Here is a 72089-nt window from a genome sequence, read left to right as displayed (position 1 = left end):
ATATCCATATGAGTGAAAAGGCCCGGGTGATCGGTTTATTTTTCAAACACAGTTCTTATATGAGGCGATCTAAAATCCCCCTATGGAGAGTACAATGCTTATAAAAAAAATACACAAACCATGGGACTGGCGCCCTCTACTGATAGTAGAGGGCAGTGACGTCAGGACTTCGGTGCTCTATAGTCATAGTCTCTTCAATAGTTTTCATTTAGTTTCAGTCACATTTTAGTCACCTGGAATGTTTTAGTGTTAGTCTAGTTTTAGTCGACTAAATATCATAAGATTTTAGTCGACTAAATCTACAGTTGATTTAGTCGACTAAAATGTATTTTGGCGGGCCTTGATGCCGTCGTAATGACTCACAACGTGTCGTGCTATAGTCCCTTCCTAACATTTTAGTCTAGTTTTCATTTGTCAACGAAATTGTCAGTATATTTAGTCTCAGTTTTAGTCATCATAGCTTAGTTTTCATTTAGTTTCCATTTAGTTTTCGTCAGTGAAAAAAGGTAGCCGACGAACATTTTTCGTCTTGGCTTTAGTCGACGAAATCAACACTGCCGACCAGAGCCTTTTGTGGCGTTTCTGGACAACAGTGTATCCCAGGGAGGAAGTGGTCCCCTGTGGGGGTGTGGAACGTGTGTCGAATTTGAAGTCGCTGGGGCAAACGGTCCTCGCGTTACGTGGATTAGAGACGTACACACATGTACACACGTGCACACACACAGTCACGTAATGTACTGTACGTGCACACGTACAGAGACGTGGTGCATTTATAGTAGGATATTGTTACATATACCATATTGAACATCTTATTTATTGAATCCATCCATTTCTCCATAGTGGTGTGTACGGCTCACGTCACACACGCACGCACACACACACACATGGCTCTGAGGCTTGTGGAGGTCCGTGAAGTTGGCACCCCGTGATTTTCCATTTTCCATATCTTCAGTGCTGCATTTGTGCTGAATTGTGCCGTAAATTTCATAATTTGTGCTGGTATCATTTGTGAGATAATTTAAGTTATAGGTCGTGAGCTTTGCAGAGTTTGCACCCCCAATTATTTTGCTTCAAAACGCACCAAAATGGTCTCCTTTTTAGTGCTCCATTTGGTCTAATTTGGCTTGTGGTGGAGTGGGTGGAGGGGGAGGTATAGTGGGCAGAGGGAGGGGGAGGGTGGGTGGGTTGGTGCAAGCTGCTGATTAGTTTTCTGCGGGTGGCGGTGGGGTTGAGACACAAACAGGTGATTTATATATACTCCATCGTACGACAGCTGTTGTGTTGGGTTCTGAAAATATAAGCTGGCCTCTCAGTCTCAACGGAGGTTCCCTAGCCCATTTTGACCTGAGATCAGATTCTAAAAATGTCTTCTATACATCCTGACAGTTTTCTGAAAAAGCTATGTTTCTATGTCAGTCGTTCTTCGATTTTTCAAAAAATAGCAGATCTACAAGCTACGAGCTTGTAGATCTGCTATTTTTCAATAGCTAAAGCATAGCATAATGCTGACACCAAAAGGGGTTCCCGCCCAAAATGTGCTAAACTGACCACGAGTGGTCTGACTACAAGAGAAAGGCCTAAAACAACTATTGCTCTGTTTAAGATGTTATAGGCAGTTTGTCTGTGCGGAGGAGAAGGTGTATATCCTTGACATGCCCATGACATGTCTAACCCTGTTACATTTGTTTCCCTGTAAATTAATATTAATTTGTGGGTTAAATAATTAACATGTGTGTAAAGACATGAGTTCCTTCCCTTGTAGTAGTATACTAGGCTGACTTCCAAGTATGAGAAAACATTCCAAGGCACTCGGCTCCTAAAATCCTTTATTTGAGTCATGGCTTTTAGCTTGGCAACGCGAAAAAAATGACCAACACATTTTTTATTTACCTTTATTTATTATGGGGACGCATTGGACCCTGATGAAGGCTCTTGAGCCTTGTTTGTTTTTTTTTGTTTTTTTTTACTTTGCCAAGTTAAAAGCCATGAATCAAATAAAGGCTTTTAAATACTCAACCTTAGTTGAAATGTTTCTTAAAGGACCACTTCACCACTTTTCAACCTATCTTCATATAATATAGGTCTTCACTAATAATTATGATAAAATGGCACCATTTTTTCCTACTCGGTCTGTGTCTCATAGGAGGGCTGTGGGCAGTTCCGAAACCCGTCCACCAGTGACATAATCAATGGGGAATCCAAGCTAATAGAAACTGCAGGCTTTCTAGTCCTGAAAAGTTGCAATGCGAAAATGGAAGCCATCGTTCTCATGATAATACAAATCTGAACATTTTTGTAAAGAAATATTGTTTAAAAAAAGATCTGCCTAACGATGATGTCACTGGTGGACGGGTTTCTGAATTGCCTCCTATTGCCTCCCTGAATGGAAACAATTGTGCCATTTTATCATGATTATTAGTGAAGACCTATTATATGAAGATAGGTTGAAAAGTGGTGAAGTGGTCCTTTAAGTTCACCTGTTTTCTCATACTTGGATGACAGTGTGCAGGGGAAGGAACTTAAAGGGTTAGTTCAGATTTTTGGACGTAAAGCTGTATAGGAAATACATGCCAATTATGTAGTGGTTTGCAAAGGTATTCATTGATTGCCTGAGTCCTGTGGTGGGAATTCTGGCCTGGTTTTGGTGAATATAAAGTAGTTCTGGTCATTTGTGGGGGTTTGGGCGCCTCGCATTCAAAATAAATTAATCCACAAAACTAGCATCATTTGTATTGTTGACCAATTTCTACCATATAGCGCACATTTCATTCAACTTGGAATCCTCTGTCACGTGGAACTATTTTTTTGTGTCCATTATCACCACGCCGGCTGGTAAACCATAGTTCCATGTATGCGACAGAGAGGTCAATGTTGAACTCAATAGGCGCCATATGGTAGAAATAGATCAACAATACAAATGACGCTAGTTTTGTGGATTCATTTATTTTTGATGCGTGACCGCCAGACCCACACCAACTGACTGGAACTACTTAAAGGAGAATTCCATGCTAGAAGGCTTTCTTACCTTTATTTGTAGTTGTTTAGTTACGTCCCCACCAAAGAGGTCCAGGTGTTATTTTGTGCAAAAGTGCATTATTGGCTATTTCCCCTAATATAAGCCCTCAATGGGGGTTGGGCTTTTGTGCTAATTCGCATTAATTTCCATCAAAATAAGTAGTAAAGTGTGCCGATTGGGATACTATTTACGAAGAGAGGATATATTTTAAGAAAATATTTTTGAGCGATGGAAATAAGCGAATTAGCACAACACCCCAATGCCCCATTCAATTCAATTCAATTCAATTCAATTCAATTCAATTCAATTCAATTCAATTCAATTCAATTCAATTCAATTCATTAGGGGAAATAGCCAATAATGCGCTTTTGCACAAAATAACACCTGGACCTCTTTGGTGGGAACGTAACAACTACAAATAAAGGTAAGAAAGCCTTCTAGTATGAAATTATCCTTTAATATTCACCAAAACCAGAGCAGAACTCCCACCCACCACCACGGGACTCAGGGAATCAATTAATACCTTTGCAACCACCATATTAGTGAGGCAAGTATTTCCTACAGCTTTAAGTCCAAAAATCTGAAGCAATGTCCCTTTAAATGTGTTATACCTACAGTATACTGTTGAACCCTCTCCAATGAGCACCTGTTTTCAGTCAGGCCTAGTTCACACATACACAACAAATGTTCGGTCCGTGTGTGATGCCTGATTGCTTTTTGAGTGCTGCTCCAATTAATTTTCAATGGGAGTCACATGGTTTGACCAAACATTTTTGTTTGATGAGGGGGGAGCATTCAGCAATCAGCGATCAAACACAAATGTTTGATCAAACCATGTGACTCCCATTGGAAAAGCATTGTGGTGCCCCAAAAAAACAAAAAAACGACCAAACATTGCTTGATTGGTGTTTGGTACGTGTGAATGAGGCCTCACGTAGCCATGCAGCGGTTCCTCTTTTCTCTGTTCAACATTACAATATGTGTGTGTAGCGTGTGTGCGTGCGTGCATGCGTGCGTGCGTGTGTTTCTGTTTGTTTGTTTGTTTGTTTTAAACATTGTGTACTTTGTAATCAAGGACATGCATGTGTGGTCACCAGCAGTCACGTCTTGTGTTGCTGTGTGCAAAGTTCAATGGCCCGTTTTGATGATTGTAACAACTCAATGAATCTGTGTGTCCTTCCGTGACCTGTTGTAACCTTTGAGCTGTGATGATGAGTAGCCTACAGAAGATGATACCTTGGCTCTCTGTGATATTATGATCAATGCTGATCACTTTATGATGTTGGTCAGCTCCATTCATTTGGCAAAATGACGCACTATACGCATGCAGCCTGCAGCTCAGGCCTGTGTGTGTATGTGCGTGTGCGTGCGTGTGTGCGTGTGCATGCCCGTGTGCATGTGTGTGTGTGTGCGTGCGTGCGTGTGCTTTGAGCTGCATTTCATATCATGAAAGGTGCTATAGGGCAAGCTACAAATATTGTGTGCTATTAGTGCTATTAATTAATTGACATTATTGTATTAATGCATGTGTTTACACATGCATTAATAAAACTGCAAGTATGAAAAAAATCATTAACATGGTGAAACACATCTTGATGACATCATCAAGATGTGTTTCACCATGTTAATGATTTTTTTCAGACCTCTAGTTCTAGGAAACACAGAATGTGGGGACTTTTTATTATTTCCACACAACAGCTCTAAGGTATATTAATGACATAGTAAAATGTTGAAAATGAGTGTAATGCCCCTTTAAGTGTAAAAAGGTCACGCTCTGACGTTTTTTATTTTTCTGTCTAAAATAATCTGAAGCTATATTATTATTCATGTCATGTTAGAGCAGGTCTGAAATAAATGTCAGAGCTGATATCGACATATAAATATGAAATAAATGCTTAAACATGTCACTATGTCTATTGTTATAACCATTGGGTTAACCAATGCTAACAGCTTCCCTGCTAAAGTATGCAAATTCCGCAAAAATCCGCCTTTTTGTACACAATCGTTTTGGAAGATAATACTAGTCTTTTACTAACTGGCTAACAGAAATAGCAGATAAAGAAGTATTAACACTGATAGTTTGTAAAAAGTGTGTTTATTTTGGGGGAGCACAGATTTGGACTCGCGTAGCGCGCGCGCAAAAATGCGCGTGCATGTGCCTCGTGCACGCGCGTTTTCGCGCATTTTCACACGGAAAAGTGGCTTTTACTTTCCCTCTCCACACGCAAGTTATATGAACAAACTGACAAAATGCATCATAAAAAGGCATAGGCCTATTTAGGCTACACATGACATTGGCAAGGCGCCGATATCAAAACAAAACATATAAATTATAGCCCTATTATACAACAGACGAGCTGACAGCGCAGCGCGCTTGGGCTCGGCGACCCCGGTGTTGTATCGTCATCATTCATCATAGATCCCTCCCCGTCAGAATCTAATATCTAACATTAAATTGCAGCAGCATTCAGCAGTTCAGTTGGCACGGCGGCCATAGTAATTAGTAAATACTATATTATTTCTCACTGCAATAGTGACTATTAGAGAAATAATATAGTTAAATTGTAAATGCTTTACCTTAAACCCCAAATGTGCTCTTGCGCTCCGGGGTGGTTAATTCCCTCATCATGGCATTTACTGTATATCCAACGTGAGTTACGTGTCCAGAATGTCATTATGTATTGTAGGCTATGGACACTGCTGCTTGTGCTGCTGCTGCTGCTGCTGTTGTTGTTTTTATTATTGTCCTTCTCCGACGACAACGGACTCGGTGCTCATGAAGGCCAAGGGTTCATGATGAACTAGACTTGATTTGGGCTTGGACCCACCAAATAAATCACTCATTCTCTTCTGAGCCATGTTGACAACAACAACACACACATTCAGGCTGACCGGAGAAATTCAAATCCGTGCGCCCCGTGCGTAAAGGTAACCGGAAATAGCGTCAGCAGCAGAGCAGTAGCCTCGGAAACCCAGACGTTTTTATTTCCAGGGAGAAAAAGCAGAGCAGAGACGATGATTAAAAAAAAAAAAAACCCAAAAAGTCACACAAATGTAGTTTAAGAATACTATTTATTTTATCCACCAACCAGTCCACTTTTTATTTATATAAATAATAACGTGACATTATATCTTTTTTTAAATGTCCTTTTTTTTGGGTAGGCTACTGCACATTCATGTCATGAATAATAATTTAAGAAATCATAGCAGATTATATGAGTTAAAAAAAAAGGATCTGTAGATGGCCACCAAAAAAAAGAAAAAGCTTATTCTGGTATTTCACACAGGTGTTGCCAAATAACTAATTAACTTGCCAGTCAGACGCGGACATATTTAGGTCATATCAATTTAATCAGCAGAGCAGTGCTGCTTCTCTCTCTGAGTCTGCACACACTGACTGACCAGCTAAAATGTATGCCTACTTTAAAACATAATATGACAAACCTTGGATTAATTCTTCTGAAAACTAGCAGCAAGCACAAAGTAAGTGATTTAATCAGCAGAGCAGTGCTGCTTCTCTCTCTGAGGAGGGAAAGTGGGGTCGCAATGCGACCCCACTTTTTAATGTGGTGTCGCAGCTGCTCCGTTTGCTCCATGGCTCAGGCGCGCCTGATGCCTACATATTTTATCTGAGATTTGGGGACTTTTAATTGAGTCAGCATGAAGACTAAAGCCTTCTGAATACATCTACGCAAGCAGTACACGACCCTCTGAGCTGGCGCAGCTTTTAGCGGAGTTTCCGACCAAACAACGTCACCGTCAAGTTCACGTTCAAGTTCATGAATTCCCACGTAATGTGGGAATCCACGTAAATGCCTGTCCGCTCACGCTCCGCTCACGTAACGTCACTTTATGAGCGTAAACGCCGTTGTGAATGAGGCCCATGGTTTATAGAGTAATGTTTTGCAGAAAACAGGCTTGAAAGGTTAACTTCTGTGGTCTCTAACCTAGCTACATGTTTAAGCACTTATTTAATATTTACATGTCGATTTAAGCTCTGACATTCATTTCAGACATGCTCTAGTATGTGAAGAGTCTGCCTGTGCTAATAACTCATTTTGCATAATAAGCAGTTTTTCTGCTCTCCTGAACAGTTAGTCTTGCCGCCATGACTGTCTAGGTATCAAAAAGAGTCATAAGCTCACTCAGTGAGTATGGATGCCACACACACGTTGCATCCATGACGCGTTGTGAGCTTGTAGGTCTGCTATTATCAGCCTGCGACACCCGTTGAACAACAAAGCATATATTACACTTAAAGGGGAAAACCACCCATTTTCAACATTTTACTATGTCATTAATATACCTTAGAGCTGTTGTGTGGAAATAATAAAAAAGTCCCCCCGATTCTGTGTTTCCTAGAACTGTAAGTATGAAAAAAGTCATTAACATGGTGAAACGCATCTTGATGACATCATCAAGATGTGTTTCACCATGTTAATGATTTTTTTCAGATCTCTAGTTCTAGGAAACACAGAATCGGGGGGACTTTTTATTATTTCCACACAACAGCTCTAAGGTATATTAATGACATAGTAAAATGTTGAAAATGAGTGGAATGCCCCTTTAAGGTATAGTGTATGTGATTTTCTCTGGTTAAAATAAGTGTTAAATAGCTCTATATTCTGATGGTACTCATTGCTACAGAATGGTTATTCACTACCTGGAGCCTCCATGTTGTCTCTCCAGCTGTACCAACTCGCTCATTGCAGTGAATCTATGAAATGGAGTCCTTCTGTGACCCGTTGTACCTCTGAGCTGTGATGAGTAGCCTACAGAAGATGATACAGTTCTCAGTTCAGTTCAGCTTTGTTTTTTGCAAAAGAAACATTGACCAAAAAGGTGTAGGCTGAAGCCTAAGCTTATTGTGCCTACCCTTCCAACATATAAATGGCTTTCATAGGTGAAATAATACAACAAAGCAAACAAAAAAAACACAACAAAAGAAGAAAAAACAAAACAAAGAAAGACAGGACGAAACACTGACATTTTACTATAAGGCATAACGATATAGTCAAATTACGCACAGGTACGCACAGAGGCTGCTGCTTCTTCCTGTTCTGTCGTTACAAGGAGTGAGCGAGAGAGAGAGAGAGAGAGAGAGAGAGAGAGCCCATTTAGGCTATATTAAAGGTCTTTCAAAAATATACGTGATCTCACATAATGTGCGAGTCAGAGCTAACGTTACTCAATGCTTATGTCGTGTAATTTCACACACAACTAACCCTAAACCCATAAAGTGGAGATAAATGAACTCTCTACACTAAAGCAAACTTGTAGTCAAAAACCTTGTCAAAAGCATCGGAAGTAACAGGCAGAGAGAGAGTGAACTGAAAATCCAGGTTGACCATTTATTTCAGACCAAAGACAGAGAGAGAGAGCTTCGCCCCATGGCCAAGCCGGGCCACGGGAGCTCCCAGCAGACTGCCTGACCACCGTGGTAGCCAGCCCAGACTAGTAAATTTTACATTGACAACATGAGAACAAATATACCTTCACAAAACAACAGTTGAATTCTGAAAGGGTGGAGTTAAGATTTACATAGAGCTTGAGGAGAACACATTTGGTGCCTTCAAGGTTTCTTGAGACAAAAGAATGCTAAATGTCTCCAACACCTCACCAAGCCTCAAACAGTTTAGAACAAAGCAAGGTACTCAGGCTGAGTGATTGCTCTGAGTCTAGACCGGCAGTCTCCTCACCAATGATGATCAACCAATGTGTCTACTCTCTCATGATCCATGACATTAGCACAATAACCAAAGTGTAGTCTAATTATTGACAGAATATTGCAGATATGGCATATGGACTATATTTTACGAGACCACAATCATTTGCCGTCTGATTGATATCACAGCAATCAACTAGATTTGAATAACAAAACGTATTGATTGGACAATATTTGTCAGAAAGTGTGAGAGAGAGAAAACATGTGAATGAAATTTCTCCAATGTCTATAATTGCTTGTGTGCGAGAGAGAGAGAGAGAGAGAGAGAGAGAGAGAGAGAGATGCGCTCCAAATTTGGTAAGTCAGCCAGATCGTTCCGCATTGACTGCTTTCATTTCATGTCATGTTAATAGTAGGATGATAAAAATGCCTAATTACTGTGTACCCTATAACTCTCTCGCTCTGACATACCCCTTAAATGATAGTATAGGCTTAGGTTTGTATAGGCAACGCGCATCATGGCCAAGTAGGCCTATAGTGGATTGAAAAATCACACCCGTGTGAACTGAGTGGTGCAACTACACATTTATTGTTATATACTATAGTTGTTATAGTTACTGTACATTAGAACCAGGATCTTTTGCCACTAACATCTGTTGAGGAATAACTATAAAGATTGATTATATAGAGATTGATTCACTCTTTCGTGATATCTGTGATGTCAGTGACGTCACATACTAACCATAGCAACCATGCTCGTTTTTTTTGGTTGCTAACCATAGCAACCATGCTCGTTTTTTTGGTACGAACAAACACGGGTACACGGGTACAAAGCCAGTTGTTGGAGTGGTTTGCACCACTCAAAAATTAGGTAGTAATGCCTTTATCTCAAGTCAATTTTAGCGTCGTATACTTTTATACATTAGCATCTTTCATTCAGATTATGTTCAATAACGTTATGGTAGACTACAGACTACTGTAGGTTACAGCCAGGTTCAACCAAGTTGTGGCTCTAACTGGAGTCGATCCCGTTCTGCCCAGTTCAGACAATGCTCGTGGGTCCCTGTGATTGGCCAAGCGTTGATTTTCTGGCGTCGGGACCTCGACAAATGAGTGATACCGTACAACCAACCAGCTGTTGTTAAACTGAAGCTCATTTAGTTTGTTATGTTTCTCCACAGCTCTCCATGCTACACCATCACATGACACCACAGGTAAGAGTGTTTGTGTGTGTGTGTGTGTGTGTGTGTGTGTGTGTGTGTGTGTGTGTGTGTGTGTGTGTGTGTGTGTGTGTGTGTGTGTGTGTGTGTGTGTGTGTGTGTGTGTGTGTGTGTGTGTGTTTGTGTGTGTGTGTGTGTGTGTGTGTGGTTGGGTGTGGGACTGTGGGTGTGCACATGTGCATGGCTGCGTGTCTGTCTGTCTGTCTGTCTTGCTTTAGGGTTTGTGTATTTCTAAAAGTAGACCAACTCAAGTGTAATGTCTCACTTTATCCAGTGGTGGAGCCCTTCCTCATCTTAGCCAACATAGACAACCTGATGAGGATCAGCTTGAACGGCTCCAGTTCCACAGAGCTCAAACAGGTGAAAACCATTGGACATAATTAACAACACATGTAATCCTATACAATATTCTACACACACTGCTTTTGACATGCTGTAATGTATTCCAGTCTGAGACTAACACAACTGCTGTGGTGTGACAGGACTTGAAGACTGCAGTGGCTCTGGACTATGACTATCAGCAGCAGAAGATCTACTGGATAGAGGAGACCCGCCCCCATCGCAGCATGATCAGTGTCATGAACATCAACGGCAGTGACGTCCAGGTCAGTGTGACAACGACAACTATGAGGATGAATGAAGGATACTTTGTATGTATTGTATTGTTGTATTTATAGTAATCAGTTTAATTATAATAGCCAGTTGGGCAGTAACAAGTTACTTGTTGTATATCACTGTAATATTATTATTTAACCCAGCAATGAGTACTGTAAGGAATTATTTAACCAAAAACATGTAATATGTAAAAAATAGCACATTACATATTACTCAGAGTAAACAGTGTTGTTGGCTGCCTTTTGAAAATATTTAGTTTAAAAGGTCAAGAGAGATTTAACTGCTGTATTTTATCTACTGTACACAATGTGGAATATGCAGCAGAAAAAGATGAAAGACAATTTTTGTTTTATATTATTCAGTTTGACTTAGTTTGATTCAGTTTTAAAGGAGCTGGCTAAACAGATTGTTTTGTTGTACATTTTCTTTGCAGGAGGTCGGGGGTTAATATGTAATATAATATGTAATATATTACTCTTGATTCCAAGTAATACGTAATATAACATTAATGCTTTTTAAAGCAGTAATATGTAATTAGTAATATATATTGGCCAACACTGATAATTGAAAATCTCTAAGCTGTGCGGAACTGAGAACTCAACTGCTACAATTCCAAGTGCTTCTCAGGGTGGGATGTCTCCAGTTCAAATATGATTCATTTTGGGGGTCTCCAGTTCAAATATGATTCATTTTGGGGTTCTCCAGTTCAAATATGATTCATTTTGGGGTTCTCCAGTTCAAATATGATTCATTTTGGGGGTCTCCAGTTCAAATATGATTCATTTTGGGGGTCTCCAGTTCTATGATTCATTTTGGGGGTCTCCAGTTCAAATATGATTCATTTTGGGGGTCTCCATATCAAATATAATTCCAACTGAACAGTTTGAGAACCACTGAGTTAGTGTACACACGCACACACACATGCACGCAAACACGCACACGCAGACACACACACACACACACACACACACACACACACACACACACACACACACACACACACACACACACACACACACACACACACACACACACACACACACACACACGCGCGCACACACACACACATGCACGCAAACACGCACACGCAGACACACACACACACACACACACACACACACACACACACACACACACACACACACACACACACACACACACACACACACACACTAGTGTTGATTTTGACAGCAAATTTTGATTTTAGTTTAGTCATAATCACAATTTCAAAAACTATGACTAAACTAAAATGAAAAATTGCAGAATTTTACATTAATCATTAACATTTGACATTAATTAATTAAATAAGACATTTCTACAAGTTTCTACAAATGACTTCTAAATCATGCTGAAAAACCTACTTTGCAGTGGTTCTCAAAATGTTTTCAAGTCAAGGAACCACAGAATTATCTGTATTTGGCCGCGGACCCACCATCAGAAAATATGTTGTTCCAGGGACACCCCCAGAAGCAAATATTTGAGTTAAAAACGTTTGCTGTGAAAGCATATAGTGTATATTCAAAGATTTGTGCCACATTTTCACGATAAAAAAAATAATAGCAAGCTCGTACAAGAGTGCCGCGCTACGAGCTTGTAGATCTGCACTATTTTTCAACAGCTGGTTTAAAATAATGATATATTTGGCGACACAGACGCAACATTTTAATAAAACTTAATTTAGTTTAAGTCATATTTTAGTCATCTGAAATGTGTTATTGTTTGTCTAGTTTTTGTTGAATAAAGATTTTAGTCAACTAAATGTACAGATTGTTAATGCATTCAGTCTTAGTTTTACACACACACACACACACACACACACACACACACACACACACACACACACACACACACACACACACACACACACACACACACACACACACACACACACACACACACACACACACACGTACCCCATGCAGCCCACACTTTGACAAGTTGCTCTAACTATCATACTGTAAGAATGAAGGCATGGTGAGTATATTCAGAGTGCATGTATGGTTCATTGACAGGTCATTCACAACACGTCGACCATCACACCAAAGGGTCTGGCTGTTGATTGGATAGGAGGAAACCTATACTGGACTGACTGGGTGCATGAGACCATAGGTGTGTCCAAACTAAACGGGTCGTACCCAACAGTCCTGCTCAACACTGACCTGGTCAGTCCATGGTCCATAGCTGTGGATGTACGCTACGGGTAAGAACACTGTGGTGACATCATGAACCACACACTGTATTTATCAACCATCCTGTGAATAGGGGTCACGTTTACACTTTTAAGTTGATGATTTATTGTCACACAAATAATTGCTATTAACAATTTAATTGTGTTTTTGACATTGAACATTAAAACAATATGAATCAAATGTAATTTCAGATTGCCTTGAAGGCTTCGTAATCAAAAATTGCACAGGACAGATTATGACAATAAATATGCAAAGACATATACTGACTGATATTTAATAGTATATACTTTCAAAAAGAAAGTTAAATTAATACAGATACATTTAAACACACACACACACACACACACACACACACACACACACACACACACACACACACACACACACACACACACACACACACACACACACACACACACACACACACACACCTGACCCTGACACAGTGTCTCCCTGACAGATACTTGTACTGGTCAGACCATAGTAAGAACAACATAGGGAGGATGGGGATGGACGGCACCAACAGGACAGTTATCGTGGAGAAGATCCTCTGGCCCAGATGCCTGACGTTAGACTACATCAATGATCACATCTACTGGACCATCAATGGGAAATACATTGAGTTTGCCAACCTGGATGGAACCAACAGACAGTCAGGTGCACACACACACACACACACACACACACACACACACACACACACACACACACACACACACACACACACACACACACACACACACACACACACACACACACACACACACACACACACACTGTTCACTTTGTTATACTCTAATGTATGTTAAAGCAGTATTTGTAGTATTTATTCATGCATGCATTTATTACAGTCTGACTCTTTTTATTTGGGGTTCTGTGTGTCTGTAGTTGTGAGTCATGACCACATCATGGCTATTACTGTGTTTGAGGATCACATCTACTGGACAGACTGGAGGACCAGCTCCATCTATAGAGCCAACAAGACTCATGGTATCAACAAGACCACAATCATCAGCAAGCTGAACAAACCATACATCCACATCTACCACCCCTCTAGACAACCTGAGGGTCTGTACCACCTGCTGTAACACTCTCATTATTACTCTTCATTATGTTTCATGACTTTTATTTCTTCTGTATTGTTGAATTAATTTATATGGTTTGAAAAGTGTTGTATAAACAACCTGGTGTTGAATACACATCAGTGTGTCTCTTGGTTACAACAGGTTTTATAAAGCACTGTTGTAACATATAGGTGTGTGTTCTCATATTCCTTACATGTGTTGCATGTTTTCTCCACCCTGCAGTGTCTGGTCATCCATGTCAGACCAACAATGGAGGCTGCAGTCACCTGTGTCTGCTCTCACCTGGAGGAGGCTACAAGTGTTCCTGTCCCACCGACTCCTACTTGTCAGATGACGACAAGCAGTGCATGTCCAACTGCACTGCCAGCCAGGTGATTCACCTCAGCTTCACTTGTGTTACTCTGTATGACTTTATCCATTAAAGGAGAATTCTGCATGCTGGAAGGCTTTCTTATACCTTTATTTGTAGTTGTTATGTCCCCACCAAAGAGGTCCAGGTGTTCACCTCAGCTTCTATTGTGTTACTCTGTATGAATTCATGTCTCATGTCTGCATTTGATACATTACTTCATTTTCATTTCATTTAGTTTTCAGTAAACAATTAAAGACAAGGGGAATATGAAGAGAATAAATAAGATCAGTGTCAAAGTTATTAGAATATCATCAGTAAATTATGTTTAAAAAAAAAGAGTAGGAAGAAGTTGTGTGTATAAAAAGTACAAGTAAGTACATACAACGTATCTATCCGGTCCTTTGTTCATCTCCAACTACATCCGTCCCAGTGTTTACACACTCAGTGACTCACATTGAAAGCATTACAAACAAGACAATACAGTCAGAATGATGCACCAAAACAAAACCTACAAATCCCGTACCGAGCTATTCTATTTAATGTACATTTTAAACATTTGTTTGAACTCATTCCATTTCAATTCCTGCCGTGCTTTGTTCCACAGAGTACAGTAACTCCATTAACAGAAACACAATGCTATTTTATATTGGTCCTCCTCAATAACCATGTGAACATTCAGATTCCTCTCAAATTGTGTTGACTCTCACTTGAAAAGAAAAGTTGGATATTGTTTGGTAATAATAATGTATTTTGTGTTGTACATTGTTTGAACTGTTTACTGATTCTAAACAGAATCCTCTGTCTCCCCCATCAGTTTGTTTGTAAGAACTACAAGTGCATTCCAATTTCATGGAAATGTGACACAGTAGATGACTGTGGGGACCGGTCAGACGAACCTGCAGATTGTTGTGAGTAAAGACTGGAAAATGACCACGTGTCCACGCACTCACACACACACGTGCACATGTGCACACACACACACACACACACACACACACACACACACACACACACACACACACACACACACACACACACACACACACACACACACACACACACACACACACAGATGAAACGATGCAGTTACCATTCATTGTCAATGGATGCAGCGACATGACGTTGCAAAGGCGAAATGTTGCATGTAGCTCAGCTGCTCCAAATCAACTCACAACGCGTCTTTGCATCGTTTCATCTGCCCGTGTGAACGCACCACTGTGTGAACGCACCATCGTGTAAACGCATCATTAGGGTTAGAGACAGGGTTAGTAATGCGGCGAGTCGGGATGGCGATGAGTCAGACTTTTGGGCTTTGTAATGCCGGTGTGTAACCCTCAATCCCATCCTCTGAATGTCCAATAAGGAGAAAGGACTACACTGAACCAGCTGTTACACTGAAGTTAATTTTGTTTGTTATGTTTCTCCTCAGCTCTCCAGACTAAACCAGCAGACAACACAACAGGTAAGTCTGACCGACCGACCGTCCGACCGACCGACCGACCGACCGAACGACCCAAAAACCCACCGACCGAACGTCCGACCGACCGACCGACCGACCGAACCAACCACCCACCCACCCACCGACCCAACCAACCGACTGACCGACCCAACCACCCACCGATCGACCCAATCACCCACCCACCGACCGACCGACCGACCCAACCACCCACCCACCCACCAACCGACCGACCGACCTACCGACCCAACCACCCATCCACCAACCAACCGACCGACCGACCGACCCAACCACCCACCCACCAATTCAATTCAATTCAATTCAATTCAATTTTATTAAAGTGTCAAATCACAACAAGTTGTCTCAAGACACTTTACAACCAACAAAGATCCACCCAGAGCAAGCAATATTGCGACAATGGTAACGAAAAACTCCCCTTTAGGAAGAAACGTCAGGCAGAACCCGACTCTAGGGTGGGCGGCCATCTGCCTCGACCGTGTCGGGGGAGAGGGGGGAGGGTAGAGGGAATAGGAAGAAAGAATAGAAGAGAGATAGACAGGGTGGGCTCCATGGAGGGGCCTGGTCCACATCTGGTCCAGGTCGTGCACATGGCCTGGTCCACGGTCACACTTCTGGTGGGCTCCATGAAGTGGCCTGGTCCACGGTCACACTCGGCAGTCAGTTGGGGGTTAATATTAGAGGTCCACGGAACTGCGAAGTGGAGGACAAAAAGAGACTCCGGGGAAGGATTCCCCGGATGTTGGGTTAGTGGCAGGCCTTACTGGAGCCTATACAGTGTATATTACAAGCACTGCTGGGAGACTGCTGGGCTCCATGAAGTGGCCTGGTCCACGGTCACACTCGGCAGTCAGTTGGGGGTTAATATTAGAGGTCCACGGAACTGCGAAGTGGAGGACAAAAAGAGACTCCGGGGAAGGATTCCCCGGATGTTGGGTTAGTGGCAGGCCTTACTGGAGCCTATACAGTGTATATTACAAGCACTGCTGGGAGACAAACCCACACAAACAATGTACAACTATGGTATTTAGCAGACACACAACACAGGTGCGGGGTTTGGTGGGAGGTTCCCCTTACTCAGTTCTCACCCTTATGACTTTATCGGGTGAGCGAGTACTGGGGACAAGTCTAGCTATAGGCTTTGTCGTAGAGAAAGGTTTTCAACCTAGTCTTGAATGTGCAGAGCGTGTCAGCCCCACGGACCGAAGCCGGGAGAAGGTTCCACAGCTGAGGTGCCTGGGACCTAAACGCCCTGCCTCCTATTGTAACTTTTGATATTTTTGGGACAGTAAGCCTTTTTGCATACTGTAAACGCACTGGTGTTCTATTTGGTTTGTAGGGGTCGATGAGTTCTTTGAGATATTGTGGTGCCTGACCATTGAGAGCTTTGTAGGTGAGGAGAAGAATTTTGAACTCTATTCTGTATTTAACCGGGAGCCAGTGTAGAGAGGCCAGTGAAGGAGTGATATGGTCTCTTCTTCTGGTACCTGTCAGCACACGCGCCGCAGCATTTTGAACTAGCTGTAGGCTTTTCAGAGACTTACTTGGGCAGCCTGACAATAGCGAGTTGCAGTAGTCCAGCCTTGAGGTAACAAATGCGTCATTTTTGGACAGGATGTGCCTAACCTTTGCAATATTACGCAGGTGAAAAAAGGCAGTCTTTGAGATTTGTTTGTGAGATTTGAAGGACATATCTTGATCAAAGATAACTCCCAGATTCTTTACAGTGGCCTTGGAGGCCAAGGTAATGCCATCTAGTGAAAAGTTCTCGTCGGCTAGTTTGTCTCTTAGGGGCTTAGGGCCAATAATGATAACTTCCGTTTTGTCAGAGTTGAGGAGTAGGTAATTACGGGTCATCCAACTCTTTATGTCTTTAAGACATGCTTGAAGTTTGACTAGTTGGTCCGTTTCGTTCGGTTTCATCGATAGATATAGTTGAGTGTCGTCCGCGTAACAGTGGAAATCTATAGAGTGTTCCCTGATGATGTTACCCAGAGGGAGCATATATAAAGAGAAAAGTATTGGTCCAAGCACAGAGCCTTGTGGAACTCCGTATTTGACCTTTTCACGTGTTGAGGATCCATCATTGACATTAACAAACTGAAATCGGTCAGACAGATAGGACTCGAACCATTTCAGTGCGACATCCTTGATGCCAACCAGGTGCTCCAGTCTCTGTAGCAGGATGTGGTGGTCAATAGTGTCGAATGCAGCACTAAGGTCCAGCAATACCAGTACAGAGAGGAGGTTATTATCTGCTAAAGTCAGGAGGTCATTTGAAACTCCCAGCAATGCCGTCTCAGTGCTATGGTTAGCTCTGAAGCCTGACTGAAAGCCTTCGAATATATTGTTGTTATGTAGAAAGTCACATAACTGTTTGGCGACTGCTTTCTCGAGGATTTTGGAGAGAAATGGAAGGTTTGATATGGGTCTATAGTTAGCTAGAATGCCTGAGTCAAGAGTAGGCTTTTTGAGAAGAGGTTTGATTACAGCTACCTTAAAGGATTGTGGCACGTAGCCTGTCACCAGGGACATATTGATCATATTGAGCAGGGATGTACCAACCGGGGGCAGGACCTCTTTGAGTAATCTAGTTGGAACTGGATCCAGGGGACATGTCGTTGATTTTGAGGAAGTTATCATTGAAGTGAAATCAGAGAGCTCGATTGGGGAGAACCTGTCCATATATATATTTGGGTGTGCGGCCATCTCTGGGACCACCATATTTGGGGGCAGTCCAGTGGGGGCCGAGAGTAGTTGTAGATCAATTTGATCTCTGATAGTTCCTATTTTGCCATTGAAGAAACTCATGAAATCGTTACTATTGAGAGTTGTAGGTATACGTGGATCAGTGGAATCATTACTTTTTGTCAGTTTTGCCAGAGTGTCAAAAAGGAACTTGGGGTTACTTTTGTTTTTCTCTATTAGGGATGAATAATAGGTGGCTCTGGCATTGTCGAGGGCCTTTTTGTATATTTTGAGGCTATTCTGCCAGACTATACACGATTCTTTCCGTTTGGTTGAGCGCCATATTTTTTCAAGTTTGCGAGATGTTCGCTTGAGATTTCTAGTTTCCGAGTTGTACCATGGGGCTAGCCTTTGTTGCTTTATTACTTTCCTTTTCAGGGGAGCGACATTTGAAATGAGCTTGTGACACTATCAACAAGGTGATCGATTTGAGAAGGACTATAGGTGTGCGGGTCTTCTATTTTGTTGAAATATACCGAGTTGATGGCTGATGGAATTGTTTCCTTGAACTTATTTACAGCGCTCTCGGATATACTTCTGCCGAGGACATTTTTGTCCAGTGGTGTATAATCCATCAATGTAAAATCGAAAGTTATCAGATAATGGTCAGAGAGGTCACGATTTTGTGGGAAAACTATGAGGTGCTCTATTGTAATACCATAGACCAGAATGAGGTCAAGGGTATGGTTGAGAATGTGGGTAGGTTTATCTACACACTGAGAGAAACCGATTGAATCAATCAATGAGATGAATGCTCTATTTAGGCTATCAGTTCCTATGTCCGCGTGAATATTTAGATCACCGATTACGATGATTTTATTAGACTCAAGGACTAGACTTGATACAAATTCAGAGAACTCAGATAGAAATTGTGTGTAAGCGCCGGGAGGGCGGTACACTGTAATGACTATTAGGGGCTGTATTGATTTCCAGCTTGGGTGTGAAAGGTTGAGAATCAAGCTTTCAAATGATTTGTAGGTGGCTTTGGCTCTAGGACTAATTGTTAGGCTTGAATTGAAGATGGCAGCAACTCCACCTCCAATTTTACCATTGTAAATTGTATAGTTTGTATAGACTGTATAGTTTGTATAGTTCTATTTTGTATAGTTTGAATAGTTCTATTTTGTAGGATAGGTGGGGTAGGTGGCTCGCTGAGCCTCGCCTCCAGCACCGCAAACAGGCTGCACTTGTTACACACGTCCGAAGCAACAAAGGCGCCAGGGGTGTAACTATACATATTGCATACGGCGCAGGAGAGAGGGCTAGAGCGAGAGGAGAACCTGCCGGGAGGGAGGGGGTGGTGGCTGTGGTAGAAAGCCATCGCAATCGCTCGGCCAAGCCGACAGAAGGAGACGGTCGTTCCGCCAAACAACCAACCCGAGCAGCGATAAGATCGCCACAGAGTAGGATAATTAACAGTGATAGCGTGTGTTTGAATCACAGCAGCGCAGTACAATAATGTTTGCCATTCGTGCTGCTGACAACACAGCCGCCAGACAGCATACAGGCAACACAGGAAATGACGTAACAGGCTTACCGTCTGCGAAAAAAAAAAAGTAGTTCAAACAACCTTGGTGCAGTTGAGTCAGGTGTAAGGAGAAGTAATGGTCACCAACCGACCGATCGACCGACCGACCCAACCATCCAGCCACCCACCCACCTACCGACCGACCGTCCGACCGACTGACCGACCGACCCAACCACCACCCACCCACCCACCGACCGACCGTCCGACTGATCGACCCAACCCCACCCACCCACCCACCGACCGATCGACCGACCGACCCAACCCCACCCACCCACCCACCGATCGACCGACCCCCCGACCTACCCACTAAACAAAACCTACAAACTAAATACATTTACTTAAGTACAATTTTGAGGTACTTTACTTGAATAATTATTTCCAATACCTTTACTTCAACGCCAGTACATCTCAAAGGCAATATTTTTTACTCCACTACATTTTATTGTAAACTTTAGTTACTATAGTTCAGTCAGATAACTCACAAATAGATTTAACCAATATTTATTATAGAATGAGAATACAAGTGTGCATGTAATATTTTATCTTGGCGTTCGGCTCTGCTACATTTTTCTCCCTGCTCGGCACAATTAAACACCATCATTAAACATTACGAGCAGGGAGCCGCTCGAGTATACCTGTCACGGTGTGAATCAAGAAGGTACAGGTAGGACCCAAATGCAGGACAGGGAAGCGCAGAGGCAGAGAAGTCAAAATGCAGGAGGTTTTATTCACCAAAGTCCGGGAACAAGCAACATCACACTTGACATCAAACAATGAACTGACAAGGAACTCAAAAAAACAGGGCTATAAATACACACAGGGAAACAGGGCACAGGTGAACAAAACTCAAAATCAAGACATTGATAGGCTAAGAGACCAACAAGACACAGGTGGAGCAAACTAATAATCACAGGTGAGACAAGACAGGGAACCATAACCAAAGGAAACCAGGGCTGCAGGCAGAGGAAGCGGGCAGAGGAAGCGGGGCTGCACACAGGACTGCAGGCAGAGGAAGCGGGGCTGCAGACAGGACTGCAGGCAGAGGAGGCGGGGCTGCAGACAGGACTGCAGGCAGAGGAAGCGGGGCTGCAGACAGGACTGCAGGCAGAGGAGGCGGGGCTGCAGACAGGACTGCAGGCAGAGGAGGCGGGACACAGTGGGAGCTAGCAGGCCAGGCCTGGGGAGCATGCTGGAGAACTGGCGAGGCAGTGGGCTGAAGAGCAGGGGAGGCCAGTGGGACTGCCTCTTGAGAAGGCACTTGAGGAAAGATGGCACCCCGACTCTCCCATCTGAAGAATGCCTCCAATAAATAGCCAGTTGGTGAAGGAACTGTGGATCTTCATTAAATGTCCTTAGCAACACCAAAGTCCTTAGCAGAAAACGGTAGGCTTTGCTGGTGGCTATCAGCCATGGTGGACGGCCTCAGCAGCTCGCTCAACACTTTCAAAAATCCAAAAAACAAAAAATCCAAAAAACAAACCTATGTCCGCTGGGTCCAACAGGTCAATTAATTCTGTCACGGTGTGAATCAAGAAGTTACAGGTAGGACCCAAATGCAGGACAGGGAAGCGCAGAGGCAGAGAAGTAAAAATGCAGGAGGTTTTATTCACCAATGTCCGGGAACAAGCAACATCACACTTGACATCAAACAATGAACTGACAAGGAACTCAAAAAAACAGGGGTATAAATACACACAGGGAAAACAGGGCACAGGTGAACAAAACTCAAAATCAAGACAGTGATAGGCTAAGAGACCAACAAGACACAGGTGGAGCAAACTAATAATCACAGGTGAGACAAGACAGGGAACCATAACCACAAAGGAAACCAGGGCACTAAATACTACAAAATAAAAGAGAACAACACTAAAACACACAAACTAGGAACAAGGAACACTAGAACACAGCAGAAATCGTCACGGATCGTGACAATACCTGCCTGAACTAACTCCGCAAGCTACGTATCATTGATTCATCATACGTATAATTTACTTAGACGATCTATAAGCTCACAATGCGTAGCGATGTGATGCATTGTGTTCTCTGCTGTTTAGGTACGGGGGATTCAGAGTCCCTATGGTCGGGACTGATGCGCTTGATCTAAGTACCTAAAAAGCAGATCCAATACATCGCCAAACCATAATGAATATATTGCTCATTTGATATTCAATAAATATATATTCCATCCATTCTTGAGTTGTCCTGACTGAACATTTGAAAACTTGAAATGAGATGTTCTGCACAATGAGTAATTTCTACTTTTGGTACTTTAACGCATTCAGGACGGGAATCCCTTTTGGTGTTTTAAGCATTATGTTATACTTTAGATATTGAAAAATAGCAGATCTACAAGCTCATAGCGCAGCACCGAGTGCTGCGCTATGAGCTTGTAGATCTGCTATTTTTGAAAAATCGTGAAAATGTGGCGCAAATCTTTGAATATATTCTTTCACAACGTTTTTAACATCTATCTTTGCTTCATAGGGAGTCCTTAGCTCTGGTATGGACCACCGGAGAAAAAATACTTTTAGTTACTCCAATGCGCCCTCTACCGATATTGCCCAGATAACTGCCTCATAGAGAATATTTTTCCTCCGGTGAAAAAAATCCCTTTCAGGCCAAAAAGAACAGTTTATACGTGTGGTATACTAAGGAAAGTAGGCTTTCTAATGACACAACCGGCCTTTGTTTTGGTGAGTAGCAAAAACGTTCTTTTAAAATACGCTAAAGAGGAGAGGCTGGTCTGATTTCGATTTGAGATTTAAAACCGAAAGTCCTATAGCCTTATACTGCAGGGCAGAATCGTAGAAGCAGTAGAAGGCTTATATGGACCGGAGCTAGGGAGTCCTTTGAACAACATATTATCAGATGGGGGTCGACGGCCAATTACATATAATTATTATATATTATACGCTTATTTATGTATCTAAATGTTACACTTGTGAAAGAGAGAGAGCGTGCGTGCAAGTGTGTAGTCTGTCTGTCTGTCTGTCTGTCTGTCTGTCTGTCTGTCTGTCTGTCTGTCTGTCTGTCTGTCTGTCTGTTTGTCTTGCTTTAGGGTTTGTGTATTTCTAAAAGTAGACCAACTCAAGTGTAATGTCTCACTTTATCCAGTGGTGGAGCCCTTCCTCATCTTAGCCAACATAGACCACCTGATGAGGATCAGCTTGAACGGCTCCAGCTCCACAGAGCTCAAACAGGTGAAAACCATTGGACATAATTAACAACACATGTAATCCTATACAATATTCTACACACACTGCTTTTGACATGCTGGAATGTATTCCAGTCTGAGACTAACACAACTGCTGTGGTGTGACAGGACTTGAAGACTGCAGTGTCTCTGGACTATGACTATCAGCAGCAGAAGATCTACTGGATAGAGGAGACACAACGGACCCGCCCCTATCGCAGCATGATCAGTGTCATGAACATCAACGGCAGTGACGTCCAGGTCAGTGTGACAACGACAACTATGAGGATGAATGAAGGATACTTTGTATGTATTGTATTGTTGTATTTATAGTAATCAGAGTAATTATAATAGCCAGTTGGGCAGTAACAAGTTACTTGTTGTATATCACTGTAATATTATTATTTAACCCAGCAATGAGTACTGTAAGGAATTATTTAACCAAAAACATGTAAAAAATAGCACATTACATATTACTCAGAGTAAACAGTGTTGTTGGCTGCCTTTTGAAAATATTTAGTTTAAAAGGTCAAGAGAGATTTAACTGCTGTATTTTATCTACTGTACACAATGTGGAATATGCAGCAGAAATTTATTATTCAGTTTGACTCAGTTTGATTCAGTTTTAAAGGAGCTGGCTAAACAGATTGTTTTGTTGTACATTTTCTTTGCAGGAGGTCGGGGGTTAATATGTAATATAATATGTAATATATTACTCTTGATTCCAAGTAATACGTAATATAACATTAATGCTTTTTAAAGCAGTAATATGTAATAAGTAATATATATTGGCCAACACTGATAATTGAAAATCTCTAAGCTGTGTGGAACTGAGAACTCAACTGCTACAATTCCAAGTGCTTCTCAGGGTGGGATGTCTCCAGTTCAAATATGATTCATTTTGGGGGTCTCCAGTTCAAATATGATTCATTTCGGGGGTCTCCAGTTCAAATATGATTCATTTTGGGGTTCTCCAGTTCAAATATGATTCCTTTTGGGGGTCTCCAGTTCAAATATGATTCATTTTGGGGTTCTCCAGTTCAAATGTGATTCATTTTGGGGGTCTCCAGTTCAAATATGATTCATTTTGGGGTTCTCCAGTTCAAATATGATTCATTTTGGGGGTCTCCAGTTCAAATATGATTCATTTTTGGGGTCTCCGTATCAAATATAATTCCAACTGAACAGTTTGAGAACCACTGAGTTAGTGTACACACAGCCACACATGCACGCAAACACGCACACACACACACACACACGCACACACACACACACACACACACACACACACACACACACACACACACACACACACACACACACACACACACACACACACACACACACACACGTGTTGATTTTGACAGCAAATTTTGATTTTAGTTTAGTCATAATCACAATTTCAAAGACTATGACTAAACTAAAATCAAAAATGTATTACATTAATCATTAACATTTTGACATTAATTAAATAAGACCTTTCTACAAGTTTCTACAAATTACTTCTAAATCATGCTGAAAAACCTATTTTGCAGTGGTTCTCAAAATGTTTTCAAGTCAAGGAACCACAGAATTATCTGTATTTGGCCGCGGACCCACCATCAGAAAATATGTTGTTCCAGGGACACCCCCAGAAGCAAATATTTGAGTTAAAAACGTTTGCTGTGAAAGCATATACTGTATATTCAAAGATTTGTGCCACATTTTCACAATAAAAAAAAAAATAGCAAGCTCGTACAAGAGTGCCGCGCTACGAGCTTGTAGATCTGCACTATTTTTCAACAGCTGGTTTAAAATAATGATATATTTGGCGACACAGACGCAACTTTTTAATAAAACTTAATTTAGTTTAAGTCATATTTTAGTCATCTGAAATGTGTTATTGTAATCAACTAAATGTACAGATTGTTAATGCATTCAGTCTTAGTTTTACACACACACACACACACACACACACACACACACACACACACACACACACACACACACACACACACACACACACACACACACACACACACACACACACACACACGTACCCCATGCAGCCCACACTTTGACAAGTTGCTCTAACTATCATAATGTAAGAACGAAGGCATGGTGAGTCAGAGTGCATGTATGGTTCATTGACAGGTCATTCACAACACGTCGACCATCACACCACGGGGTCTGGCTGTTGATTGGATAGGAGGAAACCTATACTGGACTGACTGGGTGCATGACACCATAGGTGTGTCCAAACTAAACGGGTCGTACCCAACAGTCCTGCTCAACACTGACCTGGACAGTCCATGGGCCATAGCTGTGGATGTACGCTACGGGTAAGAACACTGTGGTGACATCATGAACCACACACTGAATTTATCAACCATCCTGTGAATAGGGCTGTCACGTTTACACTTTTAAGTTGATGATTTATTGTCACACAAATAATTGCTATTAACAATTTAATTGTGTTTTTGACATTGAACATTAAAACAAAACAAAAATTGCACAGGACAGATTATGACAATAAATATGCAAAGACATATACTGACTGATATTTAATAGTATATACTTTAAAAAAGAAAGTTAAATTAATACAGATACATTTAAACACACACACACACACACACACACACACACACACACACACACACACACACACACACACACACACACACACACACACACACACACACACACACACACACCTGACCCTGACACAGTGTCTCCCTGACAGATACTTGTACTGGTCAGACAGAAGTAAGAACAACCCCCACATAAGGAGGATGGGGATGGACGGCACCAACAGGACAGTCATCGTGAAGGAGAAGATCTCCATGCCCAGAGGCCTGACCTTAGACTACATCAATGATCACATCTACTGGACCAACGATGAGAAATACATTGAGTTTGCCAACCTGGATGGAACCAACAGACAGACAGGTGCACACACACACACACACACACACACACACACACACACACACACACACACACACACACACACACACACACACACACACACACACACACACACACACACACACACACACACACACACACACACACACACACACACACACACACACACACACACACACACTGTTCACTTTGTTATACTCTAATGTATGTTAAAGCAGTATTTGTAGTACTTTATTCATGCATGCATTTATTACAGTCTGACTCTTTTTATTTGGGGTTCTGTGTGTCTGTAGTTGTGAGTCAGGACGACATCATGGCTATTACTGTGTTTGAGGATCACATCTACTGGACAGACTTGAGGTCGTGGAGGACCAGCGCCATCTATAGAGCCAACAAGACTCATGGTATCAACAAGACCACAATCATCAGCAAGCTGAACGATCCATCGGACATCCACATCTACCACCCCTCTAGACAACCTGAGGGTCTGTACCACCTGCTGTAACACTCTCATTATTACTCTTTATTATGTTTCATGACTTTTATTTCTTCTGTATTTATGAATTAATTGATTGTTTTGAAAAGTGTTGTATAAACAACGTTCCTATTGTGATAATGCCATTATAGGCTAGCTTAATTGTTGCATTATATGTGGACATATTTGAATGACCCCCCCCCCCCACACACACACACACACACACACACACACACACACACACACACACACACTGCTTGCTTATGGTTGTCCATCGAATCCGATGATGACATCCACTTATGTCCTTAACGGTGAGTTATTTGGTGGCTAAAGAGTCCAATCCTGGAACCACATGTTTTATTGCAGGTGGGGCATGGGTAGGTTGTAGTGGTGGTAGTGGTACTGGCAGCCATGGGTGTGTTCCTCCTGTGTCTCTGTTGCCTCTGTTGCTGTCTTCTGACAGTCCTGTCCTCCTCCAGCCTCTGAGTTCCATCGTGACAGCGCTGCCGCCATGCGTCACGGTCAGCAGCAGCAGCCTCCAGGTCCTCAGGCCTGATGTTACATTTCCTCAGTGAGGTCTTCAGCTGGTCCTTATAGCGCTTCTTTGGTCCTCCTGCCAGGCGCTGGCCATGGTGGAGCTGGCCATACAGCACTCTACGGGGCAGCCGATCTTGGGTCATCCGTATCACGTGTCCGAGCCAGCGCAGTTGGTGCTGGGTGATCATGGCCTCAATACTCCTGCAGTTGGTCTTAGCAAGTATTTCAGTCTGAGGTACATGATCACGCCAGGTGAGGCCAAGGATGCGCTGCAGGCATCCAACATGGAAACGCTCCAGGGCCTTGATGTGACGGCTATATGTGGTCCATGCTTCACAGCTGTAGAGGAGGGTGGTGATACAGACAGCCTGGTAGACAGAAACCTTGGTGTGCTAAATGCCTAAATTGTAAATTGTAAATTGTAAGGTTGTTGTTCTGGAAGACCCGTCGCCGTAGTCTCCCAAAGGCAGCTGATGCCTGCTTGATCCGGTTTTGGATTTCACTGTCAATGCTGCAGTCTTCAGAGAGGATACTGCCCAGGTATTTAAATTATGGAGTTATTGTCAGTGGCTTGTGGTCAATGGTGAAGGCAGGCAGGGTGTGTGGGGTACTGGAACTCCATTGGCAGACCACTTCTGTCTTGGTGTTGTTGACAGACAGCCCCATCCTGCTGTAGGCCTTGACAACCACAGCAAGGATGGACTGGAGGTCCTGTGGAGAGTGTGCCACAAGAGCACAGTCATCTGCATACTGCAACTCAAGGACCTGCTCTGTGGACAGTTTGGTCTTTGCCTGTAGCCTCCTGATATTAAAGAGGTTTCCGTCCAGTCTGAAATCCACTAAAACACCACTGCTGGACTCAAGCTCCTTATGGAGAAGGTGGGTAACACACAGGAGGAAGACATTGAAGAGCACAGGTGCCAGCACACACCCCTGTCTTACCCCTGTGCGTACAGGGAAAGATTCAGACTCTAGTCCTCCAATGGTCACACGGGCCATCATCCCGTCGTGGAACTGGCGGAGGATGCTGACAAACTTGGCTGGGCAGCCAAACTTGCTAAGCACGCTCCAGAGGAGCTCCCTGTTGACAGTATCGAAGGCCTTGGAGAGATCGATAAAGGCCATGAATAGGTCCTGGTGTTGTTCCCGACACTTCTCCTGGAGTTGCCGTGTTGTAAATATCATGTCAACCGTACTCCTATTCTTCCGAAACCCACACTGTGACTCAGGTAGCATTACCTCTGTGATGGTATTAATGAGCCTCTGCAGCATCACCTTGGCCAGTACCTTGCCAGCGACAGAAAGGAGTGATATCCCCCTGCTGTTGCCACAGATAGACTTGTCACCCTTATTCTTGTAGATGGCGACAATGTTTGCGTCCCTCCACTGTTGGGGGATACTCTCATCTTCCCAGGCCCTCAGTATACACTGATGGAGAGCCCTGGTGCAGAGGTACCCTCCCTCCTTCAGGAGTTCAGCCGGAATGTTGTCAGCGCCAGGAGACTTGTTGTTCTTTAATGCACGAACAGCTGCTCGAACCTCCATGAAGGTCGGTGGCTGACTGAGGTCATTGATGGGTGGGTGTTCAGTTAGTTCTTCCAGTATGGTTTGGTCTGTAGAAGAGTGTTGGTTGAGTAGGGCATTGAAGTGTTCAGCCCACCTCAGCAAGATCCGGTTTTGGTCCTTCAAGAGTGTGAGGCCATCTGCGGTTTTCAATGGGGTAACTGAGCAGTTTTTTGGGCCGTATATGTTTTTTATAGAGTTGTATAAATTGTGCATGTCGTTTTTATCTGCAAACAGTTGTATTTCATGGGCCTTACTTGTCCACCATTCATTTTGCAGTGCCCGCAAGGTTTTTTGAGCTTCCCTGCGAGCTGCCTGCCACTGTTGCTTGAGTGTTATGGATGAGGGGTTGTTTAAGGTCGCCTTATGTGCTTTATGCATCTTGTCCAGTAAGTTCCTGATGGAGTCTGAGTTCTCATCAAACCAGTCTTGATGTTTTCTGACTTTGTAGCCAATGGTTTGAGCAGCTGCCTCATATAGTGAGGAGCTGATCGAGGCCCAATCCGAGCTCAGACCTGGTTCAGTCTCCCTTAGCTTCTCAGCTAGGGAGCAGCGGAAATCATTTCGCACCTCAGCCTTCCTCAGCCGAGTGCAGTGTAGGCGTTTCTTACTGGATCGTTGCAGCCGCAAGGGGGGGGCGCACCGAGATGTGGAGTTTGGCAACAATCATACGGTGGTCCGTCCAGCATTCTGCTCCTCTCATGGCCCGAGTTATACGAACATCTCTGATGTCACTATGTCTCACAATGACGTAATCAATCAGGTGCCAATGTTTGGAGCGGGGATGCATCCACGATGTTTTGTATTTGTTTTTCTGCTGGAACAGTGTATTTGTTAGGGTCAGGTCATGCTCAGCACAGAGAGTCAGTAGTCTCATGCCATTTGCATTGACTTGACCAACACCATGCCCACCAAGTACTCCACTCCATATCCTGTTGTTTTGGCCTACACGAGCATTGAAGTCGCCAAGCAGTAAGATCTTATCAGTCTTGGGGATCTGGCGGAGTGCCTCATCCAGAGACTGATAGAAACTGTCCTTCACCTCGTTCTCTGATGGCATGGTTGGTGCGTACGCACTGAGAAGGGTGGCAAAGCGCTTCTTTGCAAGGGGGATACGGAGGGACATCAGCCGTTCACTGATTCCGACAGGAGCTTCAGTCAGGCTTGGTAGAAGGGTGTTCTTGACTGCCAGTCCCACACCATGCAGGTGTTTTCCACCAGGAGGGAAGCCTTTCCAGAAGAAAGTATAGCCCATTCCTTCTTCCTTCAGGGATCCCTCATCCAGCATCCTGGTTTCACTCAAGGCAGCGATATCGATGTTATAACGCCTCAGTTCGGCAGCAACTAGTGCTGTCCTGCGATGAGGTCTGTCACAGTTGTTACCAGAGTCCAGGAGGGTTCTCACGTTCCATGATGCCAGTTTCACAATCGTTTGTTTTTTATTTTTATTTCGACCGCAGTATGGAATATCCCGACAGGCGCGGTAGCCTGTCCAGGAAAGGTTTGAGTGGGCAATTTTTGGGCCACCTTTTCTAGGCCCCTCCCCAGTTGGGGTGAGCAGTGTGGTCCTAAATAGGGCTGCTCAGTCACACAGGGGTCTGCCGAGAACAGCTGCCACTCAGTCCCAGCTGTTAGCGACCATAATAGCCCTGTGCCGCTGACGTGTAGAGTTCCAGCTAGAGGCTTCCAGTTTATTCAAACCTGCCCCCGTCACCGAACGCCCCAGCGCCGCCAGACTTCTTGGTTGGTTCCAGATGTTCTGTCACCGAGGTCAAAGTGGAGACCTGCGCAGAGAAGTTTTTAAAGTGCCACAGGGGTTGCGCAGTCCTCGATAGCACTACTTGACTGTAGAAGGGTGGATTCCGGTGGCAAGGGAAGCCCAAGACGACCGGCACCCTCCTCAGCTGCAGGCAGCTGCCGGTTCCTCAGTCTGTCGAGGTCCGCCTACGTGTGCTGCCACCACGTTGCTTTCCTCTCAGGGTGTGCTCCCCTAGCCTTTTGTCTTCCCAGACTAACCCACAAGGCAGCGGGGCAGTGGTTGGGTGATGCCAGGGCGTGTCCACACTGTGGGCCTGCACATCACACCTCTGGGGACCACTGCAGCTCCGAGATCCCCTGTCACGTTAGCCTGGGGCCGCAGAGCCCCAGTTACCGTGCATGGCCACGAGGAGGCCTGGCAGGAGTCTTGGTGAAGGAGAGGCTATGTACTGGCAGGAGAAGACTTACACCAGAGGCTGCTTCCCCGTTCACCACAAGGGCTAGCCAGCGGCAGTGTCTGTAAGCGAGAGGTTAGCAAGCTGGTGGGAAGTAGACATGCAACCTTCCCTCTAACTACTGCACTAGACGCATCACAAGCTGGTGGGAAGTAGACATGCAACCTTCCCTCTAACTACTGCACTAGACGCATCACAAGCTGGTGGGAAGTAGACATGCAACCTTCCCTCTAACTACTGCACTAGACGCATCACAACACCCTGTGTGCTAAGCACACACACACACACACACACACACACACACACACACACACACACACACACAAATATGCCAGTAAATACATTTTTTAAATACATTTAAAATGTGACAACAGCAGATGTACAATTTCACAATGCATCGCGGCGGGATGTGTTGTGAACTTGTAGAACAGCTGTTTTCATTATGAATACAAGTGTTCCTTATTATTGTTTTACTTACACACATTGGTGTGTCGCTTGGTTACAACAGGTTTATAAAGCACTGTTGTAACATATTGGTGTGTGTTCTCATATGCCTTACATGTTTTCTCCACGCTGCAGTGTCTGGTCATCCATGTCAGACCAACAATGGAGGCTGCAGTCACCTGTGTCTGCTCTCACCTGGAGGAGGCTACAAGTGTTCCTGTCAAACCGACTCCTACTTGTCAGATGACGACAAGCAGTGCATGTCCAACTGCACTGCCAGCCAGGTGATTCACCTCAGCTTCTCTTGTGTTACTCTGTATGAATTCATGTCTCATGTCTGCATTTGATACATTGATACATTAGTACATTACTTCATTTTCATTTCATTTAGTTTTCAGTAAATGATGTTCCATGTTTGAAAAAAAGAGTAGGAAGAAGTTGTGTGTATAAAAAGTAACGTATCTATCCGGTCCTTATTTGTTCATCTCAAACTACATCCGTCCCAGTGTTTACACACTCAGTGACTCACATTGAAAGCAATACAATTATACAAACAAGACAATACAGTCAGAATGATGCACCAAAACAAAACCTACAACTCCCGTACCGAGCTATTCTATTTAATATGTACATTTTAAACATTTCTTTGAACTCATACCATTTCATACAATTCCTGTCGTGCTTTGTTCCACAGAGTACAGTAATTCCTTTAACAGAAACACAATGATATTTTATATTGGTCCTCCTCAATAACCATGTGAACATTCAGATTCCTCTCAAATTGTGTTGACTCTCACTTGAAAAGAAAAGTTGGATATTGTTTGGTAATAATAATGTATTTTGTGTGAACTGTTTACTGATTCTAAACAGAATCCTCTGTCTCCCCCATCAGTTTGTTTGTAAGAACTACAAGTGCATTCCAATGTCATGGAAATGTGACACAGTAGATGACTGTGGGGACCGGTCAGACGAACCTGCAGATTGTCGTGAGTAAAGACTGGAAAACACATGCACGCACGCACGCACACAGATGAAACGATGCAGTTACCATTCATTGTCAATGGATGCAGCGACATGACATTGCAAAGGCGAAACGTTGCATGTAGCTCAGCTGCTCCAAATCAACTCACAGTCTTTGCATCGTTTCATCTGCCCGTGTGAACGCACCACTGTGTGAACGCACCATCGTGTAAACGCATCATTAGGGTTAGAGACAGGGTTAGTAATGCGGCGGGGCTTTGTAATGCCGGTGTGTAACCCTCAATCCCATCCTCTGAATGTCCAATAAGGAGACTACACTGAACCAGCTGAAGTTCATTTTGTTTGTTATGTTTCTCCTCAGCTCTCCAGACTGAACCAACAGACAACACAACAGGTAAGTCTGACCGACCGACTGTCCGACCGTCCGTCCGACCGACCGACCGACCGACCGACCGACCGACCGACCGAACGAACGACCGAACGAACGAACGACCGACCGAACGAACGAACGAACGACCGTCCGAACGACCGTCCGTCCGACCGACCGACCGACCGACCGACCGACCGACCGACCGAACGACCGTCCGACCGACCGACCGACCGACCGACCCAACCACCCAGCCACCCACCCACCTACCGACCGTCCGACCGACCGACCGACCCAACCACCACCCATCCACCCACCGACCGACCGACCGACCGACCGACCGACCCAACCACCCACCCACCCACCCACCGACCGACCCCCCGACCGACCCACTAAACAAAACCTACAAACTAAGTACATTTACTTAAGTACTGTAATTAAGTACAATTTTGAGGTAATTGTACTTTACTTGAATAATTATTTCCAATATCCAATACCTTTACTTCAACTCCAGTACATCTCAAAGGCAAATATTGTACTTTTACTCCACTACATTTTATTGTAAACTTTAGTTACTATAGTTCAGTCAGATAACTCACGAATAGATTTAACCAATATTTATTATAGAATGAGAATACAAGTGTGCATGTAATATTTTATCTTGGCGTTCAGCTCTGCTACATTTTTCTCCCTGCTCGGCACAATTAAACACCATCATTAAACATTAAGAGCAGGGAGCCGCTCGAGTATACCTGCCTGAACTAACTCCGCAAGCTACATATCATTGATTCATCATACGTATAATTTACTTAGACTTTGATTTTTATTACAAAACATGCATGAAACACGATATACATTCAGCCCTATATACATTTTGGCCGTTTGAAAATAGTCGATCTACAAGCTCACAATGCGTAGCGATGTGATGCATTGTGAGTTTGTAGATCTGCTATTTTCATGAGCGATGAGCATCGCGCCTGTCATGCCATGCGTGGAGCAAGTTCAGTCAGGAAACCTCAGTGCAGTTGCTGCCGGTCGGCCGCCTCAGCATCAGCTCTCATTCACATGTTTCAGTCAGCCATTCACACACTCACGCCTTCTTCATACCGGCTATTTAAACTGGAAGGGTTTGCACTCCTCCTGCTTGCTGCGCTGCTGTATACAACCTGCTGCTCACCCTCCTCCACCCCAGCTACCACCTGTTGTTTTGGATCTGCTGTTTAGGTACGGGGGATTCAGAGTCCCTATGGTCGGGACTGATGCGCTTGATATGAGTACCTAAAAAAAAGATCCAATACATCGCCAAACCATAATGAATATATTGCTCATTTGATATTCAATACATATATATTCCATCCATTCTTGAGTTGTCCTGACTGAACATTTGAAAACTTGAAATGAGACGTTCTGCACAATGAGTAATTTCTACTTTTGGTACTTTAAGCATTATGTTATAAGCATTATAACATAATGTGTTTTAAGCATTATGTTATACTTTAGATATTGAAAAATAGCAGATCTAAAAGCTCATAGCGCAGCACCGAGTGCTGCGCTATGAGCTTGTAGATCTGCTTTTTTTGAAAAATCGTGAAAATGTGGCGCATTTTACGTTTTTAACTCCTATCTTTGCTTCATAGGGAGTCCTTAGCTCTGGTATGGACCACCGGAGAAAAAATACTTTTAGTTACTCCAATGCGGCCAATACCGATATTGCCCAGAGAACTGCCTCATAGAGAATATTTTTCCTCCGGTGAAAAAAATCCCTTTCTAGCCAAAAAGTACAGTTTATACGTGTGGTGGGGGGCTCAGAGTGCGTCCACTAAGGAAAGTAGGCTTTGTTTTGGTGAGTAGCAAAAACGTTCTTTTAAAATACGCTAAAGAGGAGAGGCTGGTCTGATTTCGATTTGAGATTTAAAACCGAAAGTCCCATAGCCTTATACTGCAGGACAGAATCGTAGAAGCAGTAGAAGGCTATGGACCGGAGCTAGGGAGTCCTTTGAACAACATATTATCAGATGGGGGTCGACGGCCAATTACATATAATTATTATATATTATACGCTTATTTATGTATCTAAATGTTACACTCGTGAAAGAGAGAGAGCGTGCGTGCAAGTGTGTGCAAGTGCGTGCGTGCGTGCGTGCGTGCGTGCGTGCATGCGTGCGTGCGTGCGTGCCAGTCTGTCTGTCTGTCTGTCTGTCTGTCTTGCTTTAGGGTTTGTGTATTTCTAAAAGTAAACCAACTCAAGTGTAATGTCTCACTTTATCCAGAGGTGGAGCCCTTCCTCATCTTAGCCAACATAGACCACCTGATGAGGATCAGCTTGAACGGCTCCAGCTCCACAAAGCTCAAACAGGTGAAAACCATTGGACATAATTAACAACACATGTAATCCTATACAATATTCTACACACACTGCTTTTGACATGCTGGAATGTATTCCAGTCTGAGACTAACACAAGGAAGGAAGCAGTGTCTCTGGACTTTGACTATCAGCAGAAGAAGATCTACTGGATAAAGAAGACACAACGGACCCGCAGCATGATCAGTGTCATGAACATCAACGGCAGTGACGTCCAGGTCAGTGTGACAACGACAACTATGAGGATGAATGAAGGATACTTTGTATGTATTGTATTGTTGTATTTATAGTAATCAGAGTACTTATAATAGCCAGTTGGGCAGTAACAAGTTACTTGTTGTATATTACTGTAATATTATTATTAACCCAGCAATGGAATTATTTAACCAAAAACATGTAATATGTCAAAAATAGCACATTACATATTACAACAGTGTTGTTGGCTGCCTTTTGAAAACATTTAGTTTAAAAGGTCAAGAGAGATTTAACTGCTGTATTTTAAACAGATTGTTTTGTTGTACATTTTCTTTGCAGGAGGTCGGGGGTTAATATGTAATAGAATATGTAATATATTACACCTGATTCCAAGTAATACGTAATATAACATTAATGCTTTTTAAAGCAGCAATATGTAATTAGTAATATATATTGGCCAACACTGATAATTGAAAATCTCTAAGCTGTGTGGAACTGAGAACTCAACTGCTACAATTCCAAGTGCTTCTCAGGGTGGGATGTCTCCAGTTCAAATATGATTCATTTTGGGGGTCTCCAGTTCAAATATGATACATTTTGGGGGTCTCCAGTTAAAATATGATTCATTTTGGGGGTCACCAGTTCAAATATGATTCATTTTTGGGGTCTCCAGTTCAAATATGATTCATTTTGGGGGTCACCAGTTCAAATATGATTCATTTTGGGGGTCACCAGTTCAAATATGATTAATTTTGGGGCTCTCCAGTTCAAATATGATTCATTTTGGGGGTCTCCAGTTCAAATATGATTCATTTTGGGGGTCTCCAGTTGAAATATGATTCATTTTGGGGGTCTCCAGTTCAAATATGATTCATTTTTGGGGTCTCCATATCAAATATAATTCCAACTGAACAGTTTGAGAACCACTGAGTTAGTGTACACACGCACACACATGCATGCAAACACGCGCGCGCACACACACACACACACACACACACACACACACACACACACACACACACACACACACACACACACACACACACACTAGTGTTGATTTTGACAGCAAATCTTGATTTTAGTTTAGTCATAATCACAATTTCAAAGACTATGACTAAACTAAAATACAAAATTGCAGAATTTTACATTAATCATTAACATTTGACATTAATTAATTAAATAAGACCTTTCTACAAGTTTCTACAAATTACGTCTAAATCATGCTGAAAAACCTATTTTGCAGTGGTTCTCAAAATGTTTTCAAGTCAAGGACCCACAGAATTATCTGTATTTGGCCGCGGACCCACCATCAGAAAATATGTTGTTCCAGGGACACCCCCAGAAGCAAATATTTGAGTTAAAACGTTTGCTGTGAAAGCATATACTGTATATTCAAAGATTTGTGCCACATTTTCACGATAAAATAAATAATAGCAAGCTCGTACAAGAGTGCCGCGCTACGAGCTTGTAGATCTGCACTATTTTTCAACAGCTGGTTTAAAATAATGATATAATTGGCGACACAGACGCAACATTTTAATAAAACTTAATTTAGTTTAAGTCATATTTTAGTCATCTGAAATGTGTTATTGTTTGTCTAGTTTTTGTTGAATAAAGATTTTAGTCAACTAAATGTACAGATTGTTAATGCATTCAGTCTTAGTTTTACACACACACACACACACACACACACACACACACACACACACACACACACACACACACACACACACACACACACACACACACACACACACACACACACACACACACACACACTTTGACAAGTTGCTCTAACTATCATAATGTAAGAATGAAGGCATGGTGAGTATATTCAGAGTGCATGTATGGTTCATTGACAGGTCATTCACAACACGTCGACCATCAGACCATGGGGTCTGGCTGTTGATTGGATAGGAGGAAACCTATACTGGACTGACTGGGTGCATGACACCATAGGTGTGTCCAAACTAAACGGGTCGTACCCAACAGTCCTGCTCAACACTGACCTGGACAGTCCATGGGCCATAGCTGTGGATGTACGCTACGGGTAAGAACACTGTGGTGACATCATGAACCACACACTGAATTTATCAACCATCCTGTGAATAGGGCTGTCACGTTTACACTTTTAAGTTGATGATTTATTGTCACACAAATAATTGCTATTAACAATTTAATTGTGTTTTTGACATTGAACATTAAAACAATATGAATCAAATGTAATTTCAGATTGCTTTGAAGGCTTCGTAATCAAAAATTGCACAGGACAGATTATGACAATAAATATGCAAAGACATATACTGACTGATATTTAATAGTATATACTTTCAAAAAGAAAGTTAAATTAATACAGATACATTTAAACACACACACACACACACACCTGACCCTGACACAGTGTCTCCCTGACAGATACTTGTACTGGTCAGACAGAAGTAAGAACAACCCCCACATAGGGAGGATGGGGATGGACGGCACCAACAGGACAGTCATCGTGAAGGAGAAGATCTCCTGGCCCTACAGCCTGACGTTAGACTACATCAATGATCACATCTACTGGACCAACGATGGGAAATACATTGAGTTTGCCAACCTGGATGGAACCAACAGACAGACAGGTGCACACACACGCGCGCGCGCGCGCACACACACACACACACACACACACACACACACACACACACACACACACACACACACACACACACACACACACACACACACACACACACACACACACACACACACACACACACACACACACACACACACACACACACACACACACACACACACACACACACACACACGCGCACACACACACACACACACACACACACACACACACACACACACACACACACAGTTCACTTTGTTATACTCTAATGTATGTTAAAGCAGTATTTGTAGTACTTTATTCATGCATGCATTTATTACAGTCTGACTCTTTTTATTTGGGGTTATGTGTGTCTGTAGTTGTGAGTCAGGACGACATCCGGACTATTACTGTGTTTGAGGATCACATCTACTGGACCAGTAGGACCAGATCCATCTACAGAGCCAACAAGACTCATGGTATCAACAAGACCACAATCATCAGCGAGTTGAACGGTCCATATGACATCCACATCTACCACCCCTCTAGACAACCTGAGGGTCTGTACCACCTGCTGTAACACTCTCATTATTACTCTTCATTATGTTTCATGACTTTTATTTCTTCTGTATTGTTGAATTAATTTATATGGTTTGAAAAGTGTTGTATAAACAACCTGGTGTTGAATACACATCGGTGTGTCTCTTGGTTACAACAGGTTTTATAAAGCACTGTTTTAACATATAGGTGTGTGTTCTCATATTCCTTACATGTGTTGCATGTTTTCTCCACCCTGCAGTGTCTGGTCATCCATGTCAGACCAACAATGGAGGCTGCAGTCACCTGTGTCTGCTCTCACCTGGAGGAGGCTACAAGTGTTCCTGTCCCACCGACTCCTACTTGTCAGATGACGACAAGCAGTGCATGTCCAACTGCTTGTCGTTGGACAAGCAGTTGGACGACTGCTTGTCCAACTGCTTGGACAAGCAGTTGGACTGCAGTTGGACAAGCAGTTGTACTGCCAGCCAGGTGATTCACCTCAGCTTCACTTGTGTTACTCTGTATGACTTTATCCATTAAAGGAGAATTCTGCATGCTGGAAGGCTTTCTTATACCTTTATTTGTAGTTGTTACGTCCCCACCAAAGAGGTCCAGGTGTTATTTTGTGCAAAAGCGCATTATTGGCTATTTCCCCTACCATAAGCTCTCAATGAATTGCATTGAATTGCATTGAATTGAATGGGGCTATGGGGTGTTGTGCTAATTCGCTTATTTCCATCATTTCCATCGCTCAAAAATCAACTTGACTACTTATTTCGATGGAAATAAGCGAATTAGCACAAAACCCCAACCCCCATTGAGGGCTTATGGTAGGGGAAATAGCCAATAATGCACTTTTGCACAAAATAACACCTGGACCTCTTTGGTGGGGACGTAACAACTACAAATAAAGGTAAGAAAGCCTTCTAGTATGGAATTCTCCTTTAAGGACGGGAACCCCTTTTGGTGTTTTAAGCATTATGTTATACTTTAGCTATTGACAAATAGCAGATCTACAAGCTCGTAGCGCGGCACAGAGTGCTGCACTATGAGCTTGTAGATCTGCTATTTGTCAAATATTGTGAAAATGTGGCACAAATCTTTGAATGTATATTCTTTCAGGGCGAACGTTTTTAACTCGTATCTTTGCAGGGATGGTCCCTGGAACAACATATTTTCAGATGGGGGTCGGCGGCCAATTGCATATAATTGTTGGGTTCTTTGACATGAAATAGTTTGAGAATCACTGACATAGAAACATAGGTTTTATAGACAACTGTCATGATTTAGAAGACATTCTGTAGAATCTGGTCCTCAGTCCTAGTAAATGGGTTACATGTCTTTGATACATTACTGATTATTATGGACCTAAACCTCTGTCTCCCCCTTCAGTTTGTTTGTCAGAAAGACACATGCATTCCATTGTCGTGGAGATGTGACTGTGAGGACGAACACGCTGACTGCCGTGAGTAGAGACTGAACCATTACCTCAGTAGTCATGCTTTATTATCACTGTTTATGTATTCTAAAAACACTGATAAATGCTTTATCACAATAATAATAACACAGTATGAATGCATTATAATCTGCTTATAATGCAGTATTATTAAAGCTATAGTAAGCTAAAGCTTACTAAAGCTAAAGTACAAATAACAATAATCACAACATAAATCATTTTATATTGACTCTTAAGGTGAACTTTTATGATGGTGAATGGTGCATTTATATAGCGCCTTTATTGAGTGCTTAACAATGTGCGTTACACATTCACCCATCCACACACTGATAGCAGAGGAAACCATGCAACTTGGGAGCAGTTCGGGCGGTATTGTGCTATTCCGACGCAGTAAAGAAATAAGCAATGAATAAAGTATTCAATCAATCAAAGAAGACTACAGTGAGATATCAAGAGCACTGGGCGTCAACACGGTGAATGTTTCAGTGTGATCGTCCTCTTTCTTACACATCCTAATGAAATTAAAGAATACATTTAAAAAGTAGCATAAGTGAGTGTAGCTTTTATTTATTTACCTGACACCAGGATCACTCATGCTGTGTCCATGGTAACGATAGGTCTGCAGTTCCATGACGACAGGGCCCTGAAAATGACATGCATATTATCATCACTGATCATTTTAGATGACATTCATCGTGTCTCCCAGGCAGTGTTGATTTCGTCGACTAATACTAAAACTAAACATGTTTGTCGACTAGCTTTTTCCACTGACGGAAACTACATGGAAACTAAATGAAAACTAGAAAGGTCGCAATTTTAAAAAATTGCAAAGTGTGGTCGCAGTGGCTTACATATGCCCCTCCCACTGATATTGCCAGCCAATTACAATGTCGCGTCACCCCTGCGATCATGCGTAAGTAATTACGCATGATCTGATTTATCCCCCAAAAATCATGTTTTTGCGGCAAACGGTTACATTTCTCGCATTTGCGGCGCCCCCTATGGATGGAAATGGAATTGCTTTTGGAACTTGGTTGATTGAACCACCCGCGACATGCGATTACAATTTGGGATGTATTGGACATTCCGTTCGTGATTTATGGCATTTTTTGTAAAATAGGCCCCTCCTACTATCTTCGGACGACGATTACGATACGCAGTACCAAAATTCTGCAGTTGGTGTTTTAATCGGATGGGTCCGGAGATCATGTGTGCCGATTTTTGTGAGATTTGGACAAAATCTGTAGGAGGAGGAGCCAAAAGTGTGTTTTGGAGAAAATTCAAATTTGCATCCATGGAAAAAGAAAATTTTACGACTTACGGTTCAAGAGTTATAGGGAAAAACGCAAAATCATGTTTCTGCAAGAAACGGTTACATTTTTCCCATTTGCGGCGCCCCCTATGGATGAAAATGGAATCGCTTTTGGCTTTTGGTTGATTAAACCACCCGCGACATCTGGACATTCCGTTTCTTGATTTTAGGCATTTTTTGTAAAATAGGCCCCTCCCACTAACTTCGGACGACGATTAAGGCCGAACGATACGGACAAAAAAAATTCAAAAAATCTGAAAAAAATTGAAACGCAGTCCGATAGGTCCAGAGATCATGTGTACCAATTTCTGTGAGATTCGGACAAAATCTGTAGAATCAGAAAATAAAAGTGTGTTTTGAAGAAAATTCAAAATGGCGGAAAATCTATCCTAACACAAATGGGCGTGGCCTATATGGGGAGATGCGTCATGACCCAAGGAATCCAGGGCAACAATAATTTTGATTTTTTAAAGTGGGCTTCCCCATTATAAGTCTATGGAGAACTAATTAATTAATCATCAATTAAACTATACAACGGATCTCTTAGCAAAATACAAGCACACAATTCCCGATGAAGCCGGTCGATTTGACATATGGCTCGAGTGTGTGTGGCAAAAACTGTGGGAGGAGTAGTGCGTCAAAGTATCCAAATGTACAATAACAATAGTCTGGTTGCCCTGTTAGGGCAACCACACTAACTAAGCTACGATGACTAAATATATTGACAATTTCGTCAACAAATAAAAACTAGACTAAAATGCTAGGAAGGGACTAGTGGACAAGAGATCCACTATAAGTCATTTTAAAATTAGTTGCATGCTGAAAATAGCCGATCTACAAGCTAACAATGGGTCTCGCTGCGACGCGTTGTGGGCTTGTAGATCAGCTATTTTTGTGTTCAGTGTCTTGCTCAAGGACACTTGGACAATAACACAGGGAGAGCCCGGGATCGAACCGGGAACCTTCCTATTCCAAAGCAGCTGCTTTGCCTCCTGGGCCAGTGCTGTCCTGCTAATGACTATACTGAACACACCTGTTTATTTTACTGCTGCCCTGCTAATGACTATACTGAACACACCTGTTTATTTAACTGCTGCTAATGCCCTCACACCTACATACCTGTACTGACTGACAGACAGACAGACAGACAGACACGTTATATCCATCCATCTTCAATAACACTTCCAACAGAGATTTCCAGACTTCTTTTCCAGTGTATCGTTAGAGTGAAACTAATTTATTCATTATTTTTCTCCTCAGCTCTCCAACTAAAACCAACTCACAACTCAACAGGTGAACAAAATTGAAACTGATTTTTATATTGTATTGACCAAGGTATTGTAATGAATGTAATCCGTTTTTACTGCTTATTACTCTGTGCAGAGTCCGAAGATGTCAGGTTGGTGGGAGGAACCAGTAGCTGTACTGGTATACTGGAGATGAAACACCAGGGAGAGTGGAGACCGGTGTTGGCTTGGTTTGACTGGAACAGGATGTCATCATCTGTAGTGTGTAGACAGTTGGATTGTGGATCTGCTCTTTCAACAGAATTTACTTCTAGTTCTACACGTCAACCAGGATGGGTGATTCCATCTTCCTGTGTTGGCTCTGAGTCTTCACTGATGGAGTGTGGACCAGTAAAGTCGTATAATTCCACTCTTACACTGAAGCTCAACTGTTCAGGTAAAAGCAGTAAACAGTATATGCATCAACAATGTAAAAGTTGTGTTATCATCAACATGCTATTTAAAATATGCCTTTCCTCTTCATGTGAAGTCCACAATTAAATAATACAGAGCAATTTACATGTGTGATCGGAATACACTAAGTAAGCATGAATTGTAGTCAACAAACAAGTTAAAGAATCACACAAGTAGAAACAAGTGTAGAGGGAACCCTGTAGTGCCTAAAATATACTAGGACACATTTCACTGCTTGTACTTGTATACGTTAGTTCCAGCGGAACCGTCAAAATAAGGGTTTCACTGAAAAACGCTGGCAGTTAGGGAAGAATTAATGAATACCTGACAAGGGATGGGTTAAAGCAGGCGGAGCGAGACTGTTTCGCTTCCGGTTCACTGCCTTTACATCGGTTACCTAGCAACAGAGACCTATAAGTGGCCGTCGGCCGTACAGCACAGAGACTAAGTTGAATGCAATATAAAACTAAACATTTAAAAAAATTCTAGTGATGTAAACACAATGTAGCCCACCCACTAAAAGAATGGTGTATTTATTTCACAAATATAATAGATGCAGAACTGACCCTGCCTCAAAATCCCTCTGACCCTGAATACAAATAAAACAAAAGTTGAACAACAATAACCTCACAAAACAAAATAAAATATACCCCAGGGTTTGATTTACTCAGTTTATGGTACCAGACGTTGGCACGCTGTTGGAGCTCATATGGAAATAATCCTCAGTTAGATGGATGGTCTGTACTCACAGTTCCTTAGAACACATAAGCAGATGCTGCAGTGTCCCAAACTTCTAGTTCCAGGTGAAAGTGTGCTGTAGACAGACTCAAATGCACCACTTTGTGTGCATGTGGACCCTTTGTATGCAGTGGCAAGCTTCGAGCACCTCTATTGTCAGCAATGGTGCAGCAATGTCCTGAAGCACACTATATTAACAGGAAAAACCCACACACTAATGAACTTTCTATCTTTTACAACAAATGTACATTTTTAGTTCTCACATACAATACTGTGGTGATCATACTCACTCGAAACTTGGTGCAAGAACATATATATACTCCAACACACTTCTCCTCCTGCAGCTTAGCTTAGTTTAGCTTAGCTTAGCTTAGCTTAACCTAGCATTCATTTGGTTACACTGCTGGTGATGGACATCTTACTGAATAATGCAAACTCCGTTTTTCTTCACAGTTCTAATTAACATAAAACCAAACTGAACACAAAGCCTGTGGCGACCCTCTGCTCTGCAACAGGACTTTAACCTGCAGAATCTTATTTAAACACTTAATGTCTGTTTGTCCACTTGTTTTTCTTCCTCCAGTCTCTCTCTCTGTGTGTTGTCTTTTCCTTAAGTCCCACCCCTTCTTGTTCACCATAGGTTGGCTCAGGTTGATTGACACCCAAGTCACACAATAACAATTCGACCATGAACAAACAGCAATATAGATTGAAAAGTAGATTGAAAAGTAATAGAAATAATGTAACACATCTGTAGCAGGATTCAAAAGTGTAAACAACATTTAGCAAAATTATGCAGGGCACTACATTCTCCCCCTACCAAAAAGGTCATGTCCTCATGACATGCAAAGCAACACAGAACACACTTTAGTTTATCCACTTGTAAAACGTGCTTTTGTATCTCTGGCCTGAACATAGGTTTACACAATTAGTCTTGTCATTGACCATAACTGTAGTGACACAATGTGTTGTAACTGGTACTGTCATTGGGCTCCCTAATAAATCATAGGTTAATCTCTTTGGAGCCCTTTTGACTCTCTGAGGCCTTGGTATCTCATCTGAGCATTCTGCGACATTGTCTTGTGCCCCAGTTGTGTCACATAGTCCCTGCGTCTCGGTGTCTAGGGCACCTATTTCCTGTGTCTCTGTGTCTATGTCACCCATTTCCTGTGTCTCGGCGTCCCTGTCAACTTCAGCAGTCCCACCTTGCACAAACGGTTCAATCCTATCTGCCTCTACAGAATCCTCAACTCTTTCCTCTTCTCCTAAGTTGTCTATGAGGAGATCTAGATCCAGACTATAGAGTTCCAGGGGTTCTGTTTCTTCATGTTCTGGTTCCAGTGACCTGAGTGGATGATGGTCATACCATAGACCCACTTCCTCATTGTTTGAGTCTGATGCAGATTCATTATCGGGTTCAGGGACTGGTGGACAAAAGAGATCACAATGCTCCGAACCCTTTGCTCTGAGCCGTTTACTGGCTCTCCTCTTAGCTGGTGCCTCCTTTTCCTTTTCAGTCCGCAGCTGCACCCTCTGTCCGACAGGCAGAATGTGATTGCGATGCAGTACCTTTTCAGGACCCTGTCCACTTGCTGGTTTCAATTTGAACACGGGCAACCCGGGCAGTTGACTCTCTACAATGTAGGGAGTGTCTTTCCAGCGGTCAGCAAGCTTATGTTTTCCTTGTAATCCAAGATTCCGGATCAACGCCCTGTCACCCGCAACTAATGGGCAGAAACGGACGGTATGGTCATAGCGTCGCTTGTTTCCCGCATTTTTCTTCTCTGCCACACTTTCTGCCAACTGATAAGCAGCCTGAAGCTCAAGTTTCATGTCATTTACATACTTCAAATAGGATTTTGTGTCTGTACCATCACTTGATACTCCAAAGGCCACATCTATTAGCATCCTGGCTTCTCGTCCAAACATTAAGAAGTATGTTGAATAGCCTGTTGACTCGTTCAATGTGCAGTTGTATGCGTGCACAAGATGACTGAGATGCTTGCTCCATCTACTTTTGTCATGTGTCTCAAGGGTGCCAAGCATGTCAAGGAGAGTTCTGTGGAACCGCTCAGGTTGTGGATCACCCTGAGGGTGATAAGGCGTAGTTCTGGATTTCCTTATGCCAAGCATGTTCAACAGTTCGTGGATGAGGCGACTCTCGAAGTCCCGGCCTTGATCAGAATGCACTCGTTTTGGCAGTCCGTAGTGAACAAAGTAATGTTCCCACAGGACCTTAGCGACAGTTGATGCCTTCTGATCTTTGGTGGCAAAAGCTTGAGCATATCGTGTGTAGCGATCGGTAATCACAAGCACATTGCAGATGTTTCTGGTGTCAGGCTCAATTGACAGAAAGTCCATACAGATGAGGTCCATCGGTCCATCACTGTCAAGATGTGACAACTCAGCAGCTCTCTTGGGCAGTGTTTTCCTCTGAATACACCTGGGACAGTCTTTACAGTACCTTTCAATCTGTGCTTTCATCCGAGGCCAATAAAACCTCTCCCGTATTAAACCATAGGTTTTGTCAAGCCCAAGGTGCCCTGAATGGTCATGCAAGGACTGGAGCACAGTCTCTCTAAACTCATGTGGGAGCAATAACTGCTTCCGAAAAGGTCTGTTTGGTGGCTCACTAATTCTGTACAATACAGAGTCTTTGACCTGTAGCTTCTCCCATTCTTTTAGCAACAGTGAGACATCTGGATGTCTGGTTTTGTTGGCACAGTTGGCACTGTTCTGAGAAACAGCATGCCACACTTCCCCAATGCATGGGTCCCTCTGCTGAGAATTTGATATGTCTGTTAAAGTCAGTTTGGGCAGTTGCTGGGTGCTCAGGAAAGACAAGTTGCAATAGGCATGGGGGTATAGCATCTTTGGAGGAGCCCATCAGATCAACAGCTCTGGTGTGGCAGTAGCGAGGGGGACTGCTTGATGACATATGACAGATAGCTTGGACTGTGGGAGCAGCCATGACGTTCTCCTCATCATGAATACCGTCATTTGCGTGAGGGCGGCGTGACAGTGCATCCGCATCAATGTTCTGTTTCCCAGGCCGGTATTTCAGACTGAAATCAAGTTGATAGTTCCGCCAACCATCGATGTCCTGTTGCATCCAACTTAGCTGTGGTTAGAACATATGTTAATGGGTGTTGTCTGTATGGACCTCAAACTTGATTCCATAGAGATAATCGTGCAACTTGTTGGTAACCACCCATTTCAGTGCCAGAAATTCCAGCTTGTGCGTGGGATAATTATTTTCCGCCGGAGACAAGCTTCTGCTGACATAAGCAATTGGGCGCAATCCTCCTCCTTGGTCCTGATAGAGGACACCTCCCAATCCTTCTCTGCTTGCGTCAACATGCAGGACATAAGGCAGTTCTGGGTTAGCGATACCCAAGACAGGTGCCTCAGTAAGACTTTTCTTTAAAGTCTCAAAAGCTTTCTCACAATCGTCGTTCCACCTGTGTCCAAACGGCTCTGAGGGGCGGTACCATTGTTTTGTTTCGTCTGTTCCCGGCTTAGCCTTAGCCTTTCCAGCAACGATGCACCCCTGCAGTAACTGGTTGAGTGGATAACAGACCCGGGATAAATCTTTGACGAAACGCATATAATACCCACAGATGTTCCCTGGGCGCGGCCACGATTTCACTGCCTCAATCTTTGAAGGGTCTGTAGCGATACCATTCCTAGACACAACATGACCAAGGTAGGTTACAGAGGGGCAGCAGAACTGACCCTGCCTCAAAATCCCTCTGACCCTGAATACAAATAAAACAAAAGTTGAACAACAATAACCTCACAAAACAAAATAAAATATACCCCGGGGTTTGATTTACTCAGTTTATGGTACCAGACGTTGGCGCGCTGTTGGAGCTCATATGGAAATAATCCTCAGTTAGATGGATGGTCTGTACTCACAGTTCCTTAGAACACATAAGCAGATGCTGCAGTGTCCCAAACTTCTAGTTCCAGGTGAAAGTGTGCTGTAGACAGACTCAAATGCACCACTTTGTGTGCACGTGGACCCTCTGTATGCAGTGGCAAGCTTCGAGCACCTCTATTGTCAGCAATGGTGCAGCAATGTCCTGAAGCACACTATATTAACAGGAAAAACCCACACACTAATGAACTTTCTATCTTTTACAACAAATGTACATTTTTAGTTCTCACATACAATACTGTGGTGATCATACTCACTCGAAACTTGGTGCAAGAACATATATATATACTCCAACACACTTCTCCTCCTGCAGCTTAGCTTAGCTTAGCTTAGCTTAACCTAGCATTCATTTGGTTACACTGCTGGTGATGGACATCTTACTGAACAATGCAAACTCCGTTTTTCTTCACAGTTCTAATTAACATAAAACCAAACTGAACACAAAGCCTGTGGCTACCCTCTGCTCTGCAACAGGACTTTAACGTGCAGAATGTTATTTAAACACTTAATGTCTGTTTGTCCACTCGTTTTTCTTCCTCCAGTCTCTCTCTCTGTGTGTTGTCTTTTCCTTAAGTCCCACCCCTTCTTGTTCACCATAGGTTGGCTCAGGTTGATTGACACCCAAGTCACACAATAACAATTCGACCATGAACAAACAGCAATATAGATTGAAAAGTAGATTGAAAAGTAATACAAATAATGTAACACATCTGTAGCAGGATTCAAAAGTGTAAACAACATTTAGCAAAATTATGCAGGGCACTACAACAAAAATAAAACCACTCATGATGTCATGTGGCAGCCAAATGGACTGTTTGTACAATGTTTGTTTCAGGATGCGAAGCGCCCCATCACTTCACACAAGTGTGATTTAAAAAGGTCACACCCGTGTGAAGTAAGGGGCACTCTTATCATCTTACAACATCATGTTTGTTTAACATAACCACCCCCCCTCTCTCCCTCTCTCTCTCTATCTCTCTCTCTCCAGAGTCTGTGAGGTTGGTGGATGGTCCTAGTGTGTGTTCAGGCAGAGTGGAGGTGAAGTCTAATGAGTCGTGGGCCTCAGTGTGTGAAGGTGACTTTGACCAGCAGGATGCAGAGGTGGTCTGTAGGGAGCTTGGTTGCGGAGCTGCTTCGGCCCTCAAGGGGGCGCTCTATGGAGAAGTGAACACTCCAATATGGACCAAAGAGTTCCAGTGTGAAGGCACTGAGTCTGCTCTCCTGGACTGTAGAGCCTCAAACTCAACCAGAAACACCTGTTTGCCTGACAAGACCGTTGGACTCACCTGCTCAGGTAAAGACAAGCTACACCCTGCAATCATTTTTGAGGGGTGCTAGCTATAGGATAGTAGTATAGGCTAGTATAGTTCTGTGTCTGTGTGTGCCACATAATTGAGGCTAAAAGTGAGGACAGAAAAGTGAGGACGCCAATTGTGCTTGGCCGGAATGTGATGATGTATGATAAGAGCCCCCCTCACTTCACACAAGTGTGATCTTTCATGTTTATTATAAAGTGATACTGTTTAAATGTTTACTCACCTGTCTCTTTACAGTGGTTGATGATGTCAGGTTGGTGGGAGGAACCAGTACCTGTTCTGGTATACTGGAAATAAAACACCAGGGAGAGTGGAGATCAGTGGACGGTGGGTTTCACTGGAACCTGCAGTCCTCATCTGTAGTGTGCAGACAATTGGACTGCGGCTCTGCCGTTTCAACAGAAAGGACTTCTGGTTTCACACAACAACCTGTATGGAGGATTACACCTTACTGTGTTGGGTCTGAGTCTTCACTGAGCGTCTGTGTCATAATGGAGAATCATGTCAAACGGAAAGGTTTGATTACAGGCAAACCCACTGTGAACTGTTCAGGTAACACAATGACAGCAGTCCTTACAGTCTCTCATTTCATCTGTGTGCGTGTATGTATGTGCGCTTGCGTGCGTGTGTGCGTAAGTGTCTTCGTGCTTGTGTGTGCATGTGTGTTTATGCGTGTGTGCATGCTTATGAGTGCAGTGACTAGAAAAGGCCTTTAGTCTCATGAGCTACTGGGGAAGATATCGTGATGATGATGATGATGATGATGATTAGTTATTTGTGTTTTGATTTATTGATTATATATTTCCATATGAATTACTTTCTTTTAGAATGAAAGAACACTGTTTGTTTAGGGTTTCAGTAAAACAACGTTGACTTTCCTCTGATGTGATTAGATTCAATTTGCATCCATAATGCATTCATACATTCTCTTGTAGATCACTAACATCATTGTATAATCACTCTCTCTCTCTCTCTCTCCAGAGTCTGTGAGGTTGGTGGATGGTCCTAGGGTGTGTTCAGGCAGAGTGGAGGTGAAGTCTAATGAGTCGTGGGCCTCAGTGTGTGAAGGTGACTTTGACCAGCAGGATGCAGAGGTGGTCTGTAGGGAGCTTGGTTGCGGAGCTTCTTCGGCCCTCAAGGGGGCGCTCTATGGAGAAGTCAAGGCTCCAATGTGGGCCAAAGAGTTCCAGTGTGAAGGCACTGAGTCAGCTCTCCGGAACTGTGGAGCCTCAAACTCATCCAGAAACACCTGCTCATCGGACAAGTCTGTTGAACTAACCTGCTCAGGTAAAAGACACCTTTTAATTTGGATAATAATTTTATAATGAGAGTAATAACATGTTTTTTTCCCCTTGCATGTTAATCCCACCCCCCCACTTGATAGTGGGTGCAGCAGATTAACTCAACAACGGCACAGCTCACTTCACACTGGGGTGTGATTTTATTTTTGATGCCCAGCTTTGTGGATCTGTGTGAACACAAACATTGGCTGATGATTGGCTGATCACCCCATAGTGATGATTTGATTGGCTGAGCAAAGTACCATGAAGATACAAGTGAGGGCAGAAAAGTGAAGACGCCAAAAGTGATTGGCCAGAATTACATTTGTGATGATTTGATTGGATAAGCACAGAATGTGATGTGTGATGGTGCATGATGATAAGAGCGCCCTTTCGTGTGAAGTGAGGACGCCACAAGTGATTAGCCTTGAGGATTAGCCTTGAGGACTTGAGATAAAAAGGACTTGAGGACAGAAAAGTTAAGATAGAAATTGTGAATGGCCAGAATGAGATGATGTATGAAGATAAGAGTGCCCCTCACTTCACATGGTTGTGATTTATTTATTTATTTTATTTTTGTATTTGTTTGTTTATTTATTGCGTTTACTCTCTTGTCTCTACAGAGTCTGATGATGTCAGGTTGGTGAGAGGAACCAGTAACTGTGCTGGTATACTGGAGATGAAACATCAGAGAGAGTGGAGACCAGTGGACGGTTGGTCTGACTGGAACCTGCAGTCCTCATCTGTAGTGTGTCGACACCTTGGCTGTGGCTCTGCCATTTCAACAGAGAGGAGTTCTGGTGTTACACATCAACCTGCATGGAGGATAACACCTCACTGTGTTGGGTCTGAGTCTTCTCTGAGTGACTGTGGAAATAAGATGTCTTCCACCTCCTTGTACGTACTGGAGGTGAACTGTTCAGGTAACAAACTACTACTTCAACGACAGTAATGTCTGACAAAGCCACGGGAAACACTGGCCCTGATCAATTATTAAACCATTCGGAGCCATTATTTGCTGTTTGTGAAAATAACATGTGTGGGATGTTCTGATGGGGCATTATGCCTTACTATACTATTATGCTACAGTATGTAACATTCATCTTGCACATAATGTCTCTGGGCTTGTTATTGCTTTCATTTTTCTTGTTTTATTATGCCTTTATCGTCAGTGACTTGAAATGTCTCTCTCTCTCTCTCTCTCTCTGTCTCCAGAGTCTGTGAGGTTGGTGAATGGTCCTAGTGTGTGTTCAGGCAGAGTGGAGGTGAAGTCTAATGAGTCTTGGGTCTCAGTGTGTGAAGGTGACTTTGACCAGCAGGATGCAGAGGTGGTCTGTAGGCAGCTAGGATGTGGGCCTCCTTCAGTCCTCCAGGGGGCGCTCTATGGAGAAGCCAATGTTTCAATGTGGACCAAAGAGTTCCAGTGTAAAGGCAACGAGTCTGTTCTCCTGGACTGTGGAACTTCAGACTCCACTAGAAACACAAGCTCACCTTACAAGTCTGTTGGACTCACATGCTCAGGTAAAAGACAGGCTAAACATTTGGTTTGGAACTTTGGATTATTATTTCATGAATAAATAAATATGAATCTTTACTGTTTACTCTCTGGTCACTGTACAGAGTCTGACAATGTCAGGTTGGTGAGGGGAACCAGTAAGTGTATTGGAATACTGGAGATGAAACACCAGGGAGAGTGGAGACCAGTGGATGGTCGGTCTGACTGGAACCTGAAGTCATCATCTGTAGTGTGTCGACAGCTGGAGTGTGGCTCTGCTGTATCAAGAGAAAGGACTTCTGCTTCTACACATGAACCTGTATGGTGGATTTCAGCTTCTTGTGTTGGGTCTGAGTCTTCACTGAGGGAGTGTGGAACAAAGAGGTCTGGCAATTCCACTGCCAGACTGGAGATTATCTGTTCAGGTAAAACAATGACTTCAACAATGACACATTTACATGATCTCATCTATCTGTCAGTACAATATCTTATAATTAAACTGGTCATACAGTCAAATCTACTGTATTACCAATTTCAGCCAATCGCCTCTGTCTTGTTCCAGATCTGCTGTTTAAGCCTATCATCACCCTTGTACGCTCCATTTCTGAAAGCCAGCAGCAGGAGCTGCATGTGATCAGCTGCTCCACCAACACAACATCACTGGATACAACACAAGACACAACACCACTGGATACAACACAACACACACCACTGGATACAACACAACACACATCACTGGATACGACACAGCACACATCACTGGCTACAACACAACACACATCACTGGCTACGACACAACACACATCTCTGGCTACGACACAACACACATCTCTGGCTACGACACAACACACATCACTGGATACGACACAACACGCATCACTGGATACAACACAACACACATCACTGGATACGACACAACACACATCACTGGATACAACACAAGACACAACACCACTGGATACAACACAACACACAACACCACTGGATACAACACAACACACATCACTGGATACGACACAACACACATCACTGGATACAGCACAACACACAACATCAGTGCGAACCTTAGTACACTCCATTTCTGAAAGCCAGCAGCAGGTGATGGAGGGTTTCAGCTTCAGTATCAGATGCTCCATCCTGCCACAGTACCCAGGAGGCTTCTTCTACCTCACCTTCACTGGATCCAACACCACGCGCAACTACACCCAGTCAGCTGTCAATCACTCTGTATCCAACACAACACACAACATCACTGCATCCAACACAACATCACTGGATACAACACAACACACAACGCCACTGGATACAACACGACACACAACACCACTAGATACAACACAACAGACAACACCACTGTATTCAACACAACAGACATCTCTGGATACAACACAACACACAACGCCACTAGATACAACACAACAGACAACACCACTGTATTCAACACAGACATCTATGGATACAACACAACACACAACGCCACTAGATACAACACAACACACAACACCACTAGACATAACACAACACACAGCATCACTGGACACAACACAACAAACAACATCTCTGGATGCAACACAACACACAGCGTCACTGAATGCAACACACAACATCTCTGGATGCAGCAGAACTCAGAACCATACCCAGACAGCTGTCAATCACTCTGCCACATTCCTGTTTCCTGCAGCAAACGACACCCACCAGGGAAGTTACATCTGTGTTTATCACATCCACGTTTTCTCTCACAACTTCTCCTCTAAGAGCGAGGTCCTCTCTATCACTGTCACAGGTAACATGAAATGTGGTCTTTTCAAGTCACAATTTGAAACTCAAGCAAGCAATCTTTACGCTGTTCTTTTGCATGATGTTTGATGTTCTAACATATTTAACATATTTCCCTCACAGCTTCTCATCTGACATCTAACGTTCTCACATGTACAGTCATGGTGCTGCTGCTCCTGATCCTGATAATTGCTGTCCTCTATAGTCTCTGGAAGGTAATTATACTTCTTTATTCAACATAACACTGCAATGTAAATGTCAGACGTTTTTAATTTAAGAGAGCCGGTTTATTAAAGCCGGGCACTGCTGTGTTTCTCCAGGTCATCAGAAGGCGGCGTGCGGGAGCGCAGGACATTGGCGTGGTTTATTATAATGTAAGACGGGAGAGCGTAGAGATAGTTTATTATAACGAATTTGCTCGTTTCGACATTGAAGCCGGACTGAGTGAAGAGACAGAATACCACCAGTATGATGATGTGGGTGTAGGAGGAGGTGCTGAAGAGACAGAATACCATCAGTATGATGATGTGGGTGTACGAGGAGGTGCTGACGCTGCACCCAGTGAGGAGACAGAATACCATCAGTATGATGATGTGGGTGTACGAGGAGGTGCCGAAGCTGCACCCTGTGAGGAGACAGAATACCACCAGTATGATGATGTGGGTGTACGAGGAGGTGCCGAAGCTGCACCCTGTGAGGAGACAGAATACCACCAGTATGATGATGTGGGTGTACGAGGAGGTGCCGAAGCTGCACCCTGTGAGGAGACAGAATACCACCAGTATGATGATGTGGGTGTACGAGGAGGTGCCGAAGCTGCACCCTGTGAGGAGACAGAATACCACCAGTATGATGATGTGGGTGTACGAGGAGGTTCTGACGCTGCACCCAGTGAGGAGACAGAATACCATCAGTATGATGATGTGGGTGTACGAGGAGGTGCCGAAGCTGCACCCTGTGAGGAGACAGAATACCACCAGTATGATGATGTGGGTGTACGAGGTGGTGCCGAAGCTGCACCCTGTGAGGAGACAGAATACCACCAGTATGATGATGTGGGTGTACGAGGAGGTGCCGAAGCTGCACCCTGTGAGGAGACAGAATACCACCAGTATGATGACGTATAATCCCTATACCAGGGGTCTTTAACGTTATTCACGGCAAGGACCCCTTGGCTGAGAGAGATGAAGCAGGGACCCCCCCCCCCCCCCCCCAGCAGATTTTCATAGATTTCATTTTTAGATTCACCCAAAAGGTTTTTTAAAATAGTAAAAAATTGGAAATAAGTTTAGGGATAAGGGTTAAGGGGTGGTACAATATATAGCCCCACCATGAGTCTCAAATGCAGTCCCTGTCCCACCCACCAATCGGCAGCCATGTTTTCTAAAGCACAGCAATGGACCTGAATGCCTCTTAATGAACTGTAAAGTTCACTGTTGACTTGCAGCAGTGTTGAACGCTGTACTCAGTGTACTGTAACTGTATGATTTACATGTTATCAATGAAAGAAAAACCTGCAAGAAAAGTTGCAGGTTTAAAACACTAAGGCGGGTAACAGGAAAAACCCTTCTCTTGACCCAAGTTGACCGTGTTATTTTTTATAATGTTTTATGTTGCTCACTGCTTTTTCAACAGTCTGTTCTAGGTGTGCAAATGTTTTATGCAACTAAAGCTTCATGTTAAAATTTAAAATGTGTTTTTCTTTTTTTTACATGTTTGATATGTAGGTGTGCGAATGTTTTGAACTATTATGTTAAAATTAAAATTCAATAAAGTTGAAACTCCTTGAGTAAAATGAAGTGTTCCATCTCGTAACTGTGTTGTGTGTGAAGTACAGGAAGTTGTCACCGGTTACCATGAACACAAACCAAGGATTTGTCCGAAATCAGTGGCTGCGTCCGAATTCATAGTCCCTACTACCTACTCCCTACTCCCCAGTGATGATATCGGACAGTAGGCTACTCGTGAACTCAATACTGCCACCATCTGACACAGTCAGGTTATTCCCTCCCCAATGATTGTGGATTGCAAATTATTCTAAACACATGATGGAGCTTTTAGGCATTTGTCGCAATTCTATAAAATGTTATTTAAATAGATATATTTTTTTAATTCATGGATGAATGAAGGAATGAATGAATAGGTTAATGACAATATGTTTGCAGGCATTTAGGCCTATGTTCGTGTTATGATTATCAATAAATGAATGCAACATAACCGATTCCTCTCCTCTCCCACCGCACCATATTATCCAGCAATATGAAAACAGTGCACCACCTTGACAATATTCTTTTGACAATGAAAACATCATGTCATCATTGAATAGCATTTATAACCACATGAACCCCCGCTATATGCCTCTCCTGGCCGGTACCAGGTCATCTCGCCCCTTTTCCAACTCGCCCCGGCAAAAAGTGAAGACAGATCGCCACAGAATTTCGAAAAGTGAAGACGGCTCGTGGACAGCGGATATCTCGCCCCAACGCACAGATATCTCGCCCGTGTTTATTTCATGTTTATTTTACAGTGTGGATATCTCGCCCCAACTCACGGATATCTCGCCCCACCCCGTGTTTATTTCATATTTATTTTACCTTATTTCTCATATAACATTGTTTGTCAAAGGAGAACATTTAGAACCACTTAGAACCAGTTTGTGTTGGTCAAATGAAAATTATGCATGGTTAATGAATGGCTTACTCCCCTCCATTGTTCTGGAAATTCCAATCCAAGTACAGTACTTGAAATTCCATTCTGGAAAAGAATTGAACTGGTACAATATATCTTGTATTTTTTTCCTTGTTCACAACAGGGTCCACCATTTTCAATTTCAGAACATTTAGAGACGTACAAATATACACTTCTACATAAAAAACAGGAAACCATGTAAAGAGGTATAAAAGGAAAGGAAACATATACAGTAATGTGGAAAGGGGGCGGGGGGTTCCAGCTTTTAAGGGGGGGGGGTCTTTGAGAGCGGTTTTGCTCCTATGCCATTTTGGTGGCATAGGAGCAAAAATTAATTAATCCCTTGTTTGTGCCGAATCTGGCTTGAACATGGTTTGTTGAACTCCCTCTGGTGTTGTGTGTGTGAAATTCGTTGACATTAAGGAAAAATGCAGACAGGTACATGGGTATCTTGGTGGTGTAGCGAATCTTGTGGACCAGACCCATTGCAAGATGCTGTACTCTGTTGTCAACCCTAAACTATTACAGCCTTTCAAAGTGTGCAGGTGTTAGTTGGATTCGGGGGTTGAGGCCAAGTAGTAGCCTGACCAGTTTATTATATGAGGCTGGAGAGCCTAGTGAGTTTGCACCTTCTTACAGAGCAAGAGCAGAGGTTTCCAACAGGAACAAAATTACAAGATGTATTGTGCCAGTTCAATTCTTGTTGGGAGCGTACCTATGTTCCCCAGGTTCTATGTCCCCACCATGCAAAAAAGGTTCTTTGTTTCCCACTTAGAATAAACCTAAACCTAACCTAGTAATTATAGTAAGACTAAAAGTATTTTAGCAACGTAGTCTTACTTTTAGTAGCAAATTCTGATTTAAGCTCAGTCTTTGAACAATCCATTGAACTTTAGGCCTGCCTAGGCTACTTAAACGATCTAGTCTTATTCAACTACAAATTAACACTGGCATAAAATAAACTAAAACATAATTGCTCAGACTCAAACATTCTTTGTTCTGTACTTATAAATACAATTGTATTATACAAAACACTGAAGTCCTTAAACCAGAAACCTAACCTGGGGAACATAGAACCTGGGGATAGGGATGACCCCTTCTTGGGACGAGTACAAAAAAAAAAGCACAGAAAGTACAGTTGAATAGAAGAGTAGTAGTAGAGTAGTAGAGCGCTTTGGATAAAAGTGTAAGTGCAGCTATATAAATGCAACATTTACCAAAAGGATTAAACCCAAAAAATCACAATGGCTTGTTTCTGCACAATTTTATCATGTGCGTCAGAGTCAAATGATTGATTGAAGAATTTATTAACAGTTTGCAGAATTACAGTACATTTCAAGCACAAAACTCAATACAAATGAACATGCTTGCACACACTAACTGGAGGAACGTAAATTTACACAATGACATGCAAATTAATTAACACCTAGCATGCCTTTGATTGTCAATTTAGCCTCACAATGGTTAGCCAGCTACTTTTAGTTTGGAGTTTTATTGGGTTCAAACATTCAGGAAAGCAGTTGATTAGATTCCAGCATTAAAACGTTGCATTATGTCTGAAGTAGTTTATACACAACTGACATGTAACAATGTTACAACATGAAAATGTTCTTGGCAGTGGTTCTGAACCAGTGGTCATTGAGGGGGTTACAATGTGCACGGGGGGGGGGTTCAGAGTTCCGGGTCGGCTCGCCAGGTCTGGGTACCATCCATACCAGAACCATCCATGCAAGGGAATCCTTTCAGGACACAAAAAACCTGAACTGAAAGGCCAGGTGTCCAAATCAGTCTTTGTTTCAAAATCACAGTTGTACAACATCAAATAATCTATCAATTCATGAGTAAAGAACCTGATTTGATCAGGATCAAGTTCTTTATACATGTTTCTCACTAAACAAATCAGTTTCTAGCATTGTTACGGCCCTTTAAACTTGGCTCAACCAAGATATTACACATTTATTAAAAATCCTGCATTGCAAAACAGGGACTGATGTACAAGAATACTTACGACCAGCCCATCTGAAACTTAACTAATAACAGCAACAAAAAGGGAACACAACTGTTCAGTTTGGGTGTTTGGGAGACAATGAACTGCTGGCCACAGGTCCACTTATATAGCCTGCAATTAATCAAGAACAGCTGACTAAGGGTGTGGTAGTCAGATCTCTCAGGTGATTGACAGGTGAGGCACTTTAGACCAGCAGAGGTCAGCAAAGCCACAGGCACTACAACAGAGCAAAGTAAAGACAACATTTCACAAAACGGCAATTTTCATTGGCTCATAAAACCGTACTATACTATCCCATGTCCGTATAGGTCCAAAGTTCACGTGTAGAAGTTTTCGTGCATTTTGATCAAAGATCCTGGGAGGAGATGCATTTTAATTGATTTTCATATAATTCAAAATGGCGGGTGATCTAAAGGTCAGAGGTCAAAAGTAACAGCACGGAACTTGTTCGGCATGAGGAGACGCATATGTGTGTCGAGGTTTCATTGCCGACGGTCAAACGGTTCATGAGCTATGCCTGGTCAAAGTTTGCATTTTCAATATAGCGCCACCCTTTGGCCAATGGTTGTGGGCTTCGCATCCTCACCGTTTGGCATGGCCCTCTACCATATCTCCAAATTTCGCGAAAACCGACTGCACGGTTCAGCCAGAACTGCTATTTTTGGCGGAAGAAAATAAATAGCAGTTTCAAAAAAGGACCAATTCTTTTCAGGAATGCTTGGTCTTTTAAAAAGCATGGCATACATCAAAAGTAGTTATCATGAAACATGCGTAAGCTAAGAACGTAACAGTGGAGTATCTATGTAAACTATACATACATACGTTCTAGCTGATCCCCAGCTAAATGATGGAGAGTTGGTAACCAAATGGATCCTTGTAGATGTTTTAAATCTTGAGCGTGTAAAATTATACCATGGTTCCATTGTACACTCTCAACAGTTGAATTATTGTTAAACATCTGCATTACTTAAGTTAATTTACTAACATCAATACAGCATGCAAATGTGGACATATTCTTCTTATATATGTGATGTATTCCCATGCTCCCATTCTTGCTTAATGTAAATAGCTCTGGATTAAGAGCGTCTGCTAAATGCCTAAATTGTAAATTGTAAATTGTAATTCTTTAGTTTGGGTCTGCCAAGGCTAAATCTCATCAAATGGTGGCCCGTGGCTCAAATGCAGAATAAATATTGATATGAAAAAGGTTGAAAACCACTGAATTAAGGTATATTTAGAATGGATAAAAATATGTGATTCATTTGCGATTAACAATGGACAATCATGCGATTAATCACGATTAAATATTTTAAATTGATTGACAGCCCTAGTATAAAGATATATTTTAGGGGTTAAGGAAACTTAGATTTTAATATATTTAGGCATAAGAACATCACATTGCTTTACATTTTACAAGCTTGTCTCTGCCTCAAAATGACTTGATTTAATTATTGTATCTACTCATTAAGAGACCTGCGTTAGATTCCACAAATAATACAAGTTTTAATTTGTCTAATGCCGTTAAATGTGATAAACACAGTTTTGTTTAAAGAAACAATTGCTTTGAATTCATCCTTTCTGCTTTGTTTTCTATGTTTATAAAACATAAAAATACAAGTAAAAATCACTTGTTGTTGAAATGCATTCACCAATGAATCTAGAAAAAAAAAATCATGGACTAGCACTGTGGCTGATTTGCCACACTACACCCATTGACTGCTCACCACTGTAGGTTGCGCACAGGTGGTGAAAAACAACCGTGCTGTTTTCGTGCTCATACCCAGACAGCCAGGCAGGCACCCACCCAGCCACCCACACACATAACTCCGTAAGGGAGTGGTTGCACCACTCAAAAAAAGAAAAGAAAAAAAGTTAAAATTATACCAGAGAGCCACGATATGTTGCATGAAATGGAAATCAGCCCAGACAACTGGGACCACAAGAGGAAGCCATTTGCATTCGCTGAAAGTCACAGTGTGGATTTCTACCACATGAAGTCTTCTTTTACCTGAAACAAAACAACACAATCAAATGCAAAAAAAGATATTAACCACTCTATATACTTTGTCATAGGGTGAAAATAGCCAATCTACAAGTTCACATCATGCCGATATGCATCATGGAGGTTGTAGATCTGCTATTTCAAAGAATAGAACAGTGAAATAAATTAAAACACACAGTGTAAAGAAAAGTAGGAGTACAATAATGTATACTGTAGTGTAGTGCATTTAGAGAAGTGGTTTACTGATTTCTATGAGCTTTTAAAAATCAGAACAAAAATCAGAACTCACTGGAAAAACACAGCCAACTACCGTAGTTGGAACTTTGCAACAGTAGTTAAATTCTGGTATGCAGGCAATATAACTACTCTATACTAACCATAGCCACACCACTTAACACTTTCAAGTCATCAGTAAAATCCTACAAAACAATGGGGCATAGCAGTGACAGCCATTATGGTTCCATCGATCCAGACCCCATAATTTTTTCCCACAGAGATTTACTATAATACCGGTATATATATTACAGTATAGTAATATAGCACCGAAACGTGTCGTGCTAATAAATAAGTTGATGATGCAGTAAATTGTCCGTCTCTCTCTATTCCCTGGAGTGTGCAGTCCCTTCCTTGGGAGGTTTATTTCCCTTTTTTGAGTGTGTGTGTGCAAAATTTGGCATCGACCGGGTTAACGGTGCCAGAGATTAGCTGTACACAGACGAACGGACGGACACGCAGACGCACACACACACAGGCCGACAGACGGAGAGCAAAACATACTGTCTCCCCATGCCTTCGGCCTGGTGGAGACATTTACTCCACTATAATTATTTGAAAGCTTTAATTAGATTTTTGATTATTATTACAAAACCACTTCAGACCTTTGTCAATTTGAAAACGGATCTACAAGCTCAGAACGCAAGCGATGTGTTGTGAGCTTGTACATCTGCTATTGTATACATTTTAAATGATTTGTATATATGTTTTTAAACTTGTGAAACGGGACCTTCTGCATAATGAGTACCATTACTTTTGGTACTTTAAGTACATTTTCATGCCAATACTTTTGTATTGCATGAATTGCCATTTCAGGGAGGGTTGAGGGTGAAATCCCCCCCTGGTGAGAGTCCCCCCTGGTGAGAGTCACAATGCGTCGCGTTGCGACACATCGTGAGCTTGTAGATCGGCCATTTTCAAATGGCCGAAATGTATAGGGTTGAAGTGGTTAATGGAGAGATGTATGTTTTTAAAATCGCCAAAGTAACTAGTAACTAAAGTTTTCAAATAATTGCATTGGAGTAAAAGTACAACTTTTGGCTCTGAGAGATGTAGCGGAGTAGAAGGAAATTGTAAATACTCAAGTAAAGTACAAATACCTCAAAATTGTACCTCAAGTAAAAGTACTTAGTTACTTTCCACCACTGGTATAGTTCTCACCACCAGACACACCCACTGGTGGTGAGAGAGTCTCACACCACATGTGGTCATAGATCTCACACTACCAGACACACACAGACTGACCACAGCCATCCACCACAGCTGAACATTGTTGTCCAAACACGGCACGCACAGGTAAATAGAACAGACAGATGTAGAAAACCCACATGATTTGGTGAAGGTTTTATGCCCAAGTCACGCTTTGGCTTTCTTTATGCTGTCTGTGCTACTACATTATGACACACATTTAATTTGGGATTAGCAAGAGCTTGTAAGTAAGTATTAGATTATATCCTTCTGCATGCTTTTAGAAACGTTTTACAATTCTGCAAATCATTTTATTTCGGAATAATTGATCCAAATGAAGAAAAGAAAAAGAAACCGAGTTTACCGTACCGATACTTTACTTTACTTTACTTTGTTGGGACAGGACAATGTAGATGAATGAACATTCAATGCATGAACGTGAATTCAATCATTCATACATATCTGGAAACGTGCCAGATTTAGCTAGAAGCTCATTTCCATCCTCAGTCCCCACACATCAATCCAGATTGATTGTTTATGTAAAATACCGTTGCATTGGTTATAAATGAATCTGTGATCTGCAGTCATTTGGAAACTGAAGTATAACCATTACACTCTGACAGCGTTGAAAACACAGAACTGGAAATCATTTTGATGGCTGACAAGAATTCTAAATCGAAGGTAAATGATGATTTCATGGTGCATATACTGTACTCATGTGTACGTTATGGATTAAAGGACAACTTTCGTTTTTTTCAACCAAGGTTCATGTTTTAGGTTGTTATTAGAGAAAGTATAAGATGAGTGTTAATTTTTTTTCATTTGCTGCTTTCTTTCGTTTTAGCAATTTTAGCTATTTTTGACAGGGGGGGGCGGGGCATTCGAACATGGGGCTAAATATGTATTTTTTTACAAAATGTTATAGCGATTTTTTTTTTTAAATTATTTACTATAGTCCTACTAGACCCCATGAAATTACATCTGGCCACAAAAGATCACAGGATCTACTTAATGTGAAGGGGGGTACTATAGAGGGCTGTATACTGTGTTGTATGGCTCAACAGGTCAGTTTGTCACCCCCACATTCAGTGATCTTTTGTGGCCAGATGTAATTTGCTGGAGTCTAGTAGGACTATAGTAAATAATAAAAAAATAAATCGCTATAATTTTTTTTACATATTTAGCCCCATGTTCGAATGCCCCCGTCCCCCTGTCAAAAATAGCTAAAATCGCTAAAACGAAAGAAAGCAGCAAATGAAAAGAAAATAACACTCATCTTATACTTTCTCTAATAACAACCTAAAACATTTTCCCTCATATTAATTACTGTAATATTGTCTGGGCTGCTACATATTCAACACATCTCTCTAAATTACTGATCATTCAAAAAAGGTTTCTGAGAATGATTTCACATTCAAATCGGTATGAGCCGTCTGCCCCGCTCTTTATCAAATATTCACTATTACCCATTGACAAAGTAAACGTCTTTCAGACCTGTTTATTTATGTTTAAATTCAAAAAATGCATACAAGACATTCCCTCTTCTTTTCACAATTTTTTCCGTGTTACTTCTGACATTCACTCCTACCCCACAAGGCAAAGAGATGATTTTGAATTACCTTTTTGTCGTACTTCAAAACATCAATCTTTCATCAAATTTAGAGGCCCTCATCTTTGGAATTCCCTAGATGCTTCACTTAAATCCTCATTATCCCTGTCAATATTCAAAAAACATCTAAAGAAATATCTTATGTCTTCCTCTCCGTAGATTACATGATTTACTTTTATGTGTTATATTTTCTTTTGTATGTTTGTTGTTTGTTTTGTTTATTTCCCTTTTTTGTGCATTCTGTTGTTTTTTATTTCTTTATTGCACATCTGCCCCCCTTTGCCAAACCTCTTAGACTTTTGTATTGTTCTTAATTGAACTTTTAATCTGTTTTAAATCAATTGACCTCATACAGGAAAGGATTCCAAATAAGCCAGCTGGCTTCTTCCTTTCCTTGCATTGTATTTTTGTTTTTTGATATGTATTGTCTATCTTTTGTACTACATGCTAAATAAATAAACCTAAACCTAAACCTAAACATGAACCTTGGTTGAAAAAACTAAAGTTGTCCTTTAAGCTCTGATTGTAATAAACACTTCTGTCATATTTAACTGTGATTTCTATTACTTAACCCATGCATGTACATTTTAGCTACTCCAGCCATCAGTCCAGCTCCTTGTGATGTTATGCATCATTACCATCAGTGTCATGAAAGGTAAGCAGTGGTCTTTATTCATATTTATGCTTCAGTTTGGCTGTTATCTTGCTCCAACCACCACCCCAAACATCTACAAGAATCATGGTGGTTTTATTTGTCACTAATGTAAAAGCAGTTAAATGTTAATGGCATTTAATTGTTCCACAAATTGTGATAGTCAGTATGCCATGTCAATCTCCCAGACTCCCTCCCCAGTCAGAGTTCAGAGTTTGAATGAATGTAAAATTACATGCAGGATGTAAATCACTTGCAGATGTGAGGGGACTTGATTTAATTCACATGTTTTATATTCATTTTAAAAGAGAATACTCTCTCAAGACTCACCCTTAAGTTACGTCAGTGTGCCAGCTTGTGATCACCCTGCCCTGTGCCCTGTGCCAATGTTGGCACCCGTGCCAAGGTTTCCTATACCCCTGATTTAACATATTAAATGAAGCTCACAATGTGTTCCAATTCACCATGTTGTGTGAGCTTAGTATATTGGCTATATTCAACGTTCATTGTACAACAAGGTATACAGGGTTTAATCGGGTGCTTAATCAGTTCACTTAAAGTCTGTATAGAGAACAAGTAACCACAGCATGATCCTGACCAGAGTCGTTCCACAGTTCCATGCGATGCCAACATTGTATTGAAGTGTGCGCGTCCGGAACCCCCTGCTCTCCTGGAGGCTCTGGGACCCGTCTTCAACATGAACACCATACGACCCGTCCTGAACATGTCCACGCCCACCAATGTCACCACGTACTTCACCCTGTCCGCTGTCCTTGGTGTGGTACGTTCGTCCTCTGACCTCTTAGGATCAGTGAACATTATTCTGTTGACTAATTTAATTTAGTTCAAGTTATGCACAGTCTGCACTTTCTAGTTTCTTTCTTATGTCAACTGTCTATGCTTGATTTATTGTCTTTCATTTCATTGTGAACACACATACACATACACTCATGTTTAATTTCCGTAAAATAATAGTTCCTTATATATTAATTATTTTCTTTTCTTTTATATAAAAACAAAAAACAGGATGAAAAAGCTCAACTTCTGACTACATACTTCTGGCTCATTTTTGTGAGTATATTAAACAATGCAAACAATTACTTGACCACTATTTCTAACACTGCAGTGTTCTACATTCTGACAACAATGTAACTGTCCAAAACTCAGTAATGACAACACAAATACTCTGCATCATCTATGATTTGCATTAATTATAAAACCTACTGCAGGCCTGCTTTCTGTATACAGCACAATAATAATAAATGACACTGGTGTGTTGTTCTAGATTTGGGAGAATGAGTTCTTCAGCTGGGACCCGGCCCAGTGTGGCATGGAGAGGATTACTCTACCCAAAACAAAGTTTTGGATACCAGATGTAGTGATCAACGAATTGTGAGTTCTATATTTTTTTCTTTCTTTTTTTTTAATGCTTCAGTTGATGTTGCAATTCTTTATTATAGTTTTTTTTTAAGATTTCGTTTTGGCTTTTTGCCTTTATTGATAGGGCACAGTATTTTTTTGGACAGGAAAGGGGGAGAGAGATGGGGTGGAAGGCCAACAGGTTTGGGACTCGAACCTGCGACACGCCGTCAGGCTGGATTACCGGCGCTGGATTACCAGCCTATAGGCCTGCATGTGTCAGTTGAGAGATGTTCTGATAGGCTGGCATTGGCCAGTGGACCCACGTGATCAGTTGAGAGATGTTCTGATAGGCTGGCATTGGCCAGTGGACCCACGTGATCAGTCTGGCTAATGCCAGGCTGATGATGAGTACTGAACACGAGGAATGACTTTAACCCATTTTGGGGGCGGGAACCCCTTTTGGTGTTAGCATTATGTTATGCTTTAGCTGTTGAAAAATAGCAGATCTACAAGCTCGTAGCGCGCCACCGAGTGGCGCGCTACGAGCTTGTAGGTCTGCTGTTTTTGAAAAATCGACGAACGACTGACATAGAGACATAGCTTTTTCAGAAAACTGTCAGGATGTAGAAGACATTTTTAGAATCTGATCTCAGGTCAAAAAACAATTGATAAAAAAAAAAAGATGTAGTTCTGCTTTATGACACCAGTCTTTTTCTCACCAGTGATGAACCTGCTGTTCTGCTTTGTCCCTGTCTTGCAGCATGGATGAGAACAACGCCCCGTCTGTCCCCTACGTCACTGCCTTTCATGACGGCAGGATAAAAGAGGAGCTGCCCATGAGGATAGTCAGTTCCTGCCGCCTTGACATCTACACCTTCCCCTTTGACGTCCAGAACTGCACTCTCACCTTCAATTCCTACATGTACCTTGGTGAGGCGCACCGCTTGCTCAAGAAGCCCGAAGAAGGGCTCCTCCTCATCAGCCAAATGTCAAATGTATTTTTGTTTTAGATACAAATAATAATAATAATAATAATAATAATAATAATAATAATAATAATAATAATAATAATAATAATAAAACTTTATTTGTATAGCACCTTTCATGACATGAAATGCAGCTCAAAGTGCTTTACAGAGCAATGGAGAAAAAAAGAAAAGCAAGGCATAAACAGGTGGTATATGTCAAAGATTTTAGCCTCAAAAGCAAAGCTTTTGAGCTTGTAGATCTGATACCTTTAATAATTCTGTGTGACGCTGTAGTATGATCAAGTACTATATAGGGTGTTAATTTGCGATTAAAAGTGAAACACTAAAGGTTAACATACAGAGAGCTGACAGGAACACATTATAATTGACCCCTTTCTTCTTATTGTCTTGCCTAATCTTTCCTTTGGTCCCTCTTCTGCTCTCAGAGAATGAGGTGAGAATAAAACTTGGGAAATCAGTGGAGGACATTCTGGAGCGTTCCAAAGAGGTGATGTCAACCATGGGAGAGTGGGAGCTGATGAACATCACATCCACTAAATATGTCCTATATTTTTCTTTCGGAGGAGGCATCGATGAGCTTGCATTCCATGTACGTTTAAATCTTAAAATTGTTGCTTTTTTCCCTCCAATTGAGTCCTTATGGTAATTAATTCCTTCCCACAGACATTTGTGTGTTAATACTTTCAGCGCCATTGCCGACGATTAAAGTCAATTGAAGCGTAATTTTGATACTGACGCTTAACGCCATTGCCGACGGCCTTCGGCAATTGAGCTTTTATAGCGCGTTCGATTGCTCGAGCCAAAATGCTACTCACGTTAGCCGGTTAGCTAGCTGTGTTGTTAGCACAGCACTGGATCGCCCATCTTAGATCGTCGTCGCCATAAGAATCCATTCTATCCATTTATTTCAATCGCCTGTATCTCCTATTCCTTGTCCCAGATGGCATTTTGGTCAAAACAGCGTTTCTTTGACGGCACAGATCTGACGATGTAGAGCTCTCCAGAGCTCCGGGCTGGATTCAGATTGTAAACAAGGCCTGCCTAGCTACGTGTAGATTCCAAGGTTATGACTACTGCTCATGGACCGGAAATGGCGGCTTTTCAAAATAAGAGCTCAAATAAAACAAATGCTGGCGTGAATTAGATCCTAATTTTTCAATAAATGATAGCGGCCTAAGTGTTGTCTCTGCTGTTGTATCCTACTGACTCACCTGCCAGTGAGGACTCGGAGCCCCCACCGAGAGGATGTAGAGCCTTCGTCCTACTTCCCACACCCAACACTGCTGACAGGTGCCACGTGAAGCCTGAACCCGGAAGCTTTGAACCCATGAATGGTTTGTTCTTGTCCTGTAGATCCAGCTGAGGCGCAGGGCTGGTCTCTACGTGGTGAACCTCATCATCCCCAGCTGCTTCCTCATCACAGTGGACCTCTTCAGCTTCCTGCTTCCTCCTCAGAGCGTGGACCGTTCCGCCTTCAAGATGACCCTCATCCTGGGCTACACCGTCTTCCTGATCATGATGAACGACCTGCTGCCGGTCACTGGAAACGGCATTCCTCTCATAAGTTAGTAAGCTCTCCAGGGCCAGGCGTAAAGGCCACTAGCCTGGGCAGCATTCCATTTCGGGTTTATGATCCGGGCCGGGAGCGGATGGTAACTTTCGTCATGTTGTAGTCAATGATTTGTAGTCATCTGGCAGGAAACCACAAGGCGGAATCGGAAGTATACCGTAAATACTTCCCGCGGTCATAATTTTAGGGCCTATACCCAATAAAATTGATGCAGCATAGTTTAGCTGATTTTAAAAAATATATAAATGTGAGTGTACTTTCCAGAGACTATTTAGCGTCTGTATACGATATATAATATAAATTATATTTTATTGGGTAGGCCCTAAAATTACGATCATGGGGGCTTATTTTGGGTACTTCTGATTCCGCCTTGTGGTATCCTGCCAGATGACTACAAATCATTGACTACAACACGACGTATTTTACCATCCGCTCCAGACCGGATCACACAGCCATTTTGGAACACAAAGCCTGTTGACGCGAGGTTACCAGAGGACTAGGTAGCCTTATGTAAGGCTTAATGTCATGTTTATGAAGGACCACGGATTGTGTGTGCGTATGCGTGCGCGGTAATGTCCATACATTTCCGCACATATACAGGAGACGATGCTTCCTGTATCTGTATCCTGATCTAATACTGTTTGCGTTCAAGAAATTCTTGTTAAATGTGAACGCAAATAAAGATGTGTGTCTGCTGCGTGTGTGCATGCGTGCACGCACGCACGCGCATGTTATTATTAACACTATATACTATATGGCACGAGGACTTCATGTAATTTCCTCCTGGAGAATGACTTACACAAATCACACAGTGATTAGGCTACTAGAGAAGGACATGGTTCCTAAATCGCTTTGTTAACGATGTTATCACACAGATAACTGTAAGGCCTCACTCATACCTTTACTGCAGGGTTCCCCAAAACATTTTTTTTTGTTTTGTTTTTTTTTTGGGGGGGGGGGTCCCAGATATAAATGGCATTAAATGGGGGTCAGTAGCCTGTGCATGTCAAACTGGGCATCCTTTTCAAATGGGGTCCTGCCCTAAAAATGAATATTCAGGGAAAGACCTCGACCTCACGCGTGCGGACTCGGCCCCCAGCCTGGTACCCTAGTCAAAATATGGCCCTCGAGGAAAATTAATTGGGGAACCCTGCTTTACTGCATTGCTGTATGCTTGTATGAATGGTGTGAGTGTCATGGCCGCCCCAATGCATTTCCAATGGAAGTCACATGGTTTGTAGTCCACATTTTGGACTACAAGCTGTTGTATGGCTTTCGGCTGTGTTTCGACTGCGCCCCTCCCCCTCATACAACACAAATGTTGTGTCAAACCATGTGACTCCCATTGGAAATGCATTGGGGCGGCCATGACACTACACAACATTCATCCAACAAGGTCTGAGTGAGGCCTATACCCTTCAGATGTTCTGCATGAGAACCAGTATGTTGACTTCCCTCTGCTCTCCTTCTCTCCCTTTCCTTCTCTTATCCCAGATGTGTTCTTCTGTCTCTGCATGGCTCTGATGGTGGCCAGCCTACTAGAGACCATCCTCATCACCAATCTCCTGTGTGACTCCAGTTGGAACCTCACTCCGGTCCCCCGCTGGGTCCAGGTGTTGGTCCTACATACGCTAGGCTCTCTCGTAGGCCTTCCTCCAAAGCCCAAAGGAAAAACTAACTCAGGTATGGGAATCAGGTGGTTTGAGGTAGGCTATTCATTTATTCCACTGACCCAAGTCCACATTTATACATCTGATTATGTTGCATCCTCAATGGAACGGAGATGTTGCTCTTCTCATAAAAAACACGTTGTCAGGAAATATTTACATTTTGTTGAGCAAACATCCACTGAATTAGGAGTATAGGCCAGATTATGTCAGTTGAGAACTTTGCCGTTTTTATACACCCAGTCAAAGCCAGTGAGAGTGATCTTACTTCCCATGCCAAGCTATTTTAAGTCATTTGAATACCTCTTTCCTATTAGTGACTGCCGGCCCTCTGGTGGCGGTGGAGGGCAAGGCTGATGAGCAAGCTCCAGAGGTAGAGGATAAGGCCCTGCTGGTGCAGCTGAGGAGTCTGGGTAAAGACCTCCAGGCCATCCGCCTCCAGGTGGAGCAGCAGCTGACGGGGAACCATGAGAGCTCTGAGGAGTGGCTCCAGGTGGGTTTCATCATTGACCGCCTGCTCTTCATCTTCTACATCATCTTCATATCAGTCAGCTTCATCACCATCATCTGTATCTGGGCCAGCTATGCAGCTGATATGTTATTGTAGACAGGGACATACATTTATAAATTGCTCAATATTTCATAGTTTTGTGTTACTTTATGTGAAGGCTTTGTTGGCTGGAATTTGAGTTAACACTATCGGACACACAAAGTCCCATAGCCTACAAGTAGATTTGCTTAAAGGACCACTTCACCACTTTTCAACCTATCTTCATATAATAGGTCCTCACTAATAATCATGATAAAATGGCACAATTTTTTTCTACTCAGTCTGTGTCTCATAGGAGGGCTGTGGGCAGTTTAGAAACCGTCTTCCAGTGACATCATCATTAGGCAGATTATTTTTTAAACAAGATTGTTTTACAAAAATGTTTAGATTTTCATTATCATGAGAACGATGGCTTCCATTTTCGCATTTTTTTTCAGGACTAGAAAGCCTGCAGTTTTTATTAGCTTGTATTCCCCATCGATGATGTCACTGGAAGACGGTTTCTGAACTGCCCACAGCCCTTCTATGAGACACAGACAGAGTAGAACAAAAATTGCGCCGTTTTTTCATGATTATTAGTGAGGACCTATTATATGAAGATAGGTTGAAAAGTGGTGAAGTGGTCCTTTAAGTAATTTTATGTGGTGCCTTTGGATCTTGGTTTTGTGTACCATTGTAGAACCTGGGGCTGCACTTAGGCAAAACAAGTTAACACTAAAACATTCCTTGAAAAAAATGGACTAGTTTTTGATGATTGTGAGAGGAACATCCCTGTCCTTCTTGCACCCTCTCCCTTCTCTATGTCCGGACGTTGATTGAGAGACTGATTCCACCTGGGTAACACAGCTGAAGATGTTTGAGTTATTTGTTATGTTCCCGACTTACAGGAATAGTGTCTTTCAGTTTCAGTGTGTTCAGTCGTGTGATAGTTGATGTTTGAGTTACTGTTTGTTTGTACAATAACCTTGTTTTGAGGAAGGGCTTTTGTTTTGCTTTTGTTTGTGATTATTCAGGTTTGGTCAGTAAAGTCTTCCAATTTTAACCTGCAACTGTTCTCTTCTCTGCATTCATGTGAGTGTGACCAGAAGTACTCAATTTAACAATGATCTCAGTCAGATAGATATGGCTTGAAAGAACATTACTTTTGCCGCAGTCACCAAAAAAAGTTCACAGCATTATATTATAAGCACATATTTGTGAAACAGAAATGCTTGGTGTGAGATTAATAACAACGGTCAGTTAATAATAAAAAGATGCATGGTTTAATCCCAGAATTCACAATGCCCGATGCAGCACCATAACCTATTGCAAATTGTAGGTCTAGTATTTCTATTACTCATGCAAATATCACAAAACATGATTTGTGAAAATACATTCTTGAACATGATCGACTGTCCAAAGATGTGTATATATTATACAGTAACATGATTGTCCAAATATTTCTATATATAAAGGGAAAGATCAAATTGTAAGGGGGCATCAGGTGTTTGTGTCGGTCAAAATCCATATCTAGGCCTACATTCAACCTACAGTATTTTGTAAACACTAGCACCAACCTGCAGATTTAGGTTATTGTACATACTGTACAATAATGGTCACACCATCATCTTACCCAATGTAAAATATTCCGTAAAAAATATATTTCTTCTCAAAATATATTGAAGTACAGCCACTGTACTGTGTATTCTTCTTTAATATTTCATCAATACTTAAAAAAAAGAAAAAAAATGTCCACAATTCCATTGAGTACCACAGACGAAAAACAGTCTTAAGTCCAAATTTCATTCTGACCCCTCCACGAAAAGGCCTCGTTGTCCTGACCCCTTATCTATCATTTATACATTATGGATCAATAGTGTGGACTTCGTCTGTGGCATTTGTTGTTACCATGGAAGAGACAACAGGCAAACATTGGTCAAAATAACCAATAACCAAAAACCACAACCACAACGTGTCGATGTAGATCGGCTAGTTCAACCATTTTAAAACGTATTTCAAAATAGTAAAAAATGGCAAATAAGCTAAGGGATAAGGGGTGGCAAAATATGGCCCCATATGGGCTCCATTTTTGTCTCCGCCGTTACCCACGACGTGGCTCACAAGTCAGCCGCTGCCCGAAAATTACGAGTATAGGATCTTGCTCTGTCCCTTAAAGGACCACTTCACCACTTTTCAACCTATCTTAATATAATAGGTCCTCACTAATAATCATGAAAAAATGGTGCAATTTTTTTCGACTCGGTCTGTGTC

At 42.3% G+C, this 72089-nt stretch overlaps 1 protein-coding gene across 1 annotated transcript; it reads left to right on the top strand.

Moving 5' to 3' along the window:
* Window positions 1–29927: 29927 nt before the first annotated feature.
* Window positions 29928–69908, top strand: LOC306927306 (5-hydroxytryptamine receptor 3E-like; the record flags this gene model as incomplete). Its single annotated transcript, XM_079507015.1, has 13 exons — window positions 29928–29932; window positions 30578–30771; window positions 32567–32599; window positions 38109–38243; window positions 53187–53288; window positions 53441–53496; window positions 64378–64482; window positions 64987–65093; window positions 65824–65993; window positions 66478–66641; window positions 67406–67616; window positions 69117–69305; window positions 69607–69908. The coding sequence occupies 13 exons, from the start codon at window positions 29928–29930 to the stop codon at window positions 69894–69896; spliced, it is 1761 nt and encodes a 586-aa protein (XP_079363141.1). The 3' UTR covers window positions 69897–69908.
* Window positions 69909–72089: the final 2181 nt, after the last annotated feature.

The sequence above is a fragment of the Electrona antarctica genome (genome assembly GCF_951216825.1).
Source record: "Electrona antarctica genome assembly, chromosome: 7".
Taxonomy (NCBI): Eukaryota; Metazoa; Chordata; class Actinopteri; order Myctophiformes; family Myctophidae; genus Electrona; species Electrona antarctica.
This window is presented reverse-complemented; position numbering and strand designations above follow the sequence as displayed.